Below are 72,089 nucleotides of genomic sequence, written 5' to 3'. Positions count from 1 at the left end.
GCACACGAGCATGGTGGCTGAGGTAGAGGGAGAGGATCACCGCCACGCAAACATGCCTGGCACGACACATAGGCCGACAACTCTAGTCGGCCCATCATCGATCCATGGCGCTTGAAGTAGGCACGTGAACACGGTGTGCTCTCGCGCAACGGCGGATGGGGCGCGTGGATTCGCTTCCACGAGCTGAGGGAAGCTATTTGGCCAACCACCGAGGTATCCGCAAGGCGGAGAATGAGCTCGCCGCCATGAAGGACGCGGTGGTGACCGATGAGGATGGTGCCACGGAATGACTCAAGACAGTTAAGGAGTACAAACTCACCAACATTCTCTACCGACCGGCAGATGAGTACTACCTAAATATCAATGCGTGAGCCGCCGCCCCCGACGTCAAGCTAGTTGTACCTTATCTATGTTTTAGTTTTAATGTAGATGCTCTCTCGTGTGTTCTGGACGAACTATATATTGGTAACACCACTTATCTTATATTTTTAAATTTTACATAAACATTTGCTAGACCTATTCTACGTTGGGGCATAACCGCGTGCAAAAGCATTTTAAGGTGAACCATGTAACAATTTTGCGGGGCAGATTTATAGAACATCTTCTAGAGTTTGTCTAAGTCAACTACAACATGGATCATCAAGTCGCTCCTAAACATATGGATTGGGGTATTCAAACATTTTTTCTATACGGCATTCAAACATTATTTCCATCCAACATATTGTCTAAAATGTCTACGGATACTTCTGGGCGTTTGAAGTCCCATAAATGGGTTTCAAAGTTGGGAGGTTTGCGAGTCTTTGGGCATCCGCCATGTAGGACTCCAACACCCCAGACTCAACCAAAACCATGATGGAGCCCAATAACCCACAAGTGTAGGGGATTGTTTGTATCCTTTTCTGATAAGTAAGAGTGCCAAACCCAATGAGAAGCTAAAGGTAGAATTAATATTCTCTCAAGTTTTATCGACCATCAATACAACTCTACACATGCTAACGCTTACTTTAACTAGAACAAGTATGAAACTATTTTGCTGGAAGGAAACTAGAAGTACTTAGTAGGTGTGATAGATAGGTTTGTAAGAAAATAAAGAGCAAGTAAATAAAAATTAGGGGTTGTTTAGTATAAAGCTTTTTGTGTAACGCAAGAGAAATATTATCCATAGGCAATTGAATATAACATGATAGATACTTATCATATGCAATGAGGGAGAGGCATACTCTAACACACTTTCCGTACTTCGATCATATGCACTGATGATTGGACCCCTATCAAGCATCTGCAACTAATAGAAATCATTAAAGTAAATCCAACCATAGTATTAAACATGAAGTCCTCTTTACTCCCATACGCACACAAGTCCCTTACTCGGGTGTAAGCTTATGTCACTCTATCCACCCACTATAAGCGAATCATGAACATATTACAAACCCTCCAACGTGTATCCTTCATGTGTGTGCCTCACGGAAGGCACCATAAGACACTACCATATCAACACACAACTCATATCAATAACATCATATCACAATTAACCCGTAGGACAAAATAAATCTACTCAAACATCATAGGATATCCACACATCATTGGATAATCATATATAGCATGAAGCACCATGTTCAAGTATAGATTACATCAGGGAAGAGAGATTTTACACCGTTGCATAGAGGAGGAGAGAGTTGGTGGTGACCGCGGCAAAGTTGTTGGTGTAGATTGCCATCACAATGGTTGCCCCAACGGCGCTCTGTTGCCACATAGACAGAGGGGGAGAGAGCCCCCTCCTTCTTCTTCTTCCTTGGCCTCCTACCTAGGTGGGAGGAGGGTTTCTCCTCTCGTCCATCGCCGCCACGTCACCTGGAGGGCAGTAGACCCTCCGAGATTGGATATATATCTCTCTCTCTATTTCTCTCGTGTTTTCGTGACCTATTTTTCTGGCCCTTCACCGTTTCTTAAATATTCGGAGATCCATAACTCCGATCATGCTGAAATTTTGAGGGGTTTTTATCGGGAAATTATCTTACTTGCGGTCGAAGGAGAGATTCAAACAACTTAAGGGATGGCCACAAGCTATGACGGTGCAACCCCACCCCCTGGCCGCACCCTGATAGCTTGTGGGGCCCTCGGGCACCTTCTTGTGTTGGTTCCAACTCCCAAAATTCACATACATTCCAAAACAATCTCCGTAATTTTTTTTGCGTTTGCAGTCCGTTTGATATGGATTTTCTGCAAAACAAAATACAAACAAAAAACAGGAACTAGCACTTGGCACTAGGTCAATAGGTTAGTGCTCAAAAATAATATAAATTGGTCAGTAAATACTCAAAAAGTATCCTAAAATGATAATATAATAGCATGGAGCAATAAAAAATTATAGATACGTTGGAGACGTGTCAAGCATTCCCAAGCTTAATTCCTTCTTGTCCTCGAGTAGGTAAATGATAAAAATAGAATTTTTGATGTGACATGTTATCCAATATGTAATGTTTTGCATATATGCTCATTGAGAAACGATGAATTAACTAACATTGACATAATAATACTTATAAGCACAAGCAACAAAATCACCAATCTTTTAAAGTATATGATCCTCAAAGAATATTTAACCCACTCATCTTATTATATTAGCAAGGCATGGCTCCATCTTCACCACATTAATACAAACGTCAAGCACCACGGTGGCCAAGTGAGGAAATTGGATCGTGCTTTTTCAATGGGCATCGACTTTTTATTCTTCACGCAATAGATGAGCGTGAACCATGGATATAACATAAAGGTGGAATAGAATGTGGTGGTAGGTTTCAAAGGGGTAAAAGTGGAGAAGGAAGTCTCACATCAACTCGGTGTATCAACGGGCTATGGACATGCCCATCAATAGATATCAATGCAAGGAGTAGGGATTGTCATGCAACGGATGCACTAGAGCTATAATTGTATGGAAGATCGCCTAAAGCTAAGTGGGTGTGCATGCAACTTGCTTGCTCTTGAATACCTTGGGCATTTGAGGACGCCCGTCATCGGAATATACAAGCCAAGTTCTATAATGAAAAATTCCCACTACCATATGGAAGTGACAAAACAAGATACTCTCTATATGAATAACATGGTGCCACTTTGAGGCACAAGTGTGGCAAAGGATAGTAGCAAAATCCCTGCTCTCATTTTCTCTCATTTATATGTTTTTTTCATGGTAGGCTTTTTTTCTTTTTTTTCTCCTCCCCATTTTTTTATGGTGGGCTCATTTGGCCTCCCTCATTTTTATTTCCTCACTTGGACAATGCTGTAATAACGATGATCATCACACTTTTATTTACTTACCATTCGATATGAAAAACTGATAGGGAGATATGACTCTATATGAATGCCTCTCGAAGTGTACCAGGATGTGCAATGATCTAGCGTAGCAAAATATATCAAAAAAAGGACAAGCCATGGAAATATCATACTAGCTATCTTACGATCATGCAAAGCATTATAATGATGAAGTGACGATGGCATTTGCATGGTAATATATCTCGGAATGGCTATGGAAATGCCATAATAGGTAGGCATGGTGGATGTTTTGAGGAAGCTATAATGAGGATTATGTGCAACACAACGTATCATATCGCATGGTTTGGATACACCAGCGAAAGTTGCACCAATCCCCAAGGTCAGAATGGGCAAGGCACGACACCGAAGAGGCTAGCAAATATGAGGAGGGAGATTGCGCATGCCCATGGCATCACATTAGTCATAAAGAAATCGTATACTTGTTGCAAAGTTTTATTAGTTTTATCACACATCAAAGTACTACTTGCATGCCCCGAGGCAGAGGATTGGGAGGAAATAACCATCGCGTGACTCTGACTCGAAACAAAAGTAGGATTTCAACGAGGAATAGAAATTCTCACACATCATCACCATGCCCTTTTAATTTTTAAATGAAAAAGGAGTTTACACCTCTTAATACCGACACTTCTATGAATCAACAATGATGCATTCACACCCTTACAGATTACCATATCAATATCATTAACCCACAATTTCTCTTTAATGTGCTACATGAAGGTTTTGACTATCACTTATTGAATACCTATTATTTTTGGACTAGTCTTATAACCCATGCAAATTACCATCACTGTTTATTAATTCTCAAACAAATATAACTGAAGGATGAGAGTTTAATTCTATCTACAAAAGACCTGTACATCCTCAAATAAATATAAGTGAAGCAAAATAGCATTCTACAAATAACGGTTTCCTATATGTAGAGAAACAAGCATCCAACTTCAAATAATATAAATGAAGCACATGAAGCATTCTATAAATCCATACTCAAAAGATATAAGTGAAATGCCAAGAGCATTATATAAATCAACCATGAAATTTCCCCTACCAGCATGGTGCATTGCTAATAGTAAAATAAAAAGCACACGAGGCTCCAAAAATTTACGCATATCATGTAAAAAAACAAAAACTGAAACATATCGATAGTTGTTGAAGAAGAAACATGGGATTCCTTCCGGGGCATCCCCAAGCTTAGGCTCTTGAGTTTCCTTGAATAACTAATAGGGGTGCCTTGTAAATCCCCAAGCTTGAGATCTTGCCTCTCCTTATTCTTCTCATATCTATACCTCCTCGATCTTCGAACACTTCATTCACACCAAACTTAGGAGAATTTTCATTAGACGTTAGTTCATAACATCAACTCTCATCATGTACTATTGTATAATTATAATATAAAATTACCCTCTATACTCTATCACAACTCTATGTCTCCCAAGTGAATGGGGCTCAACAAGGATTCAAAACATAAGCACGCAAAGCGACTATAAAAACAATCTGTGAAAAACGGGATAGTCTCGAAAGATACAGATGAAACATATACCTTTGTAACTTCTAAAATTCTCAAAAATTAGGAAATCATAAGTAATTTATATAATAGTACTTTGTAAACATTTCCGGATTTTTTAACATTCCAGTAAAATACGAAAAATCAAACACTACATCCAAAGTTTCTGTTTTTTACACAACACATATCAAACAAGCAATTTAAACACCCTAAAGGTACTTCTTGGCACATTATTTTTATAATACAATGTATTTGCACAAGGGGATAAATATTTTTGTTGAAAAGTTTCTCTAATCAAGATTCACAAAGTTTCCATGAGCATGAACAAAGTTCAAGGCTAGCTCCCACTTCAAGGTGCTCGACTTTCTCACTTTCACTTTCCTTTTGGAAAAAGATTTAGGTTCCCCACTTTATTTTTTAATTATTTTAAAATCACACACCAGAAATAAATGACTCTCTAAAACTTCTAGATTGTCTCCCTGGCAGCGTTTTCTTTAAATCCATTAAGCTAGGCATATGTGCTCAAGTAACTGATCCACCCGGATCCCAAGGTATATTAAAGCCAATTTTAATTAACCATGGTTTGCAATTTAGTAGTGAGCACAAAGTGATATATATCATGTAGCGACAAAGTCTAACTCTCTTCCTATAAATTGACATGTCATAAAATAACAATTCATGCCCATCAAGTAAATGACAATACATAGCATAAGTAGTTTCATGCAATTTTATCGTAATGGAAACATAGAGAGGTGAAGATTTGGTTCCTATCTCATAATAATTGCAAGTAGGAGCAGCAAGCACACACAACTTATATCCATAAAAATCATCATGTATAGTGGTAAAATCCAACCCATCAATATAATCCTTAGTAAGTGCAAACTTCTCCGATATGGTGTAGTTGGGAGAATTCAAAAATATAATAGGACTATCATGTGTGGGTGCAATAGCAACAATTTCATGCTTAACATAAGGAACTATAGAAAGTTCATCCCCACAATCATAATTCATATTGTCATCATGGCCACAAACATAGCAAGTGTCAAGTTCATTAAAAAGGGATATTTCAAATGAATCCAAGGGATCATAGCAATCATCATAGCATTCATCCATGAGTGTATGTGAAGGGAAATAAAACAATGTATGAGTTTAAGAGTTACTCTCATTAGAAGGTGGGCATGGGTAGCTAATCCGCTCTTCATCCTTTTGTTCTTCGCTCTCCCCCTCATCTTTTTATCTAATGGGCTCACAGTTTGAGAAATTTCTTCTTCCATAGAGTCCTGTGAAATATTATTATTCTCCAAGGGAGCATTCATTCTTTCAGTAAATTAATTAATACAAACATTGTATTCATAATTCTCATAGAAATATTGAAGTATGTCAAAATTTTCAGATTTGTAAGGAATGTCATCATACTTTTCAATCAAAGAAGCAATTTCATATGCACCCCTAAAACCAACAAATTTTTCTATTTATTACACATCATAGTAATCATATATACCATTAGCATAAGAAGCCAATACTTTATTAGCAGTAAATTCACATTGAAAGGGAAGGTGTAGACCCTTAGTCTTAGAGCAACAAGTATGATCACTTCTCACGCATAAGTCCGAAGCATACCAACGCAACATTTTAATTTGATCCCATAAGTGTTTCCCTTTTTGAGTCAAAAGATAATCCCTAAAATACTCATGTTGATCCAACATGTATCCCATTATCAAGTGCAAAGGGAAATTCATAGGATTATCAAAGTAGTATTTAATGTTTTCCACATAACCATCAATGAGGGTTTTAGGATGTTCCCCATCTCCATGAGTAGCCAGTACAACTATTTTTTTTGGTGTTTCATGTTCCATATCCATAACTAACGATATATAACAACTAATAGCAGAAAATGAAAATTACTTAGTGATAAAGCAAACAAGCAAACACGAGAATATCAACCACTACGCTATTGGTCCCCGGCATCGGTGCTAGAAAAAGGTCCTTATAACCCACAAGTGTAGGGGATCATTTGTAGCCTTTTTCAATAAGTAAGAGTGTTGAACCGACGAGGAGCTAAAGGTAAAATTAATATCCTCTCAAGTTCTATCGACGACCGAAAGAACTCTACGCACGCTAATGCTTACTTTAACTAGAACACGTATGAAACTGTTTTGGAGGAAGGAAACTAGAAGTACTTAGTAGGTGTGATAGATAGGTTTGCATGAAAATAAAGATCAAGTAAATAAAGTAGGGGTTGTTTAGTAGAAAGATTTTTGTGTAACGCAAGAGAAAGATTGTCCATAGGCAATTGAATATAACATGATAGATACTTATCATATGAAGTGAGGGAGAGGCACACACTAACACACTTTCCGTACTTGGATCATATGCACTTATGATTGGACCCCTAGCGAGAACCCACAACTACTAGAAATCATTAAGGTAAACCCAACCATAGAATTAAACATCAAGTCCTCCTTACTCCCATACACACACAACTCCCTTACTTGGGTGTAAGCTTCTACCACTCTAGCCACCCACTACAAGCGAATCATGAACATATGCAGACCCTCCAACGTGTATATTTCACATGTGCATATCACAGAAGACACCTTAGGACAACATCATATCAACAACCAACTCATATCAACAACATCATATCACAATTAACCTGTAGGACAAAACAAATCTACTCAAACGTCATTGGATAGCCACACATCATTGGATAATAATATATAGCATGAAGTACCATGTTCAAGTAGATATTACACCGGTGCATAGAGGAGGAGAGAGTTGGTGGTGACGGTGGCGAAGTTGTTGGTGTAGATCGTCGTCATGATGGTTGCCCCGACGGCGCTCCCGTGCCACCGGTAGAGAGGGAGAGAGAGGCCCCCTCCTTCTTCTTCTTCCTTGGCCTCCTCCGTAGGTGGGAGGAGGGTATCTCCTGTGGTCCATGGCCGCCATGGCACCCGGAGGGTAGAAGCTAATGATGAGATGATGTATAATTCTCGCACCTCGTTGGTTACCCCAAGTGGAAGGTTGAGATGTAGTCAGCAACAAGTTTTCCCTCACATGAAGATTGTAAGGTTTATCTAACCAGAAGGACTCCTAGGCTCAACAAGTAGGTTTCTCCTGTCCTAGTCAGCAAAAGACGTGGCCCTGCACAAACAACAAAAACTTTAGTCCCAACGAGTACAGAGAGGTTGTCAATCTCTCCGGCCTTGTAGTTTACAAAGGATCAAAACACAAGCAGGAAGGTCATAGTGATTGCAACAGAAACCTAAATGAAAACGGTTAATGATGGAGGTGTAAACAATGATGGTGATATGGACTGGAGTCACATGATGTTCACTAGTGATGTCTCTCTCCCAAAATACGATAAACAACTATGCTTGGGTAAACAAATCACAGTTGGGCAATTGACAGAATTATGAACGCACCGCAATGCTAATTATGCTACTTGATAGTTAGAGGTTCATTAGTAATGGGTAGTACGTCAAGACAAGTAGACCGTTTATTCATCAGCATCTACTTACTAATCATCAACCTTGAGATATCTATCCACAACATCTCTCCAGTATTAAGTTGCGAGCCCCACCCAAAGTGTAAACTCAAAGCAATGGACAACTGCATTAACGAACTATGCGTAAGGTAAACAATCCTTGTAACCTTGGTCAAAAGCACCATTGTTTTCTCCCTGGTGGCAACATCACATCCCCTAGTCTCATGTTTCTATCAGTCAAGCTAGACATCGAGGGGCATGAACCCACAATCATGCATAACACCCCCTCTTGGAGTTACAATCTACTACTCGGCCAAAGCAATAAATACCAACGGAGAACATGCATGAATCACTAAGGAACATAATATAAAAGGATAATAAAATATATAACTCATAACAATCTGAACATAATCTCATAATCCATCAGATCCCAACAAACTGAGCATAGCAATAGAAAGAGAATTACATAGATGCATTGATCATGTAGGGCAGCTCACAAGGACTAACCATTGAAGCACAAGATTGGAGAGAAGACATCACATAGCTACTGGTCATGGACCCATGGTCCAAGGAGGACTACTCACGGCACGTCTGGGAAGCGTCCATGGCGGTGGAGAAGCTCCCGGAGGTCAATCCTCCCTCCGGTAGGGTGCCGGGAAGAGGTCTCCTGACGCTCCCGATCTCGGAAGCGCTCGATGGTGGAACGATGGAGAAATTCGCGATTCTGGAAGTTGTGGAAGGGTTTCCTCTCGGGATTCTAAATTTAGGCCAAAGGAGGGCACCCGAGGAGGTGGGGCCCACCCAGGCGACCTCCTGGCACGGCCGAGGACCTGGCCGCGCCAGTAGATCGCCTGGGCAGCCCCTGGCCCCCCTGTGGCCCATCTTCGGTGATCTCGAAGCTTCTGTTTCGCTGATTTTTTATATATTTTTCCTGGAATATTTCGGGCTTCGGAAAATTGGTAAAATCCCGTGCAAAATAGACATCAGCAGACAGAAACTGGCACTGGGTGCACTGAGTTAATAGGTTAGTCCAAATATGTGTAAAATGATATAAAAGTGTAGCAAAACATATAACAATATCACCCAAAAGATCATGGAACAAGCAGAAATTATAGATAGTTTGGGACGTATCAACATCCCCAAGCTTAATTGATGCTCATCCTCGAGTAGATAAATGATAACACAATAATTTCTGTGGTGACATGCTAACACACATATAAGAACTTCAAAGTAAAGGAATTAAGATATGCAATTCAAGTCAAGACAATAACAAGCAAGAGTCTATATCTAGTATTGAGATGAGTAAAGTAAGAATATAAAGGTGCAAGAGCTCTCGTTGTCCGTGACTTGAATGCCTCCAAATGGTGTTTGCGTGCAAGAAGTGGGAGATGGGTTGAGATCATAAAATATTTTTTTAATTGAGAACTCAATCTACTAAACCTCACACTTGGTCTCCTTCGGAAATTTATTTTGACTCGTCCCCAGACCACTAGTCAAGCACAAGTCAAAATGATCCTCTCCCTTTCGACTTTGAGCACTCATGCAATGGATGAGAGTAAGCAAGATATGTTGGCACTTAGGATGGAAAATAGAATAATGATGGGGAAGGAAGACAAAAAGCTGTGAAAGGCTCACATCAATGAGGACAACCATAGGCGAGAGAAAGCCAAATGATAGATATGATGTGAGGAGTAGGGATTGCCATGTAACGGATGCACATATGAGCTAAGGTAAGCTCTGCAATGGAACTAGTGGGGGTGCATCCAACTTGTTTTCTCATGAAGACCTAGAGCTCATTTGAGGAGGCTCATCATTGGAATATGCAAACCAAGTTCTATAGTATAAGGGTCCCCACATAGTTATGCATGAATGATAATCTCTATGTAGTACCAATATAGCAATGGACTACGAGTGTGGATCTTTCAAAGAAATAGTAGTGGTGCCCCCTTCTCTCTCTTTTTCTCTCTTTTTTTTAATTTTTTTGTGGCCTCTTTGGCTCTTTCTTTTTATCTCTCATTTGTCCTCTTTGGGGTCTTTTGTTTGTCCTCTTTGGGATCTTTTCCTCACTTAAGGGCAACACTCTATGTTTTACATGAATAAAAAGAAAAATCATCACACTTTATAAGAAGTACTCAACATAAAGACAAGTGAAACTTATCATGATGTATGCAAATCTATACCTCTGCCAGTGTAGCAGGATATGCAATGATACTAGCGTGTCATGTAGCAATAATTGGGGTAAGCCCCAACTATCATGCGGCTCTACGATCAAGCAAAAGCATGTATGACATGAAGATCAAGTCATGAGATGGTGGATGTTGCATGGTAATGTATCTCGGAAAGGCTATGGAAATGCCTTAATAGGTAGGTATGGTGGCTATTTTGAGGAAAGATATAATGAGGCTTATGTATGACAGAGTGTATCATGTCATGGGTTTGGATGCACCGGCGGAGTTTGCACCAACTCTCAATGTGATAAAGGGAAATGCACGGTACCGAAGAGGTAAGAAAAATATGGATGGTGGAAGTGCCAACAATCGAATACTCACATTAGTCCGAAGAACTCATACACTTATTATCAGTAACTCTTTATCTAGTTAGGAAATTCACAAAGAGACAGGTACCCCGAGGAGGAGTGTTTGGGGGTTTGGTTATCCTTGCGGATCCTCGAATCATGGTAACGTGAGGGTACTCTATATATTCCAACCCCTCGAGAGGTTAGCGATCAATTTAGTAGCTAGAGTTCTCAGCTAATTTTCAGTTTTTGACGAACACACGGATTTCCCAAAATACAACACCTATCACTAATAGGCTCAAGCTCTTGGCACCAATAGTCCAACCATTACTCAAATTAATACCTCAAAACTATTGCAGGTTACTACTATACTTAAATAGAAATCTTAATTACCTACTCATGCAAGACACACAACTCAGTGCAACGAGCTAACTCTCTAATCAAGATAAGCATGATAACTCAAGAGAGTTCCAAAAGCAACCTAAATAAAGCTCTTAAAAAGATAAGCATGAAAGCTAAGAGCTAAGCATGACAGTAGTTATGGAAAGATGAAGAACACACAAAAAGGATAAGCATGGAAACCTATCTTGTGTTCTAGAGTGGAATGGAGCGTGTGTCTCTCCCAAACAAAGTAGGCTAGGTTCCGACTTGTTATGAACAGCAAGAAAAACTAAAACAAACTAAAAATCAAATAGTGGGATGCTCAAATCATAGCACATAACACATGAAGTGATAAACATATAGCATGGAGATGGACGAACTAATGATTGTTGATAGAGAAGGGGATGCATGGGGGCATCCCCAAGCTTAGACACTTGAGTCTCTTGAATATTTCTTGGGGTGCATGGGGGCATCCCCAAGCTTGAACTCTTGACACACATGTATCTTCTTTCATCATCTCTCATCGCATACTTGAAAACTCCCTTCATACGAAACTCATCATAAGCTGATTAGAGTGGTTAGTACCCTTAATAAAAGAATTCATTCCCTGCTAGAAATAAAGATTTTCAGGAAAAGCTACTACTTCTCATGATTTCCAAAAGGTTTTTGCAAATAAAAAGTGAGCTTAGGATTTGCAAAACAATGAAAACACAAAACATGGCAGAATCTGTGAAAAATAGAACAACACGTAGTAAATAATTTATTATAGGCACTTCTGCAACTCAAATAAAAAAACTCAGAACAGATGCGAGAAAGGAAATTATATAGAGCAAGCGGTTAAAGCAATTCAGATCAAAAAGATGATCTGGTGATTTTTGGCGAATTTTTCCGTCAAGCAGACAAAATCTGTTTCTGGACAACATGTCACAATTTTTGAACTTTCTAGCAATCGGAGGCTATAACTTGGCACAAAGCTTAAAAATAAAGATACAGTGACGTTGCTACAGTAGTAACAAGCATAAAGACCACTAAAATTGAAAGTAAAAACAAATTGGGTTGCCTCCCAACAAGCACTTTCTTTTATGCCTTTAAGCTATGCATAATGCAAGGAGGATCAAGATTCTCCGAGGTCATCGGAATTATAAAAACCTTCAAACGGATTCTCAACAAGTTCATCCTTATTTTTCCTAGGGAATGGGTACATACCTTTCGCTTTCCCACGTAAGCGTATGTGTCCTTTACATATATCAATGAAGCCTCTCATGGCTCGGAGGAAGTCCCTTCCAAGCACTATATTCCCTTTGTTGGGCTCCATGATGAAAAAAATCAACCGTTGCATTCCTTTTAGAGAATCTTATCTGGACATCGTTTACTTTCCCTGGATTTCAGAAATATCACCATTAGCATGTTCATGATAAGATGAAAAAAATTCCATGTCTAACCAGAGAGAATCATAAACAACTTTTGGCATTGTAGAAACCATGGATCCAATATCACAATAAGAAAGGAAGCCTTGGTTAGAGATGCTAATTCTAACAAAAGGTTCCTAGTCATCATCTAATTTCAAAATATGTTCCTTATCAACCATGGGTGTCTCTCTTTCTCTTAAGTCTAGAGCATCTATTTTCCTTTCAATGGTAGCAAGTCTATCTATAATAGTGTCATAACCATGATTATAAACAACATTATTAGATAGACTATGTATAATATAAAGAGCTCTTGCCTCATCACACTCTAAAGAAATCTCCTTTAGCTATAATATCAAGAGAGTGTTTGCACCATATAAAGAGACCATGATAAGCATTTCTAAGCACAATTTTGATAGGTATCCTGTCACAGCCCTAGATTTAGACTTGTTTGACATTGCATTCATGCATTCATTTAAATCCTTTTGAAATTGAAATGAGGAATGATGAAGCCTCAAAATGGAATTTCTGTTAAATAGGGAATATAATCAACTGTCTCAAAGAATTCCAAGAAAATATTCCTGTTGTTTTAAGAAAATATTGGCATGAGGGAAAACTCAAATAGGTATTTTTGAAATCACAAAAAAAATCTTGGGATTTTGAGGTAATATAACAACTATTCCATGGATTTATATCTATTACATATAAAATATAAGTCCACTAATTCTGAAGCTTTTTGTAGTGCCTTGAATAAATCCCTTGGACCCACCTGCAAATTATCAGAATTTTATAAAATGATTTGATTTTATTTTCAATTCAAAACAAATGTCAGAAAATAAATAAAAACGGAAAAGAAAGAATAAGAGAGGAACTCTTACCTGGAGCCTAAGTGGCAGGCCCAGCCCACCAAGGGCTTCCGTGTCTTCTTCCTCGTGTGCGAGGAGGACACGCAGCTGCGTGGTGTGGCGCCGACGCTGCCCGGCGACCTCCTGCTTGGCTCTGGCCGCCTAGAGCTGGCTAAGGACGCCACGCACTCCCCCTCGCATCTCTTAGCCTCTTCCCCTCGCTCACTCTCTCTTTCTTTCCCCTTTGTGTCTCTTCCTCGCGCACGCCCGAGAGCGCCGACGAGCACCACCGCGGCCACCGGCCCCCTCTTTCCCAGCCAATGTGCCCTCTAGCTCCGTCGAGCTCCTCCCCGTCTGCTAGAAGAAAGAATCAAGCCCAGAGGCCCCCTGTCGTCGCCATCGCCGCCGTCTTCCTCACCTCCGACCGCCAGATGCCATCGACGATTCGGGGTGCACAAGGCCTCCCCGACCCTGCCGGCAACCCCATCAGCTCCGCCGTGAGCCCCTCTTCCATGTCCCCTTTGCCCCGTCGCCGTCCCCCTCTCCTAGCGCCCTTTGCCACCAAGCCGAACTCCTACCGCCGCTTGGGCTCGTCGCCGGCGTACCTCCAGTGCCCCTTCGGCCACCCAGCTGCCACCAAAGGACTCAGCATGGCCCCGCGATCCCATTCCGACTTTGTGCGTGTCAAATGGATGTTGGTGTCGCGATTCCGGCGAGCTTCCGTCGCTCTGTTGGCCGCCGGCGTCGACCTCGACGGCCTGAGCCACTGCCATGTGGGCCTGGCCGGTCAGGGGTTAGTTTAGTCCTAATGACGCCACTAATTAACCCAAGTAACGCTGAGAGTGGGCCCCAATGCATATTAAATAGAAATTAGAATAAATATAACTCTGTTAAACAAATATGACACTAACGTGTGGCCCCCACACGTCAGGTTTGACCCAGACCAAGTTAGTTGACCTGCTGACGTAATGCTGACGCAATAAGTAATTTCTGATTTTAAATAATTCCAGAATAATAGCAAAACTTCAAAAATTCATAGAAAATAAAATATAAATCAGATGAAAATAGTTTATATATGAAAAATGATCAGACAAATTCAAGGAATCTGATTATGGCATTTTCATGCATGTTTGAGAAAGTGAACATCACCAAGTAGGCAAAATGATGAATAGGGTAAATTTAATAAATAGTTTGGAGTTGGAATTTGGTATATATTTGAATTCCACTTCAATGAATAAGACCAAACATTGAGCTAGGAAACTCAGTACATTAATATGCCATCTTCATGCATGATAAAAGAAGTTATGCCTGAGCATCACATCGAATCAATTAAAAGGGTATCTGCAAAATACCTTGCTTGAAGTGATATTTGAATTCTAATTCAAACCAGGTTCAACTTAAGAAATGGTAGCTACATTAGCCATGCAACATTTCATTTTCATATCATGATCATGCATCATAGTGTTGCATTTCCGTGAAGTAATTATTGTTCTTTCCTGTTTGCCGATGTTGTTCCCACTCAGTAGACGATGGTTCCGACAATGTGATCTTTGACATTGATGAAGACTCATTGCTATCTTCAAACGTGTCAGGCAAGCAAACCCCCTTGAGCATACTGATATAAACCCATTCTCTCGCTCCTGCTCTATTTTATTGCATTAGGACAAACACGATTCAACTGTTACATTCCTCTGCATGGCCTGATTTTGCCACAGTAAATAGTTGAAACCACTTAGCATGAGTAGCAACTGCTTCAGCCTTGTTGTGCTTACTCATCCATGCTTGTTTATTGTGCCTGCTATGCTTAGAGTTGTGTCGGGTCTGATCCATTTGGGTGATGAATCGTAATGGTTGTTTTCATGTTCTACTGTGTGAGAGTAAAGGTGTGAATCCGATTTCGTAAAGGTAGCGATGAGAGGCCATGTAGGAGTATATGGTGGGTTGTCTCATTGGGACCGTCCTTAAGAACTGAGTTATGTGTATGTTATCCAAGACAAGATACTACCACACATTGGGATACTTAGTTGACTCTCTTGGCTTATTAATCGCCTAGATCTCTCTCCAGGAGTTGCAACTAGTTTCTGGAGTTTGTAGGAAAAGTGTTGGCGGCCGCGTTTAGCTCCCCCGATGGGGTAGGCTACTCTGCGGTAGATACACAGTGGCATGGTGTACCAAGTGTCACTCGGATGGTGGGCTTGGGAACCCTGCGCACATCGTTTGGGGCCGTAGAGGAAACCTCGGCCGGACTTCATTGCAGGTTCAGTCTCAAATAGGCGATAAACCTGGACTAGGGTCTTGTGTGGTTAACGGTCGTGGTCGACACCCACACCAGTGCTTCTGCTTGAAGGTTGCCGAGATGCTTGATGTGCATATGGTGCTAAGTGGTGAGAGCATGTGTGAAGAGGTATACCCCTGCAGGGTGATTTAATCTGTTCGAATAGCCGCGTCCTCAGATATGGACTACTTGGAAACATTACGTGGTACATAGACAATTTAAATGGATACTTTAAAATATGCAAGATAAGTGTGAGTGCTATGGATGGCCTTCTTGTAGGGAGACGAGAGTGGATCCATGGTGGTGTATTGATTGGTGAATATATGGACTCTTGTGCGCTATCCCACCTCAAAGAAAGAACTTGTAGTCGTAGTACAGGTTAGCCAAGAGTCAAAGCTGGCTTGCTGCAACTAAACTCCACAACCCTTTCATTGATACATGATGCACATGTAGATGGTTCTGATGTAAGTCTTGGTGAGTACCTTTGTACTCCCGGTTGCATTATTTATGTTTTGCAGAGAAGATTTAGTCTCATTAAAAGGTTCTACGCGATGTGTTCGATGTTGACCGGAATAGCTTGGAAATCCCACATAGAGGTCTGGTTCCTTTGGTAGGGTCGTTGTAGCTTTTGAGGCTCTTCCAGCCACTTCTAGTAGATGCCTGTACCCAGACATGTTGTGCTTCCGCTTGATGTTTGTATGACTTGAGTAACGGGTCACGAGACCCCTGTTTGTAATATCATACTATGTTGATTATTATGAGTCTTTAATAAAAGCTTGAGTCATAGAGTTATGTTGTGATGCCATGTTGTATCTACACATATCGTGCATATTGTGTGTATGTTATGAAATGCATTATATGTGTGGGATTCGACACCTAGTTGTGTGCCTTTAGTAGTACTCTTTACGGGGAAATGCCTCTTTGTGCTTCCACCGAGCCATGGTAGCTTGCTACTGCTCCGGACACATTGATTGACCGGCATGTATCCTTCTTTGCTGTCGTGTCTGTCCCTTCGGGGAAATGTCACATGGTGTAATGGAGTCCTTGTAGCTTGCTACGACTCGTCTACACACGCTGATGACCGACACCTGCTTTGTTGGGTTATGTATGTCTGTCCCTGTACGAATGTACCACTTGGGTATATAACTAGTCATGTCGACCCGGGTACTTTGTCATTTTAACGCTAGCGATACATTCATATACGTGAGCCAAAAGACGCGAACGGTCCTGGCCAAGGTAAGGTGGCAGCCGTGGAGTTTACCGTGTGTGAGGCCGCAAAGTGATGTGATGTGTTAAAGGCTGGGTTCTTATGGCTTAGGATCGGGGTTCCAACAGCTTTGGTATCAGAGCTTGACTGCATGTAGGATAAGCAAGCCAAACTGGTCGATGTTGAGTCTAGCAACTCTTTAGTTATATAAGGGAATTGTTTGTGGAAGGGAACGTAAGGCTCTTTTTACTGCTTTCCTTGTGTCATTCTTATTCTGAGTCATCCTCTTCTTTATTCTACGGGGTTTAAGAATTAGGCTTTCTCATCTATTCATTAAGATGACGAATTACTATGCCGGAGACTTATAGAAAAGTTGTTGTCTTCCTGGATCAGTGTTTCCATAAGAATTCAATTGTTATGTTGTCAGTTTTCTTGCAGGTTGCCTCATATTTCATGCCCGTACAGCCGTTATGTTGTCCGAGTTTTCCAAAGTTTCTAGACAATCTGATGCAATTGCAAATTCCTTCCTCTTATTTCCAGTGTCTTTTGGCCGGACAAAGCACACTAATTATTGTGTTGAGGTACTCTATTACCTCGACGTTTTGTTGAAGTATTAGGAAAACATGTTACTTCGAAAACTACCAAATAGTCTAGATGTGTTTTTGGTTCCCAGTGTGATAATTCTGGCCATCATTTTCGAAGACATCCCGTGATGTTATTTAGCCAGTAGGTATTCTATTTCTGGGTTCTTGAATCCAAGGATCATTCTGCTCACTTCTGTTGATAGTGTTGCTAGTTCCTTTGGAATGATTAGTAACCTTGTTGTAGTTCCTGAGGTTCATGGTATATCATTCTTCCAACACCATGGACCATCTCTGGCAGAAGTTCTTCGTGAACTAAAGATCATAATAAGAGTGCTCATGATGAGTTCTCTACTCCATATTGTCATTCTGCCAATTCCGCCCTTCTGCATGGGTTATGTGGAAGAATTATGTTGAACTCGTTCGACATGCTAATCTATGCATCCACAACTCGAGAAATCTTGTGTTCCTGAGTTGGCCCTATCTAGTTGAATTCTGACCTTCATCCATGAGAGGATAGTCAAGAGTAGTTGTGCATTCGTGCCATCGATGTTTTTTATTCTTGTGGTCTGTCAAGTTCTTCTATTTCCGATTGACTGGGAGAAGCAAACTCCAGTACCTCATCCATTTCTTGGACTGGGTCAAAGTAGTTGTATTCCGCAGATCAAAATGCCAATCTTGCTTTTGTTCTGTTCTATCTTGGAGCATTACCCTCTCTTTGTCAAGAGTGTTGTGAAAACTGAACCATCTCTTATGAGCTCTTGATGTAATGGTACTTCTCGCTATCATTGTCCGTCCCTTGGTTTCCATGTTGGTTGTAACCGGAATATCGACAAGTGAACCATGATGTGTTAAATCAATATTTCTAGCAATGTTATTGCTTGGTAGCTAATGGACAATAATTTCACTCTTATGGTGATGGTGATTGAAACGTCATCCTAAGATTGACTGTGCTAGCTAGTCTATGTTTCATGGTGCACTTTTCGATCAATGGGTTAGGATTGTGTCAATCCTTCGCTTTTTGATCATATCATCTTCCCCTAAAATGCGAGATTGTTCCCGAGCTTAATAACATACCGGTGGTTCGTGATTTTCCGAATATCTTCTCGGAAGTAATACCATGGTTTTCCTGACTGTTATGATAGAGCTCGTGATCAAGTTGGTTTCCCTATAAGCCATCTTCTCCAAGAATCCGTGTTGGATGCCCCCGAGCTAGTTGGTTAAGCTGAACAACAACTTGGAGAGTTGGAAGATAAAAGCTTTGCCTAAACTTAGCTCATTTAAAAGGAATATTTTTCCTGTTGTGTGAGTCTTGAAGAAGATGATATTGTCATCGGTTGATTCGTGTGATCAATTGTTGTATATATTATCTTGTCCAAATTTGATTTGAGTATGGGCTATTGCCAAATCAAACTCAGAGCCAAAGATTTTCGTAACGGTGTCTTACTCGTGGATTTCCTTAAGCATACACCATTGTATTCTTTGATCTGACCAATGCTATTATCTTGCTCACATAGTTGTGGAAATCCATTTATATGGGTATCTTGATGAATTATTGTTGAGCCCATCGGCAACATTGTCATTTGTTCCATGATTTATGTTGGACATTAAGCTAGTGCTAGAAACTTTGTAGACATTGTCTTCGTGTCTCGAACACGAGGTATATGTTAGGTGTAAGAAGTCACATGATGTTCACTAGTGATGTCTCTCTCCCAAAAGACGATAAACAACTATGCTTGGGTAAACGAATCACAGTTGGGCAATTGACAGAATTATGAACGCACCATAATGCTAATTATGCTACTTGATAGTTAGAGGTTCAATAGTAATGGGCAGTACGCCAAGACAAGTAGACCGTTTATTCATCAGCATCTACTTACTAATCATCCACATTGAGATATCTATCCAGAACATCTCTCGGGTATTAAGTTGCGAGCCCCACCCAAAGTGTAAACTCAAAGCAACGGACAACTGCATTAAAGAACTTTGTGTAAGGTAAACAATCTTTGCAACCATGGTCACAAGCACCGTTGTTTTCTCCCTGGTGGCAACATCACATCCCCTAGTCTCATGTTTCCGTCACTCAAGCTAGACATCAAGGGGCATGAACCCACAATCATGCATAACGCTCCCTCTTGGAGTTACAATCTACTACTCGGCCAAAGCAATAAATAGCAACGGAGAACATGCATGAATCACTAAGGAACATAATATAAAATGATAATCAAATATATAACTCATAAAAATATGAACATAATATCATAATCCATCAGATCCCAACAAACCGAGCATAGCAATAGTAAGAGAATTACATAGATGCCTTGATCATGCAGGGCAGCTCACAAGGACTAACCATTGAAGCACAAGATTGGAGAGAAGACATCACATAGCTACCGGTCATGGACCCATGGTTCCAGGAGGACTACTCACGACACGTTCGGGAAGCGTCCATGGCAGTGGAGAAGCCCTTGGAGGTCAATCCTCCCTCTGGCAGGGTGCCGGGAAGAGGTCTCCTAACGCTCCCGATCTCGAAAACGCTGCGGTGGCGGAACGATGAAGAAATTCGCGATTCTGGAAGTTATGGAAGGGTTTCCTCTCGGGAGTCTAAATATAGGCCAAAGGAGGGCACCGGAGGAGGTGGGGCCCACCCACGTGGCCTAGGGCCTGGCCGCACGAGCAGGTCGCCTGGGCAGCCCGTGGCCCCTCCTCTGTCCCATATTCGGTGATCTGGAAGTTTCTGTTTCGCTGATTTTTTATATATTTTTCCTGGAATTTTTAGGGCTTCGGAAAATTGGGTAAAAGCCCCTGCAAAATAGACATCAGCAGACAAAAACTGGCACTCGATGCACTGAGTTAATAGGTTAGTCAAAATATGTGTAAAATGATATAAAAGTGTAGCAAAACATATAACAATGTCACCCAAAAGATTATAGAATAAGCAGAAATTGTAGATACGTTTGGGACGTATCAGCAACCCCTCCGGGATTTGATCTCTCTCTCTTTGTTTCTCTCATGTTTTCGCAACCTATTTTAGCGCCCTTCACCGTTTCTTAAATATCCGGAGATCTGTAACTCCGATCGAGCTATAATTTTGAGTGGATTTTTTCAGAAAATTATCTTCATTGTGGCCAACGGACTTAAGAGCTGGCCACAAGCTATTAGGGCACGACCCAACCCCCTGGCCACGCCCTGATAGCTTGTGGGGCCCTCGGGCACCGTCTTGCATTGATTCCGACTCCCAAAATTCACATATATTCCAAAACAAATCTCTGTAATTTCATCATGTTTGGAGTGTGTTTGATATGGATTTTCTGCAAAACAAAACACACACAAAAAACATGAACTAGAACTGGGAAGTGGGTAAATAGGTTAGTGCTCAAAAATAATATAAATTGGTACATAATTACTCAAAAAGTATCCTAGGATGACGATATAATAGCTTGGGACAGTCAAAAGTTATAGATACATTGGAGACGCATGAGAGTCAAACATTTCTCAGTCCGTTCCTCCTGCCTTCCTCGATACCCCTTCCCTCTAATACGGACACCATCATTGTACCACCATTGTCCTCCCGCCAAGGCCTTGCCAGACGTCCACCGCTCCATTGGTCATTGAGAGCACTCCACAACATATTTGAAGTTGTTTGAGGATGTGCAAAAGTATGTGATCCAGAGCCTTGTGGGAGGTGATGACAACTTGTGTGATTATGCACAACATGATAGTGAAGGACGAGGATAAGGTGGCTCACACAAAGTATGGATTTTGAGGAAAATGAGTGACCCTATCGAACTTTCACACAAAATCTGCTTGACATTTTAGGAAGGAACTCATGAGGAGTTTCAAAACAATTGGGCTGAGCACATGTGGGCGCTTCAATGAGACAACTAGAACATATGTTTGAATAAGCTGAATTCAAATTTAAGATATTTATTTTCAAAAATATCATGTTAGATTGTAATATTATATTGAACTATTGTTGCACTGGAACAATTACATGTTATTTGTGGATGTACATAGGAAAAAATAAGGTAGAACATTCAGTGCGCGAATGTCCGTCTTCCTTTGTCCACGGAGGAGTCCGCGCCGCGCATATTTGATGTGTATTTTTTTTTGTCCGTGTTGGAGTTGTACTAACGAGAGCAATTTGAGTTTAAAGACAACTTTCTAAAACAATTCACTCCTACTTATCACCCTGCTAACACCTAAGGGCAACTCCAATTGTGCGCATCAACACGGACACAACAAATTTCAGCGGACACAAGAGATAGGACGGCGCCCATCCAAATCTATGCACCAAATGTGGTCCATTTTTAAAAATAAGTAAAAATAAATCATGTCCGTGAATCAAATTTTAGGAAGCAATATTAATGCAACAGCAAGTTTCCAGCGCCCTCCTAAAATTGAGCAAAGCACATGAAGTTCCAAAAACCATGCAGCTATGCCCCCTCTTTGACGCTATCTCTCTCTTATCATGTTGGCCCCGTATGGCACGTACCTTCACTTCCACCACCACTATTGTGTGCAATAATCTTGAATTTAATAGGCGGCGTGTTGCTCACCATCACTAATTCAACATAAGGTATCGGAGCCTGCTCGAGGAGCATGGGGGAGATTGCCCATAAGGTGTTCGAGGAAATGCCCGATAAGGATGTTGTGTCCTTTCACTTGTTGGTGTATGAGGCTTGTACCTATCTTATGTTGCAATATTTAGAAAACTCCAACGGATCACCTCACCCCAAGCTGTTGTGGAAGGGGACGTCAAATTGCTAGTTGAATAGACTCTGATATGCAAGGATCCTGACCTGCACTACATAGGTTTAGTTACTTATGCAAGCTTGTGTAATTTCTTCTTGTCGAAATTTATTTAATGGTTTATTTATTGATCCACTTCTATCCATAATAGGGTAAGGAGAAATTAGAAAGAAAAAACATGCATACATGCTAACTTTAGCTCTCTACAAATCCTCCCCACCTGTAGTTTTTTAATTTACATGAGTGTACGTTTTACGTGCCATTTTATATTGCCTATTTTTGGTTTGAATTTTCTCCACCTTACTTTTTATTCAATTAGCACAAAAGAGATCTGCACAAAAATACACCACTAAGGCACAATCTCGTTTTAACAATTCATTTTGCATAGTTATTCCCACCTTCCTCTCCTCCATTTCAAGATTAGAATGGAGTGAGGGGAAGGTGGGGGAGATTGTTCAATTTCTGGTGCTGTTATATTTCTTTAAAGGAGCGTCAATCGGGAAATTAAGGTATCTATCACAATTCTTCACACGTTTCCTCAAAATGTTGAAATATAGAAATAGTTGACAACTTAACTATATATGGTTCTGTTCTTTGCTCTGAAGAGTTTAAATTAATTAATTGTGCATGGCAAGATTGTTGTTTCTTTGATTGTTGGCATCCCTTGATCGCGTTATTGATATCTTAACTTGTGATTTTGCTTTATAGGTTTATTTGACTTCCCTTGAAAAGGTAATTTTGATAGCTTTGGCCTTAATGTTTTGCTCTTAAAATTTAACTAGAAGAGTGGCCAGTTCATGACGTAGCCTCAGAAGATGGAATTACGATCATATTATTTTGTTGTTGTATGAGAACACTGCAGTTTTAATGGATTGTCTATATCCTTGCTCTATTTGAATTTCTATTTCTTTTTAATTGTCCTTGATGTAGTAAAACTATTTTTCTCTTGATGTTAGGTTCAAAATGTGGAATCTTGATTACATTTGGCCTCTTACAATGTAATTCCTTTCTGCATTCTGAATAAGTTCCTTGGATAGAGTTACAAATTGCAATCATGACAATCGTCAAAGTTTTTTTATTCTCGACATAAGATTCTAATTTAGTTTCTAGTAGTTTTGCTTTCTTAATCTAGTACAATTAACTTTGCACTCAAGTTGAAGGAAATGTTTTGGCATATCTTTTCTTTATATTACAGTCTCGAAGCTGGACTTCTCATGCTACCAAATTAAAACATCTTCAAGGCTGTTGTAAGATTGAGAAGTTCAGACATTACTTGTTTTTATTGCTGAATGAAGATACACATTCAATTCCTTCGATCAAGTGGAAAGGCACTAAATGTATTTGTAGGCCGCCTTTGTACTAAATGCACTAAACAGGATGATAGTACCACCTCAAAAAGCCAGACCACTGATGGCACGTGTATACATGGGTTAATCGCACCGTCCGAGAAAGATGAACTGTCGATTGTACCTGATGTTACTGGTGATGAAAAAAATACAGAAGTGTCCATTGTCCAATTGAAAGAGAAGCCAATTCTTGGTTTTGACCCTCCGAGGAAGCCAAGTGCAAGACATAGACTCAAAATCTGGATTAGCACTCGACCCACTGGCATAATTGGACGATACAGTAATAAGCTGGATTTAGGTTTCTGTCATGGGGGGAAGAGATTCTCAGCTGAACATTTGAATACTGGATGGCCAGATTGGCTTGTGAATGTGGCACCTGAGGCAGTGCAAGGATGGGCTCCACTCCGAGCTGATTCATTTGAGAGACTAAGTAAGGTACATTATCGATTTCATGATACATGTTACTTCATCAAGAAAAGAATGATATTGTTAGTTTTTTTATTCTTAATTTCCATGTTTTGCATTTTTTTTTGAGTTACAGATTGGACAAGGGACTTATAGCAGTGTTTATAAAGCTCGGGATCTTAGAACAACCAAACTTGTTGCACTCAAGAAGGTTCGATTTGTTAATACTGATCCAGAAAGTGTGCGCTTTATGGCTAGGGAAATATGCATTCTTCGAAAGCTCAAACATCCCAATGTTATAAAGTTGGAAGGGATAGTAACCTCTCCTGTTTCAGAAAATCTATATCTCGTGTTTGAATACATGGAACATGACCTTGTTGGCCTTGCTGCAACTCCAGACTTCAAGTTCACCGAGTCACAGGTGATTATGATAACATTTTCTACTAATATTTCTATGGGAATACATGACATGAACTTCAATTATTTCTTACGAATCCCATCCAGGTCAAGTGCTTGATGCAACAGATACTTAGTGGCCTTGATCATTGCCACAACAAAGGAATTCTTCATCGTGACATGAAGGGCTCCAATCTCCTGATTGATACCAATGGTGTTTTGAAGATTGCCGACTTTGGCCTAGCAACATTTTATGATCCTGAGAGTAGGCAACCACTTACAAGCCGTGTTGCAACACTGTGGTACAGACCACCAGAACTTCTGCTTGGTGCCACCAGGTATAGTGCTGCTGTGGATATGTGGAGTACAGGGTGCATTTTGGGGGAATTGCTAATTCGCAAGCCAATCATGCCAGGCAGAACTGAGGTAAAAGAAACAACTAAGCTTTTAGCATCAAGAAATGGGTATATTGTGATTTGGTTGACTCACGATTGCACTTATGTCCGACAATTCCATGCTAGGTAGAGCAAATTCACAAGATATTCAAACTCTGTGGATCACCTTCTGACGAGTACTGGAAGAAATTGGAAGTGCCCCCAACAGGCATGTTCAAGCCCCTGTGTCACTATAAGAGATGCATTGCCGAGAATTTCAAAGATTTAACTCCATCAGCTCTAGTTCTTCTAGACAAATTGCTTGCATTAGAACCAGAAGCTCGTGGAACAGCTGCCTCGAGTCTTCAGAGTGACGTAAGTTTAGTCAAACTCTATTGGTTAATGGTCAATGCATTTTAGTTTATAAACGAATAACGTATATAAATTCCAAAAGTATTATATCATGACACTAACTAAAAGATAATACCAAAGGTAGGGCAGACACAAGGATTCAAAAAGACAATACTATTGAGATGGTAAAAAACTTTTAGTTTAGCATGGTATAAAGTTATCTACTTTTCTAAAATTTAGTTGTGGTAAGTAGAGGAATTCGAACATCTTTTGATGTGCCTCAATGTTTTTTGCTAAAACAAATGTCATGCATATGCTATCTAAAGAACAACAAAATGAAACTTCATTAATTATTCTACTATATGTGGCTAATTACCTCATTGAAGCCTTGGTATTAGATCTGAGCTTGGTTAGTTTTCAGCTTATTGCATGCAAATTGTGCATACTGCATGCATAAGCTAAAGTATTTGTTTTTGCTAGAATAAACTGCGAGATTGGTTCAATAGTACTTTTGAGAACCTATTATCATGCAAAAGCTAATCTAACCTCGTCAAGATCATAAACTTATTATTTATAGATTAGTTTGTATATATTTATAACGTGAGCTGTCTAGTTTTGCAAACTGCATTTATTAAAAATTATTTGCATACTAGTATTTAAGAGATGTATCCAATTCTTCAGTTTTTCAGAACAGAGCCACTCGCTTGCAGCCCTCCGGACTTACCGAAGCTTCCACCGAGCAAGGAATATGATGCTAGACTCCGACAAGAGGAAGCCAGAAGGTATGATTCCATATCCTTTATTTTTGTTCATAGGGAGGATGCAGTTCACATGTTGTGTTTGTTGACCCAGAATTTCCTCTTGCTCATTCAATAGACAAAGAAAGGCAGAATCTGTTCGATCAGGAATTGAGAATCCTAGAGAAAACCTTGTTGCACATGGTTCTATTAATCCAAAGGTGAGTATAATGGCTCGATACCCATTTTTTTATATGCTTCCTTTATGTGTTAGTTTCTCATTGATAATCACTGTGATAAGAAACATAATGCGTTATATAAAATGATGCAGTCCTACGTCTTTTTTTGACAGTGTTACTATTTTGCACTCCTTTCAAGATCACATTACTACTCTATGTTAATTTTCCATTACACAGAGGCTTCAACATACCACTACAAGGTTCAATAGTGCAAATTTCAACCCAAAGAATGATCAACTCACGTTGGCTACTGAGGTACAACCTCTAGGATTTGATTCCGCATGGAACAAGGGAGGTACCAATCATATGGTCCATCACGAAGTACCTGAGCGTAAATACAAATATGGTCGGGTGGCAAATTCCAACATTTCAAGGACAAAAGGCTCAAACACGTTTAAACCAGAATCGACTGGCGCAGGGAACGACATGCCTGCTTCTCACAACAAAGAGATGGGAGCAAAAGGCCCAATGGTGGTAAGTATGGTGATGCTAAAGATAGTGTTTTTTACATATAAGTATTGTTTAGTCAACCAAAGCATAAGCCTAGACAAAGAAAATCATATAATATATCAGCTAAGCTTTGAGAACCTTTTTAGTGCGAGCCTAGTGATACCATCGGCGTATTCGCATTGTTTATGCTGCAAATCTATTTCCCAAGTAAACAAAACACTTCTATTGAAGCAATCAAAAAATTTATATTATCTATGTACAGAATAAGAAACACAAATGTTATTTGTGAGTGCTTGATTGAAGATTAATTATACATGTTATTATTTTCTATCGAGAGTTCACATGCTTATGTTTTCCTTTGTTAGGACATCATTTCATACATATTGGTTTCTTTTGTATGCATCTTCCGGTTTATCCTATTAACTTTTTGGGTGTCTCTTACCTAACATATTATATGTATTTTTTGTTTGATTAGAACTACAAGGGTAAGAGCAAACTAATACATTTCTCTGGTCCACTGGCTACTCAAGATGGGAATATAGAGGATATGCTAAAAGAACATGAGCGTAATGTTCAGGAAGCGGTGCGCAAAGCGCGCTGCATTAAGAGCTGAGATCTGTGAAACATATGAGCGGGATCAAACTGTCAAGGACTCTAGCATTTCAAGTTCAAAGTACAGGGATGACAGTATGCATTCTTCTTCAAAGCATCTCTAGAAGAACAACTCCTACCTAAATGGGCATAACTAATTGAAAAGAACCTAACATTTTTCTACAGTTGAAGATCAATACAAGCGTTGAACTCTATCGTTACCATTGTTTGTAAGTAAGGTAGATGTCCTGTGAGCTTAATGAGCATATGTTGGCATTTGTATTGAATTTATACTAAGGGGACATGGTGAAGGTTAGGGGATGGAGGTGTAGAAAATTCCCCTCTGTATTGATCTAAAACGTCTTTTATATGTTTACACAGGGAGTACAAGCCAAGGTCGCAGATTTTTGACAATTTATGGTCCCCACATTTTGTCGTCATGAAGATATTTGAAGTACAAAGCGATTTCCACAAAAGGATGCACGGTACAATTACCAAAGGTTGCTGAAGTAAATTGTCTAAACACAAACATAGTTGTAAACTAACATTGAAAAGAGAAAATGACCATTTCTCATGATAAAGCAATGTAGTGCAGTATCCCATCATGATAACACATGTTTTTTTGACAGAACCTCGTCAAGAGGGCAGGGTGCTCCAAAAAAATTATAAAGAAGAATAGAGTTGACCTGGTTTATAAGAAAAACTAGGCCAAAAACCCACGATTGCTTGATTGACTAAGGGACAATCAAGCGAAAACCTCGACCAAACCAGAACCGGCCAACTCAAACTCCACTGCCTATTGTCCGCTACCCAGTGAGAAGTGGACGAGCTCTTCAGAGACGCCTTGAATAACACGGTGCCCTCAAATGTCGTCATCGCCGACATTGACTCCTTCGATTAATAAATCTTTCGCCCGAAAATAGCTCAACACGCATCGTCGAAACTTGGCGAAGGGTCTGGCCACACCAACATCTACTGCTACAACCCAAAATACGATCAACCACAACCTAGTAGAGAAGAAGGAACCCCTTCGACGTTGACTCCAAAGAAAAAGGCGCCAGTGCGCCATCATCGACGGTAACCGTTCCGCATTGAAAACAAGGCTTTCACCTAGAGCCCTTTGCCCGCCTGCACCTCAGGGAGCCCCGGGGAAGAGGCTCCACCATTTCCAGAGTAGACCACCGGCAACTGCATACCATGACCACTGAATCCAAAAGCATGCCGGTCAAGCCAGTACAACACCAAGGAAATGACTAGCACCGAAGTGCAGCTACCACCATGACGTCCACTGACCATTGCTCGCCACCACCGCAGTTAGAGCCCCACATCGACCACGAATGCACAATGCATCCATGCCAAAGCTTGGTCTGACCGCAGCCAACCTAGCCTAGATCGGGCATTCCAGCCAACGTGCATCCGCGCCGCTCGACCACCTCCAGGACGTAGCTGCACCAAACAATCGCGGCCCAAACCACCATAGCATGCACCACACCACCATACAAGTGGCCGCCTCCGTGCCGTCTTACAGTTGAAGAATGCAATTGCGCCGTCGCCGACCCCGGGAGGCCACCTCCAGAGGCGACACACCGGGAGCCGCCCCAATCTAAGGCTCCCAAGCCAGCACGCGAGTAGATGCCGTCGCATAGCCGTCGCGCCTTTCCGACAGCCCACCATGACATGCCCCAGGCGGAGCCGTCGGCCGCGCCTACCCTGACCAACGGCGCGCCTGCCTGGCCATGGCAGATCGTCGTGCAGCGCGGCGTGCCCACCATGATGAGACCACAACCGCCTCAGTTATATAAGTTTCCGTAATATTAACAGGAAAATGCACAAACTGAACCTATGACATATGCCCAGATCAGACTACATCTCCCGTATGACATATGCCCCGTATCTTGGAAATAAAAGGTGGCTGTAGGTATGATCCTGCTAACGAAAGGTGGTTAGTTCATGAGTCGATTGTTGTTGGAGGAGTTGGTGAGGTTGGTGCATAGGAAGAAGTTGGTGACTCTCTACCTGGCTGTTGCGAGTTGCCGCTACCTCGGTGGGTGGTACTACTACATTGCTTGATCCATTGCAACGTCACATGAGATTTTTTGAATGTGCTTAAAGATAGATAACTGAAATTCAGGAAAGAATTCACACAAATTAACGTAACAGGGAGTGTTCGTCCTGAAGTCCAAAAACAACAGATCCCATCTTCCCATATTTATAACTCAAAATGAATCAAAAGAAAATTCAAAACATTCTTGTCCGTCCCAGGACAACAAAAAGAAATCAAGAATCTTGGATTCGAAATGTTGCAGATCCTTTTGGTTCTAAATCCTACTCCCTCCATTCCTAAATATAAGTCTTTTTAGAAATTTCATTAAAGAAACTACATACGAAGCAAAATGAATGAATCCATATTGTAAAATATGTCTATATACATCCGTATATAGTTTTTTAGTAAAACCTTTAAAAAGACTTATATTTAGAAACGAAGGGAGTACAAACCTAGCAACGTAGATTTTTGTAGTTGTACATGCTTATGTTTTGCTCTCAAGGGCAAAATGGCATGCCTTCCTTTTCTCTGTGGCTCGGGATGGCGAAGCGCCTGAGCCTGCCGACCTCCTCCTCGAGGTAGCCCGCGCACAGGAACGCCCTGGAGAAGCTGTCCTCCACCGGCATGTCCACGTCGTGCACCAACACGTCAGTCTCGCCATTCCCCGGCCGCCGCGCCCGCGCCGCCATCCCGGCCATGTATATCGCGCCGCCAATCCTCCCCGGCGCTTCCGGCACCCACCCGGTGGGCGCGTCTACGATGATCACGTCCCACTCCGTCTCATAGAACGCTGCCGGCAGCCCACGCATGGCGAGCTTGCATGGGGATCCCTCGAAGTTGTCCGGCGAGAGTGGACGACCCTTGGGTGGGGAGGCGGTGCAGTCCGGGGAGCCGCGGAGGCCGAGGAGCTCGTCGGCGTCTGCGAGCGTGGTCTGGTAGGCGACCTGGTGGGACTCGAGGCCGAGGCCAGGGTGGCGAGCGCCAACTTCGGCGATCAGGGCGGCGTCCTCCTCGAGGAAGGCGGTGCGTCCGCCGTGGTTGAGGGCCGCCCAGAGCGCGCTGTCGGGGCCGAGGCCGCCGAACACCAGGAGGTTGCACGGCGCGCGCTGCGCCAGCAAGCGCGCGGTCACCGCGACCTCAGGCGCCGTCTGCCGCAGTGTCGCGTTGGTGGTCGCGTAGTGGACCAGCGCCTCGCCGACGGGCCCAGGCAGCTTCGCGCACCCGCCCTGCTGCTGCTGCTGCGTGTTGCGCCGTACGGACTCGGGCGGGGAGGTGGTGGACGCGGCGGCGCCCGGTGATCTTGCGTGCGATGCGGAGAGGGTTCGGACGGTGAGGAGGAGGATGAAGCCCGCGGCGGAGGTGGCGGTGACGAGGACGATGCGGCGGAGGGTGACGTGCTGCCTGAGCTTGGCCTTCGCGGTGACGAGATGGTTCTTGAGCTTGGCCTTGCGCGCGAGCGTTGGGCTCGTCATCGTGTATGCGGTATGCTGTGTAACACTTTCGGCGATGCAATGAAATATCACAATGGTTTGGTTCGGTGTGGTGTGGTGTGGTGTGAGAAGGACCGAGATGTTGCTTCAAGGGGCAGCATTGTGTGCTTGGTTTGGAGATGGGTGACGAGGACAAGTGACCTAAAGTTTGGTGGGCGTTTGATAGATTTTCCCTCACCTTTGTGGGTGTTTAATGGATTTGATTGGGAGCTACTCCCTCTCTTCACTATTACAAGAATCTTAAGTATTTTAATATTGAGAACGCTTGACATCACCGATTGATAACGACGTGGCTGTCAAATGATATTGATCGGACGGCTTGGAAGCAACCTCTTCTATACTGTACGTTCACAACTAGTCGTTGTTGTAATTTTTCCCACCACAACAATTAGTCTGTTGCACACTCATGAAGGGGAAGCGGCGACCCCATGTTCAAGTTAGAGAATGGTGTTGGCTCGAGAGGGAGGTGCGGTGGACGAGAGGCAAGAAGATCGATGATAGGGCAGCGAAATAAGCTCGCCAACGTCGGCGAACGTTGGATGAAGCCGGGTGCGGCGAAAGTCGGAACCCGCGATGCTAGAGTGGGTGGGTACTTGGCCGACTACTTCGACGACGTGTGGCCAGAGGGTAGGAAGGAGCGGAGTGAGGCAACTGCGGGAGCATACCGCCACAGTTGATTGCCACTGGTACTCGTTGGAATCAGCCAACGTAGATGGTGGCAGGGTGAGAGAGAGAGATCGTTTTTCTTTTTGCAACAAGGCCTTGTCACAATTGTAACAAGGTTCTTGTTGCATGAGCCATAAATGATGTTTTGCAACAAGGCTCTTTGTCACACGATGTTTTCGCAACAAAGTTCTTGTTGCAATTATGACGTTTTCGTAAAAAGGATCTTGTTGCAATCACGATGTCTCAGATCAAACAGCTCACGCCTTGAACAATCTTTTAAAAAGATCATCTGGTCAACGCATATCACACCCTTTTTAATATGGACTATATATGGACTAGAATGAGTGAACAGATACACTAAAACATGCATATATACATCTGATTGAGAAAAGAGTGAGAACATGTTGTGATAGTGAACGGGGGAGTACTATTTAGCATAGGCTTGATAATTTTGTGTTAGTCAATTTTCCGTTAATCGGTCTATATTCATCCATCGACCCAAAGTATATCTTCTTCCTCTTGCTTCACTTTCCTCCTCCAGCATATTAACCAATTCCCCTCGCGTTGCCTAACTGCCACTCGTAGTCGGCGACTCTACTATGCACCTCGCCCAATCCGAGTGGTCCCCAGAACTAAGCTATCATTGAACCGACCTTTCTTCTAAACTGTGACGCCCTCGATTTGATCGTACGCTAATCATACATGCAAATGCGTACGACCAAGCTCAGGGACTCACGGGAAGATATCACAACACAACTCTAGACACAAATAGAACATACAAGCTTCATATTACAAGCCAGGGGCCTCGAGGGCTAGAATACAGAAGCTCGATAAACACATGAGTCAACGGAAGCAACAAATATCTGAGTACAGACATTAAACATGAGGTGCCTTAGAGAAGGCTAGCACAAAAGATACAACGATCGAACGAGGCGAGACCTCCTGCCAGGGAGCCTTCTAGCTACTCCTGGTCTTCAGCGGCGTCCACGTAGTAGTAGACACCGTCGGGGTAGCAGTCGTCGTCGGCGGAATACTCCATCTCCTGGGCTCCATCATCTGGTCGCAGCAACGGATCAAGGGGACAAAGGGGGAGCAAAGCAAGGGTGAGTACTCATCCAAAGTACTCGCAAGACTGACATCAGAACTATGCTAAGTATGCATCAGTATCAAAGGAAGGGCTTTATGTGTGGACTGACTGCAACAATGCGGGAAAGAGAGGGAAAGCCTAGTCCTATAGAAGACTAGCATCTTCAGGGTCTTGCAGCAATAGACGAGAGTAGAACAGGTAACACAAATAATAGTCATATTGTTGCAGCAATATTAATATGAGGTCACGCCCAGAGATTCTCCCTCGACTCCCTGCGAGGAAGCAATCCCGGAGCAAACATTCCAGTTAAGTAACAGTTGTACTTGTATACGATCAGGGCACAACTCCAAGTCGTCCTATAACCGTGGACACGGCTATTCGAATAGATAAGTTCTTCCCTGCACGGGTGCACAACATATTCCCCGTCACGCTCGATAAAATTCTGGCCGGACACACTTTTATGTGTCATGCCCGGCCTTAGAATATCGACACGTCGCAGCCCCACCTATACTCAATAAAGAGGTCAGCCCGCCGGTCTAAATCCTAAGCGCGCAGGGATCATGGGCCCATCACCCTTTGCACTCCTGCACGATGCGTGGGCGGCCGAGGTCAGTCCTAGCACCCCTTATTACAAGCGCGATGCCTATCCGGACCACTCAGGCGCGCGCCGCTCCATTGCTCACGTCTGAAGAGGTTCGGCTGATACCGCGACGCCGAGTACCATAACTTCTCCCACGTAGACGGTTAGTGCGTAATAAGGCCTTCCGACCAACCCAAATCAAATACCCAAATCCATTAACATTTCAATTAACTAATCAACACATCCACGCGGGAATCCACCCGCCTAACATTATTCATCAATGATCCCAGTAATACGGTCGAGTAACTGTGTGGTTGTAACATCTGGGGGAGGGGGGTCCGAGGTATCACCCTCGTTGGATCCCGAACGATGTAACCGTCAAGGTGGACTTAGGGAAATCACCCTCGAGGGTCTCGCACTTGAGGGGTTGCACGACAGAGTCATCGTCGGGAGTGGTGAAGGAGGAATCACCCTCGATTACCATGACCGACTAGCTGCACTACAGAGATATCATCATGAGTACTTTGCGAGGTGTCAAACTCGGTACCCGATAGTAGCTCTGCGGCGCCGTACAACTAAGGGGGGTGTAAGTGTTATGTCGGGTCTTGGCTCGTCGATCAGGGATCGAGACTTGATGATAAAGCGAGGCAACTGGCCTAAGGGGTCACAGGGGATGAATGAGCCATCTATACTAAGCAGTTTTAAAGTGCAGTACTGAAAGTAGCAGTTCATCAAAATTAGGTTATGCATCAGATATAGGAGCTAACTACAACAGTAGCAAAATTCTAATGCAAGCATGAGGGAGAAAGAAATGGGCGATATAGGAATGATCAAGGTGGGGTTGCTTGCCTTGTTGCTCTGCGGCAAAGGGCTAGTCGTTAGGAAGTAGTCGTACCCGGCAGCAGCGTCAGTCTCGGAGTCTACCAGTAAGAAGAGGGGGGAGAAACAATAAATGTAACACCGATGGAAACACTAAGCATGACATGTCAAAGCAGGGTTAGGCATGAGCTAACGAAGTGCTATCTGTCATAGACGGGTTGGGAAAATATCAGTTGCCATTTCCCGGTCCTTTGGCTACTACCGGTCAGATGAAAACAGTGAAAAAGTTCCACGTTTGCTATGCTAGGGATGCGTGACACACGAACGGATAGCGTATCCGGGTTTGTCTCATTTTTTTGATCAACTTTCACGTTCAAAATATTTTCATGTGACTTACGTTTATTTTATATAAATTTTTAAAGTTTTATTAATTTATTAGGAATTAAACAGATTTAATTACATCAGACAGTTAAATATGACATCGGCACTCAACAGTAACTTTGACTGGTCAACTATGACGAGCCGGTCCCACATGTCATTGGATCCATTTTAAATCAATTAATTTATTATTAATCAGGATTAATTAAGGGGGTGGGACCCACGTGTCATAGACTGCTTAGGTTGATTAACTAACATAATTAAATTAACAGGTTTAATTAATTGTTAAAGGGGTGGACCCACATGTCATTCACTTATTAACTTTAACAAAAATATTAACTAACCTAATTAGTTTAATTAAGTTAATTAATATATTAATTATTCATTCATTAATTAATTAATTATATTTATCATTTAATTTTTTGTTAAACAGGGCGTGGGCCCGTGCGTCATACACTAGAGAAAAAGGTTAGTGGGGGGACCTAATCCCCACTAACCAGATCGGCTTAGGACAAGGGCTCGTTGTGCCCGAAGCCACGGGGAGAGTCGAGGCGAGACTGAGGCCAGTTTAGGGGCGCTCGGGGCCGTGATCCAGTGGTTGCACACGGGCTAGCGGCGGCGCGCGGGGCGAGACGCGCAGCGAGGCGCCGATGGGGCGATGGCGAGGTGGTGCAGTCCGGCGAGGCGGGAACCGGTAGGTGTTGCGGTGGAGACGAACCGATGACGGCGGGGTCGGCCGAAGGAGAGGAAGGAGCCGGAGGGGGTCGGTCGGTGGGGAGCTGGTGGTGCTGGGCGAGGCGGAGGAGGGGCCGGCCGGATCCGGCCGAAGAGCCAGCTGGTGGGCTCGTGTGGCGCGATGGGAGTGGGCTCGAACTAGCGAGTGATACATCCAAAACGTATCTATAATTTTTTTATGGTTTCATCCAACTCCCAAAAACCAAAGTTTGCCAAATGTGTCCATCATACCTACCTACATGTGGTATTTAACCGCCACTCCAAGTAAATTTCTCATGTGCTACCTTAAAAACTTTCAAAATTATTCCTGTTTTGTGCCTCTGTTTTAGCTCATGAGGAAGTAGTAGATAATTCATGATCTTCTCATACTGTACAAGCTTTATCTTGGGTTTGCATGTCTAATCTGCGAAGCCCTAATACGAGGAGGGACTGGCATGAGTGCACCCAACTTATAAAAGATAATAGCAACAAACAAAACCTCATTCACGCTTTGTTCATGAGAAATCAGAATAGTGATAAACAAAGGAGATTAAGGGGATGTGATCGTCCCCACTTTGGGAGCCGTTCCTCAAAACTTGTCCAGCATGAGAAGTATTGGGCTATCTGCTAGCATTCGTTGACGAATTATGCACCTCCCAAAAGCTTGTTTTACAATCTTATTGATTCCAAAAATCTCTAAAAGCTCTAGCACATGACTAATCTCTGCTTCCCTCTGCGAAGGGCCTTTCTTTTACTTTTATGTTGAGTCTTCATCTTCTAACTTTATGCACCAATTAAGAGAGCATAGTTGTCATTCTGGGTATAATCTGCATAGTCCCAAAATGTATTATTACTTGATTCATGATGTGTTATTACTTGCTCTCAATTTATTTGTTCTCGTAAGGACAAGCGAAATACTACTTTGATATGTTTTCTTTATGCTCGAAACAAACATATAACTTTCAAGTGCATTATTATTCATGATCTTTTGTTTGTATTACCTTTCGTGTAGCAACATGGTTGCTAAGTTTCATTTTTAGAATTATATCTGTAATGCCTATGTTTAGAGTGCTACGATCTCAGCTTACAGATGCTTTTACAAATATGTTGATCAAGATTATGTTGGTAGCATGCACCTCAAAAATTATTTTGTTTTTATCGTTTCACCTACTCGAGTACGAGTAGGAACTAAGCTTGGGGATGTTGATACGTCCAAAACGTATCTATAATTTTTGATGGTTTCATGCTACTTTTATGCTTTTGATAATTGTTTTTTATTAAGTTTATGATTTGTTTGGACTAACCTATTAGTAGTTGCAAAAGTGCATAATTTTCTTGTTTTTACACTTTTATGTGTAGGGACTATCAAAAATAGAAGAGGGAACCTTGTTGGAGTCGAATTGGGACTTTCCTGAAATTTGTGTGAAAACTCCTTTTAAAGATTGCCACGTTACGGGCCTAAAACGGCATCAAACGGAAATCTCACGGAAGACAAAAGTGTGGGTATTTTATGCTGATAACTCTAGACAAAAAATTCGGCCCATTTGGAGTACGGACGGTCTAGGAAAGCCCGTTTTACTCGAGCACAAATATCTGATTACGGGATTACGAGAATCGGTGACGTGATTGAGTCCAACTCCTACCATATTTGATTGATTCGGCCAAGCCACGACTTTGGGGCCTCATTAGGGATGAGAGGGGTCCCTAGGAAGGCTAGAGGTGCCTAAGGGCCCTTGGATCAAAGGGGCATCCATCGGAGGGCCAAGGATGATCGTCCCAGCTCATATAAGGAGAGGAAAACCCTGATTTCTGGGCAGCCACCAAAACCCAAAAAATTTGCCTCCCCCATGGCCACATCTCCATGGGGGAGGGCTCATATATAGCACCAAGAAGACATGGAGGAAGGGGGCTAAGGGGCGGCGCTCCCCCATGATGGTCGGCCGGCGCAGGAGGAGCCCCCTGCGCCGCCGGCGCCGTCCTGCACCTCACGTGTTGCCCCTTCTCCATCCTCTCCACCATGATGTCGCCCTCACCAACACCTCCATCATAATATCTTCCATAGCTACAGCAGTCCACTCTCCCACAAACCACTGTAATCCCCTATGTAAACATGGTGTTTGATGTTATAAATTGTTTGCAAATGATCATTTGCATCTATGTCATGTTTGTGTAGTTTCCTTTTGTCATATGATTGATTGTTGAATCTCCATGGATGGTTTGAGCTATATATTGAATTTGTTACAATCCTATGGTGCCCTTCATATGTTTATACATGCATGGAGGACATCATAGGGTTTGTAGTATGTGGAGAAAGCTAGAGGGTGGGCTGCTTGAGTGACAGAAACATGAGCCCCAATCTAGTGATCAAAACATATGGGATAAAGAGGACCTTTTGATCTTAATACCATGGTTGGGTATTTTTACCTTAATGTAGCTTCTAGTATTTATGGATGTTTGCTAGAGTTCCAATCATAAGTACTTGCAATCATTGGATAGTGAGAGCTTCTTAGCTTTGCCTCTCCCACATAAAAGAGGAATATCAACCTTGTATTTGACTATTTGATCATGGACAATTCCACCACAATTACCACCACTTTTCCGCATTCATGGTACTGTTAGTTTATGGTTACTTAGTATATTTTATTGCTGCAGCACTAACATTTACTTTTTTGTATTTATTATCTTGCTAAGCTTTCTCTCATACCCGTATTGTCACTCTAGTTTTATCTCCTAGATATTGCAAAACGTTTAGTCTGCGTAGAGTTGTGTCAATGGTTGATAGAACTTGAGAGAATATATATCCCACCTTTAGCTCCTCGTTGGGTTCGACACTCTTACTTATCGAAAAGGCTACACACGATCCCCTATACTTGTGGGATATCAAGACTTTTTCTAGCGCCGTTGTCGGGGAGCAATAGCATGGGGTGAATGTTCTTGTGTGCACTTGTTTGCTTTGTCTCTAAGTAGTTTTACTTTCAGTTTTAAGTTGTTCTCTATCTTTATATGGATAGGGAATGCGAATTACAAAAAAAATAGTTGTACTTGTTATCTAAAAATGTTTTCAAAAAGGAAAGTGATTGGAAAGATGAGTAATGGTTAAGTGGGGGTCGACCTTGAACACTTGTATTCATGCCTATGAAACCAAAACAATTCTTTCCATGGAAGCTTTTTAGTTAAAAACTTGTATATATTGTGTATATATTGTACATATCCCTCTGTACCATAAAAATAAAATGTATAGATAACTTCTAGTTTGTTTATGATGCAAGTTTGCCACTTTGCTGCCTAGAAACAGATTTTCGTGCTCCATCGTAGAAAATTTTAAAAATCACCAGAACATGATCTTGAACTTAAATTTCTTGACTGCAAAGTAATGTTTATTATGTTACTTTCATTAGTTTTTACTTTCCTTATTTGAGTTGCTTAGATAGGTCTAATAATTCGTTCTTTACTGATTGTTCTGTTTAAACAGATTTCATGTGCTTCACTGTAAACAATCGTGATAAATCTCAGAATAGTATTTGGATCTGAAATGTTTTGTGTACAAACTGAGATTATGATATGTCTTTCATTAGTTTTGAGTTTTTCAATTTGAGCTACATAACTATTCGTTGAGTGCCATCTTTACTAACTATTCAGTTTTGATAGATTTCTTAGTTTATTCAATAATGTACTTGGTGTTATTAGTTTCATTAGTTTTTCGACGGACCATGGAAATCATGAACACCTTAGTATATACAGTGACTAATGTTGAGTAAATATTATGAAACTTGTCAATGCTTGAACATGAGTGGATTTTATTTAATGAGTACTAACCCTAGTAATGAGCTTTTGTCAAGTTTTATGTGAATGTAGTATTTAAGATCCAATGGAGATAGTGATACGAGATGAATGAGAAGAGAAAATCTCAATCTTGGGGACTCCCAAGTGCACCCCAATGAAGTATTCAATAATATTCAATCATCAAAGCTTGGGGGTGCCCAAGGCATCCCTCTTTTCTCCATGCCTAGCTAAAAGGTGTTAAAGAAAAGCGCTTGTGGGAGGCAACCCACTTTGTTTTCCTTATGTTTTCATGTTGTTTTCTTTCAGTTTATTTTGTTTCCTTTGAGTCTGGGAAGTTGTTACCTCTCTATCAACCTCTCCTTATCCTTTTTATTTCGTTTTGTGTCAAGTTTTAGCCTCCGATTGCAAGAAACTTCAAAAGTTGTGACATGCTGTCCAAAAACAGATTATGTCTGCTTGATGAAAAACTTCGCCAAAAATCACCAGATCATCTTTTTGATCTGAATTTTTTTGAAAGTATACTATATATAATTGAATTTCTGACGTCTGTTTTTGAGTTTTTTTATTTGAGTTGGAGAAGTGCCCCGAAAAAATTATTTATTACCTGGTGGTCTATCTTTTCCCCGATTCTACCCTGTTTTGCGTTTTCATTGTTTTGCAAATCTTAAGCTTGATTTTCTTTGCAAAAACCTTTTGGAAATCTTGAGAAACAATAGCGCTTCCTAAATTTTTTTATTTCCATTAGATAATAAATTATTTCATTATGGGCACTAACCACTCTAATCAGCTTATGATGAGTTTCGTATGAAAGGAGTTTTCAAGTATGCGATGGAAGATGATGAAAGAAGATCCAGGATTGTCAAGTGCTCAAGCTTGGGGATTCCCCCATGCACCCCCAATAAATATTCAAGGAGACTCAAGCGTCTAAGCTTGGGGATGCCCCCGTGCATCCCCTTCTCCATCAACAATCATCAGTTCGTCCTTCTCCATACTATATTTTTATCATTTCATATGTTATGTGCTATGCTTGGAGCGTCTCGCTGTTTACTTCTCAGTTTGTTTAGTTTTCTTTATTGTAATAAATGGTTGGATCCCAGCATATTAGTTTGGAGAGAGACAAGCTCCGTTTTAATTGCTTAGAATACTCTAGTTTTCACTCTTATTGTTCTGTGAGTGTTCACTTTTTGCTAGTACTACGTTTAGCTCTTTTTTCCACTCATATTTTGTTTAGAGCTTGTTAGTTTTCTTCAGTTATATATGATGATCTCTCTGGTCTTTAATTAATATTATCTCTGAGAGTTGTTTCAAGAAAGTTGATTGGTGTTGGAGAAGAGTAAAATATTGCATGCTTATAGTGGTGCAATTGGAAGCTCGTTTAGACTGTGGCTTAGACTTTAACATGTCATGTTAGATATTATCTTAATTATATGCTTAGTAGTTATTTATGTAGCATGACTTGTCTCAAATAGCTGAGAGTTCTTAATGTGCCATTGAAAGAATCATGTGTTGTTTTTATCATATCAAAGCATAATATTGTGGTATTCTCCTTTACTACATCATTTGGGTTGACTTGGCGCATGCTCACACCATGTTATGACTACAAACCAGACACTTATAGCCTCTATGATCATTTAGTGTTTGACTTGTAATACCATTTATGCTTTGATTAATAATGTTTTTGTCGCTATGCATGATTATGGCCATTATTGCTCTCCTAATTTGTCGCTCTCAGCCTTTTGCTAGCCTCCACCTGTACTAAGTATGAGCTCTACTCGTGCATCCAACTCCCAAAAAACAAATTTTGCCAAATGTGTCCACCATACCTACCTACATGTGGTATTTAACGGCCACTCCAAGTAAATTTCTCATGTGCTACCTTTTAACTTTCAAAACTATTCCTGTTTCGTGCCTCTGTTTTAGCTCATGAGGAACTAGTAGATATTATCATACTGGACAAGCTTTATCTTGGGTTTGCATGTCTAATCCGCGAACCCCTAATATGACGAGGGACTGGCATGAGTGCGCCCAGCTCGTAAAAGATAATAGAAACAAATAAAACCTCCTTCATGCTTTATTCATGAGAAATCAGAATAGTGATAAAGAAAGGATATTAAGCGGATGTGATCGTCCCCACTTTGGGAGCCGTTCCTCAAAAATTGTCCAGCATGAGAATTATTGGGCTATCTGCTAGCATTCGTTCACGAATTATGCACCTCCCAAAAGCTTGTTTTACAATCTTATTGATTTCAAAAATCTCTATAAGCTCTAGCACATGGGTAATCCCAGCTTCCCTCTGCGAAGGGCCTTTGTTTTACTTTTATGTTGAGTCTTCATCTTCTAACTTTACGCACCAATTAAGAGAGCATAGTTGTCATTCTCGGTATAATGTGCATAGTCCCAAAATTTATTATTGATTGATTCATGATGTGTTATTACTTGCTCTCAAACTATTTGTTCTAGTCATCCACTTGAACTTTGAAGGTGTCCTAGCATTTATGTTTTGCCCCACTCTTAAGGATAAGAGAAATACCACTTTGCTATGTTTTCTTTATGCTCGAAACAAATGTATAACTTTCAAGTGCATTATTATTCATGATCTTTTGTTTGTGTTACCTTTCATGTTGCAACATGGTTGCTAAGTTTCATTGTTAGACTTATATCTATCATGCCTATGTTTAGAGTGCTACGATCCCAGCTTACTGATGCTTTTACAAATATGATGATCAAGATTATGTTGGTATCATGTCACCTCAAAAATTATTATTTTTTTATCGTTTCACCTACTCGAGGACGAGTAGGAACTAAGCTTGGGGATGTTGATACGTCCAAAATGTATATATATTTTTTGATGGTTTCATGCTAGTTTTGTACTTTTGATAATTGTTTTTTATTAAGTTTATGATTTATTTGGACTAACCTATTAATAGTTTAAACAGTGCACAATGTTCTTGTTTTTAAACTTTTATGTGTAGGAACTATCAAAAATAGAAGAGGAAACCTTGTTGGAGCCGAATTGGGACTTTCCTGAAATCTGTCTGAAAACTCTTTTTAAAGATTGCCACATTACTGGCCGAAGATGGCCTCAAACGGAAATCTCACACAAGACAAAAGTGTGCGGAATTTTGTGCTGATAACTCTAGAGATAAAATTAGGCCCATTTGAAATACGGACGCTCTAGGAAAGCCCGTTTTACTGAAGCACAAATATCTGATTACACGATTACGGGAATCGGTGACGTGATTGAATCCAACTCCTACCATATTTGATTGATTCGGCCAAGTCATGACTTTGGGGCCTCATTAGGGCTGAGGGGGGGGTCCCTAGGAAGGTTCTAGAGGTGCCCAAGAGCCCTTGGATCAAAGGGACATCCATCGGAGGGTGAAGGATGATCGTCCCAGCTCATATAAGGAGAGGAAAACCCTGATTTCTCGGCAGCCACCAAAAGCCACGAATTTTGCCTCCCCCATGGCCTCATCTCCATGGGAGAGGGCTCATCTACAGCACCAAGAAGCCATGGAGGAAGGGGGCTAAGGGGCGGCGCTCCCCCGTGATGGCCGGCCGGTGCAGGAGGAGCCCCCTGCGCCGGCGCCGCCGTGCACCTCACGTGTTGCCCCTTCTCCATCCTCTCCGCCATGATGCCGCCTTCACCAACACCACCACCATCATCTCCTCCATAGCTACAACAGTCCACTCTCCCACAAACCTCTATAATCCCATATGTAAGCATGGTGTTTGATGTTATAAATTATTTGCAAATGATCTGTTGCTTCTATGTCATTTTTGTGTAGTTTCCTTTTGTCATATGATTGATTGTTGAATATCCATGGATGGTTTGAGCTATATATTGAATTTTTTACAATCCTATGGTGCCCATCATATGTTTATGCGTGCATGGATCACATCATAGGGTTTGTAATATATGGAAAGAGCTAGAGGGTGGGCTGCTTGAGTGACAGAAACATGAGCCCCAATCTAGTGATCAAAGCATATGGGATAAAGAGGACCTTTTGATCTTAGTGACAAGAAACAAGTCACCTCACTAGTTGGGCATTCCTCCGCTGGGTGATTTTCTTCACAATGAGGGGCATCCTTCCTTGTGTTCTTCCTGGGTATGTCCTATTTCTCCACAGATCTTGCATGCACCAGGCTTCTTCTTCGGGTTATCATAGCGCTTCCGAATGAGACGGGATCTTAACAGAGTCTTCTTGAATTTGTCCCAGGTTTCTGCTCCACTAAATGATTATATTCCATGATGCATTTTCCACCAGATAGCAGCACCTTGGGTAAAGTACTGAAGAACGTGTGCCACTTCATACTTCCTTGAAATCAAATTGGTCCCAAAGTGGTCCACCATGTTCTGAATCCATACTTCAACTTCCAGCTGGGTCATTGGTCCAGAGATTACAAGTCCAGCTTCATACGTCATCTATTGGGTCCAACATTTTTGGGATGAGATGGGTAAGAGAGAGAGGAAAAAAGGGAGATGCACACAATACAAACAATATTTTTGAGAATAGATTTTATTTGTGGTTGTTGGAAAACACACACAAATGACGGCTCACAAATCATCATATCTAACGTGGGTATATAACAGGGGTTTGAACTTCTAATTGCCATATAAATATTGGAACACTTGAGGGTCTTCGAATTCTTCAGGTCTTGAGAGTCTTCAATTGGCGCAGCTTCAATTCTTCAAATGCATGGTGAAATCCTCTTTACTTTGAAGTGGGACTCAGTTGATCCTTCATGTGGTCAAAGGGGAAAGGGTATTGTCTAACTATTTGAGGTGAGAGAGAACATTTGATGAAATTAGAAGAGATGATAAATAAAGGATGTTCTTGGAAATAAAATTTTAGAGAGATCCTTTCCTAAGGGATTTCCAGTTTCTAGGGTCACGTCCTATAGTCAACATATGCTTTGATACCATATCCGTAGCGACCCGACTCAAAACAATTCAAGCCTAGGTGTATTTGTGCCATCCCTGGATCAGTATGCTGGCACACAAAGTACATCAGTGTATATATCAAAGTTCAATCACATGTAATAACGTAAAGTTGATGTATATACCTCAAAATCTTAGCAGAAACAGTCAAAGGGAGTGGAGTCCTAATAAACACCAACGGCAAGTTGAGTGTAGGCCGTAACCCTGAATCGTAATCTTACTCATCGAAGAAAGTATCTGCAACATAAGACGTTGCAGCTGTGTAGGTCAGCATATTGAATATGCGTGCAAGTCACAAAAGAGAGGGGTGAAAATATCATCTATACTACATGCATATATGGTAGGTGGGGATGTAGTTTAAGTTTTGCGTAAAGAAAAAATTTCCTACAACAAGAGAGAGGTAAAAACAAAATTTACTACATTGTTGGTTGTTAATGAGAAAGGTTCCACCAACCATTTCTCATTCCCAAGTTATCAATATTACCCACATCAATAAGTTAATGGTGTTGAGAATTCCTGATAGTTTCAGTTCCTTTGGCTCAAGTTGTCCTTGACCATGGACACGGCTAATCGATTAGGTTTGAGTACTCTGCAGAGTTTTGCACACGTTCCCCACAAGATTTGATTGCCTCCGTTGGTGTCCTCGCACTTCAAGGTGTTCGAGAACCGGATGATCAAAACATGGTCTTCCAACGGGTTCCTCTGAGCCACTGTCGGTGCCCATCCAATCCTACCGTTCTTCTATATCTCGTAGCACCGCCCATCCAGAGTCACCACGATGTCCAACCAAGCCAGAGCCCATAATGACTTTGTGGCTCTGGAGGTAAGCCTCGGGTCTTGAATTATCCATCCATCTCTTCGTGCCTGTGTGAAGCTTTCCGCAAGATGTCATGGCACTTCCCCATGCATCTCGGGTCATCCAGTGGTTTCCCCAGGGAGCCCATCAAAACCGTCCTTCACCCAGAGGTATGTTGCATCATGAGGTCTTGAAAGTCTTGAAGTCTTTAGGTCTTGATTATTAAGTTCTCACAACACTCATGGTAAACACTCAACCAGACCCCGTCTACTAGGAGCATAGCAAAATAACGTCCCGGCGAGGTACCAAGAGTTTATGAGTGCCTAGCACATGATACTACATCAAGAACCAAAATTTCCAAGTACCTACTTGCATGCAATGGGTGAAGAAGGTTGATCTAATGCAATAAAACCATAGTTAAATTATGATCAAAGTGAACTTGCCTGGTAAGGTTGATGAAGATGATTATCGCTCACAGAAAATAACTAGATAGAATTATACGTCACTCTCCGATGAAATCTATATAATTAAACATGGTATTCGTATAAGCAATCAGACTAGCAATCATTCTAACAATCAATATCACGACAACAAATAAAATTTATCCAATAAATCAAATCAAACGAGAATCCAAAAGAAAACTTTGGAGCCTTCTACTATAACAATCACTAAGTAGTTTTTGTTCTAATGAAACTTAACAGCAAATAAAACACTAAAATAGTAAAAATAACAGAAAAGAAAATATAAAATAACTAAGGTAACAGAAGTAAAAATTACAAAACAATATTATTTTGAAAGTATTTTCAAATAGGAAATCAAACTAGCAATGAAATCAATTCGCAAGTTAGTATAGAACTAGAATTGATTCCATGGAAGCAAATAAAACTAAAATTTTGTTGTTGTTGAAAACCTACTGTTAACTAACAGAAAACAAAAATATAACTTTTCACAAGTATAAAATAAAACAAATTAAAAACAATTATAGCAAAAGAAGTAGCAAAAAACCTAAAAAGAACTAAGCAGAATCTGTTTTGCTTAAAACCCTAATGTAAGACATCCTAAAAATTCTGAAATTAAACTCACTGATAAATAACATCACTAGGGATCAGTAGCAAAAAGAATCAACTCAAAAGCTATTTTTAAACTCCAGATAACCACAAAACAAGGTTTAAATCAAATCTTTTTAAACTCCAGTTTAAAATATACAAACTTGGTGAAATTTTATATTTACAGAAACTACATAAAATTTGTGATCCAATACAAAAACGAATCACCTAATTTGGAGTTATAGACTAATAGATATGAATTTTCTAAGTTTGCTCTTTTCTAAAATAAACGGTTACGGGATTTTTGAAGCTCACCGGAGATAGTCGCCGAAGTTGGAGAAGATGATAGGGAGATGGCTCCGGTGGTCGGCCGAGGCAGCGAGGGGTCCAGGCAAAGGAGGAGGGCTCTGGCCGAAGGTTGGTGGTGCAGGCGGGGTGTGGGGGCGACGCAGGGAGGCTGCAGGAGCTCGACGAGTTCCTGTTGGAGGTGAACTCCGGCGAGGGCGGGGCGGGGCGCTGATACGTCTCCATTGTATCTACTTTTCCGAACTCTTTTGCCCTTGTTTTGGACTCTATTTTGCATGATTTGAATGGAACTAACCCGGACTGACGCTGTTTTCACTAGAATTGCCATGGTGTTGTTTTTGTGCAGAAATGAAAGTTCTCGGAACGTCCTGAAAATTTACGGAGATTTTTTCTGGAATAAAAGAAAAATACCTGCGCAAAGTTCCACGTGAGGGTGCGTGCCAGTGGGCCACAAGCCCCTGGGCCGGGGCCACACCCAATGGCACCGCCATGAGGGCTTGTGGGGCCCACGTGGCACCACCGCCCCCAATCTCAGGTCTATATCTTCCGTTTCGCCTAGAAAAAAATCAGAGAGAAGGTTTCATCGCGTTTTGCAATACGGAGGCGCCGCCGCATCCTGTTCTTCATTTGGAGGGCACATCTGGAGTCCGTTTCGGGCTCCGGAGAGGGGAAATCGTCGCCTTCGTCATCATCAACCTTTCTCCATCGACAATTCCATGATGCTCTTCATCGTTCGTGAGTAATCTCATCGTAGGCTTGCTAGACGGTGATGAGTTGGATGAGATCTATCATGTAATCGAGTTAGTTCTTGACGGGGATTGATCCCTAGTATCCACTATGTTCTAGATTGATGTTGCTACTACTTGGCTATGCTTAATGCTTGTCACTAGGGCCCGAGTGCCATGATTTCAGATCTGAACCTATTATGTTGTCGCCAATATATGTGTGTTTTACATCCTATCTTGCAAGTTGTACTCACCTACTATGTGTTATGACCCGGCAACCCCGGAGTGACAATAGCCGGAACCACTCCCGGAGAAGACCATAGTATGAGGAGTTCATGTATTCACCACGTGTTAATGCGTTGGTCCGGTTCTTTATTAAAAGGAGAACCTTAATATCCCGTAGTTTCCATTAGGACCCCGCTGCCACGGGAGGGATGGACAATAGATGTCATGCAAGTTCTTTTCCCTAAGCACGTATGACTACATACGGAATACATGCCTACATTAGATTGATGAACGGGAGCTAGCTACATATCTCTCCGTGTTATAGCTGTTACATGATGAATCACATCCGTCATACTCATCCATCACCGATCCACTGCCTACGAGTCTTTTACTACTGGTCCTCGCTACGTTACTTTGCCTAGGCTTGTCCCTTGCTACAAGAGGGATTGGGCCACTTTGTTGTTGTTGTCACTTTGCTGGTGTCACTACTGATGTTACTTGTTACTCTGCTGCTGCTGCTACTACTATTCCTTGCTACTCCGCTGTTACTTGTGCAAGACTTTGTTGGCGCTAACATCCCATCAACAGGGCCTTTTCTAGCGCCATTGCTGGGGATTGTCAAAGATTTTTCTAGTGTCGTTGCTATCACACTACGTTGCTACTGATACTTTGCTTGCAGACACTAATCTTTCAGGTGTGGTTGAATTGACAACTCAGCTGCTAATACTTGAGAATATCCTTTAGCTTCCCCTTGTGAGCGAATCAATAAATTTGGGTTGAATACTCTACCCTCGAAAACTGCTGTGATCCCATACGCTTGTGGGACATCAAGGCTTTTTCTGGCGCCGTTGCCGGGGAAGCACAGCTATATTCTCTGAGTCACTTGGGATTGACGTCTGCTGATCACTATGAGGAATCTGAAAGATCCAAGAACTAAAATCCTGCCTTCCACTACGAGGAGAGGTAAGGAACTGCCATCTAGCTCTGCACTTGATTCACCTTCAGTTTTGAGTAAGTTTGTGACTTCGCCTCCTGCTAGAAATCTTGATATGTCGCCTGTGCTTGATGATGCTACTTCTGCTACCCATGATGCTTATGATGATGCTATGCTAGATACTATGCCTGATGATGCTATGCTTGATACTATGCATGATGATGCTATGCTTGATACTATGTCTGATATGCTATGCTTGATACTATGCCTGATACTGCTTTGCCACTTGGTGCATTCCTTGATGCACATATTGCTAGAGTTGCTGCTAGATGTGATGATACTTCTGAAACTGCTGATACTATTGAAGTACAACCTGCTACTATGCCTGAATTGCCTGTTATGCCTGATACGCGCTATGTTATGGAGGGAGAGATAGCTGAGGACTTTCTTGCGTGTAAGGATAACTATGATGTTGAGAAACTTTTGCGCAAGTGGAAAGAAAAATCTCTGAACGCTAGGATGAAATACGACCCGAAGTTTGCCACTTCGCCTATCTTTGTGACCGATAAGGATTATGAATTCTCTGTCCACCCTGAGTTAATTACTCTAGTCGAATCTGATCCTTTTCACGGTTATGAGTCTGAAACGGTTGTACCCCATCTTACCAAACTACACGATATAGCCACCCTATTCACTAGTGAGGAAAAGATCCGCCACTACTACATGCTCAAGTTGTTGCCTTTCTCGCTAAAGGATGATGCTAAGACCTGGTTCACTTCTCTTGCTCCTGGTTGTGTGCGTAGCCCCCAAGATATGGTCTACTACTTCTCTAAAAAATATTTCCCTGCCCATAAGAAGCAAGCTGCCTTGCAGGAAATATACAACTTTGCTCAAGCTGAAGCAGAGAGTCTCCCACAAGCTTGGGGGAGGCTCATCCGGCTACTGAACGCTTTGCCTGATCACCCTCTTGAGAAGAATGAAATACTTGATATCTTCTATAATGGACTTACCGATGCTTCCAAAGACCACTTAGATAGTTGTGCCGATAGTGTTTTTAGGGAACGAACCGAAGAACAAGCTGAGATTCTATTGAACAACATCTTGTGCAATGAGAATGCTTGGACTATTCCCGAACCACCTCCTAAGCCAACCCCGAAGAAAAGAGGTATTCTATTCCTCAGTCCTGAAGATATGCAAGAAGCCAAGAAATCTATGCGAGAGAAAGGCATTAAATCTGAAGATGTCAAAAATCTACCACCTATCGAAGAGATCCATGGTCTCGATAACCCGATATAGATAGTAGAAGTAAATTCTCTGCGTAGGTTTGATGAGAGTGATATTCCTTTTGATAAACCTGCTAGCTTATGCATGGATGAATTTGATAACTTTGTTGCCAAACAACAGAGCTTAAATGATTATGTTAGTAGACAATTGGAAAAGAATGCTTGTATGCTTAGTCATTTGAGTGCTTGTGTAGACAGAAATGTCAATGATCTTAAACTTCTGAGTAAACATGCCTCTATGGTTACTACTCGGGTAGAACAAGTACTTAAAGCTCAAAATGACTTGCTCAATGAGTTGAATGACAATTCCGTCAGAGTCGTTACTAGAGGCGGTAGAATGACCCAGGAACCTTTGTATACTGAGGGTCATCCGAAGAGAATTGAACAAGATTCTCAAGGAGTTAGCACTGATGCACCTAGTCATCCTAGAAAGAAGAAGAAAGATGATATGAACTTGCACGGATGCCTCTGTCTCTGATGCTGAAACACAATCTGGTGATGAATGTGAGCCTAATGATAATATCAATAGTGATGTTCATGAAGATGCTCAACCTAGCAATGAAAAGGATGTGGAGATTGAACCTAGTGTTGATCTTGATAACCCACAGCCTAAGAATAGAAGATACGATAAGAATGACTTCGCTGCTAGGAAGCACGGTAAATAAAGGGAGACATGGGTTCAGAAACCTATGCCCTTTCCTCCCAAACCATCCAAGAAAAAGGATGATGAGGATTTTGAGCGATTCGTTGAAATGATCAGACCCGTCTTTCTGCAGATGCGTTTGACTGATATGCTCAAGATGTCTCCGTATGCTAAGTACATGAAAGATATTGTGACTAATAAGAGGAGGATACCTGATCTTGAGATCTCTGCCATGCTTGCCAATTACACTTTCAAGGGTGGAACTCCGAAGAAACTAGGTGATCCCGGTGTGCCCACTATACCTTGCTCCATTAATGGAAACTTCGTTAGAACTGCGTTATGCAACCTTGGAGCCGGTGTTAGTGTTATGCGTCTCTCTCTTTATTGTAGACTTGAACTGGATAAGTTGAGACCCACTGAAATCTCTCTGCAAATGGCCGACAAATCAACTGCTTTCCCTATCAGCATTTGCGAGGATGTGCCTGCTGTGGTTGCTAACACCACTATCTTAATAGACTTTGTTATCTTGGATATTCCCGAGGACGATGCCATGGTTGTCATCCTCGCAAGACCCTTTTTAAACACTGCAGGGGCTGTTATAGATTGCAACAAAGGCAATGTCACTTTCCATGTCAACGGTAATGAGCATACAGTGCACTTTCCGAAAAAAAAATATCGAGTACATTGCATCAATGCTATCGAAAAAACTTCATCGATTCTCATTGGGAGCTTTGAATGCCCTATTCCTCGTGTCAAGATGAAGTATGATTTGCTTGTTGGGGAGATACACATCCCCATTGAGGTGACCTAGTGACTATTCGAAAATTCTCCGTCTTCTTTTGCGATTTGAGAAAGTTTTGTCGAGGGGATTTGATCAACCCCATTGACGGATTTCTTTCGATGGCCATGAGATGGATGAATCAAGGCGTCACAAACCTCTGTTTCAAGCTTTCACTTTAGGTTGCTTAGAAGAAAAATGATAGGTTTAGTTTAGTTTTCCCTGTTTTCTGTCTTAGCGTCTGGTAGAAAAGTACCCCGAACATCAAAGTTCTCCGAACGCTGTGAAAATCAAGTATGATTTTTTCTGGAATATTTGAAAAATACTGGGACAAAGAGTCTGTCTGGGGGCCACACAAGTGGGCCAAAGCCCTAGGGGCGCGGGCACCCCCCCTGGCCGCGCCACCCAGGCTTGTGGGGCCCACAGGCACCCCCTCCACTCATTCTTGCTCCCATCCTGTTCTCCTACCTCCAGAAAAAATTGTTTCGCAGCTCATACCCGTGTTCTTGCTCCTCTTGCTGGGATTTTCGATCTCTTTGCTCAAATCACCGTTCTCCGAACTGTTTTGGGGAAATTACTCCTTGGTAAGTGACTCCTCCATTGGTCCAATTAGTTTTTGCTCTAGTGCCTTATACTCCGTGTATTTTTGTTGCCTTGGTGACCATGTTCTTGAGCTCAGCATGCTGATTCTAGCTGGTCCCAAGTAGTTTTGATGCGTAATACTGCCTCTAGGCATTTGTGGGAGTAGTTGCTACGAGTTTTGTGGAGCCTTATTCACTTTTCCTTAGAATCACTAAAAATTTCAGAAATTTTCAGAGATAGAAAGGGAAAAGACAAGGAGGTTCTTAAGAGGCTCGTCAAGCCGTGACCCCAAGGGTGATGGGAGTGAGAAGAAGCCCAAGTATCCGGTCCCTCGAGTCGCAGAAGTTCGAGCGTAAGAGTGGCCAAGCGACGTGTTCTTACGCGCCGCTGGAATTTAAGAGGACTTTTATCACTTGGTGGAGAACGCAGGCCTTACCGCCTTCGTTGAAGATAAGTGTTCGCAATTGAAAGGATCGATATGGTTGACTAGAGGGGGGTGAATAGGCAACTACCAATTTTTAGCTTTTCTAAATAAATAAGGAGTAGCAATCATAAAGGTTCACTAACATGACACTAGGTGGACAACCTATATGATGCTACTTAGCAACGAGTAAAGAAGCACGTAGGAGATACTCTACAACACCAACAAATACAAAGTAAAGGTAAGAGATAACCACAAGTGGAACCGATGAAGACGAGGATGTGTTACTGAAGTTCCTTCCCTTTGACAGGAAGTACGTCTCCGTTGGAGCGGTGTGGAGGCACAATGCTCCCCAATAAGCCACTAGGGCCACCGTATTCTCCTCACAACCTCGCACAATGCAAGGTGTCGTGATTCCACTGTAGGTTCCCTTGAAGGCGGCGATCGAACCTTTACAAACAAGGTTGGGGAAATCTCCACACAAAGCTTGGAGGCTCCCAACAAGACCACGGAGCTTCACCACAATGGAATGTGGCTCCGAGGTGACCTCAACCGTCTAGGGTGCTCAAACACCCAAGAGTAACAAGATCCGCAAGGAATTAGTAGGGGGAATCAAATATCCTTTGGTGGAAGTGTAGATCAAGGCCTTCTCAAGCAATCCCTAGAAAATCAACAAGGTTGATTGGCTAGGGAGAGAGATCGGGCTAAAATGATCTTGTGGAGCAACAATGGAGCTTAGAGAGGTTAAAGGTGAGCTCTAGGAAGAAGAAGATGCCTTTATATAGTAGGGAGGCAGATCCACCCGTTACCCACCTACCACATAAATGCACGAGCGGTACTACCGCTTCTGGAGCGGTACTACCACTACCCAGAGTGGTACTACCGCTCCTGGTTGCGGTACTACCGCTCAGCTTCTCCCCAACCACGATAGTACCGGGATACTACCATGCCACCACCTCCGTGGAAAAGTATGCAAGAAAAAACCCCGTCGGTGCGGTAGTAAATTAATACTACCGCACTGAGGGCGGTAGTACCGCCCTTGGAGTGGTAGTAAAAAAGTACTACCGTACTTCGGGCGGTAGTACTGCTCCTGGAGCGGTAGTAAAAGTTTACTACTGCACCTGGGACGGTAGTACCGCTCCTGGAGCGGTAGTAAAAATTTACTACCGCTCTGAGAGCGGTACTACCGCTGGTACAGCGATACTACCGCATACCCTTTTTCGCATAGGCATATAAAACACATTGGTGCTCCATTGAAGCCAAAATATGGGTGGGTGCATGAGGTGTGTGCGTGAGGATTCCACCCAAACCTTTCCGACGCGGACCCCCTCTTGGTAAGAAGACTTTCCTATGACTCAAACTAGGAAGAGAAATGTAGAAGAAAATCCGTCTTCGAGAACCTCCGAGGAGCCTCGAGTCATCTTGTGCCTAGAAGAGAATATTCTGAAATGCTCAGGACACAAGATTAGTCCGCACAACAATTGTCATCAATCACTAAAACCACTTAGGAGAAATATGCCCTAACAATCTCCCCCTTTTTGGTGGACTGATGACAATGTTGGATTTGCACAGAATAATAGAGATAGGCATATGCAAACTCCAAAGATATCACAAGGGGACTAGTTTCCTCTAGGTATGTGCATACCAACAACTAACCACAGAGAGAACACTCCCCCTAGATTATATAGACTAAGCCATCCTTACTAGATACGTACGAGAGATGAAGAATATTGAAGCATCGCAAAGTATGTGAGCAAAGGAATACTGGCACAAGATACTATGTCTCACAGGTTAATAATAATATGGATAAAACTGATAATACTGAGACAAAAGATAAGGAAGATAAAACATATATCTCACATCATGATAGGGTCTGACGACTCATAGTCTCAACCATAAAGCAAAAGCAGCGAACGAAAGAAACAAAGTTTTATCAAACCAAATAACCAGAAAAACTAGAGAACGAGCAAATCCTACACTCTCTCCCCCTTTGGCATCGGAACACCAAAAAGGCAGAGAGGAGCCCTACGACCCAGGTGGTAGAAACATCAGTCGGTGTCCTCCTCATCACGATACTCCTCATTTGAGTCATCGTTGGTGTCCTCCTCAAATACAGCCCATTGAAGTCGGTACTTCTCCATCCATTCAGCCTCATGGGTGATCTCGCGCTCAGAACCGCTCGAGAAAGGCAGGTCAAGCTTCCTCATGATCAATTTGTCGCGCTGGTGACTCTCCTTCTGAGCAACATGTGTCATGTACTGGCCCTTGGCCTGCATGCAGAATAGGGTCTTCATCCTGTTCGTGAGCCGTGTGGCCCATGATGGTTCCGCAGAGGTTTGGGAACCCTCACCCTGTCGGCGAGCCTCTGGAGGGGCCTCATCCTCAGCGCCTGGCAGATCGTCATCAGAATCCCTTGGGGCCGCAGGACGAGAGGAGGTGTTGGCCCATTTGTCCTTCTGACGCAGCTTGATGGGCTCATGGCGGACCCAATCAGGAGCAAGAAACTCAGCCCTAGGGAAGGTCATGGTCCAAGTGGCCTTGATGAAGTAGAACAAGTAGGGACCGTAGATTGGGACCTTACGGTTAATGACTGCAGAGTAGAGCTCAGTCCACATGACATGAGAAACATCAAGGGGCTGACACTGACGATTCTTCGCTTTCTAACACATGAGAAGCATGTCTACCAGGTAAGAGTGCACCTGGTCCTTGTTGCCAACCCTGGGAAACAGCGTGTTGCAAAAAGTCCGGTGCATCACATCCAAGAAGGGGTTCATGACATAGGATACCTCGCCAGCAGGGGTGTGCTTCACAGAGAGGAAAGGGTGCAGCTTCTCCTTTGGAGCAGGTTGAGGCTTGGCATGGGGGCGCAAGCCAACAGGAGTAGTGAGGCCCTCATCCCTGACCTGAAGAAAATCCATGAAGTCTTTCCAGGCAGCAGTCAGCTGCACTCCATTTGTCAACCAACTCATAGTACGAGCCTCATCATGGTGAAAGTGCACCGTAGCAAAGAAGTGAGCCATAATGGAAATATCAAAATCTTGGTGAAATGAGATGAGGTCCGCAATCTGAAATTGTTCCACCATAGCAATAGCCTCCCCAAAGTAAGACATGTCCTTCCTCAAGTGATCAAGATCAATTCACTGCACCAGGACATATAGGTTCTTCTTCGATCTGAGAACGTCTTCATAGATTAAGAATTGATCGCGATCCTCAATGGGGAGTATTTGACCAATCCCCATTCTTCTTATGGCTTGGGGAGGAATTTCATCACCTACATCACAAAGACCACTTTGCTCCACTTGGGAGCCATTATTTTCATCAAACTCCATGTTACACGTCTCCTCAATGAGTCTGGTGGACTTGTTGAGGACACGGTAAGCATGAGAGTTTGTAGCATAACCAACAAAGATGCCCTCATGTGCTCTAGAATCAAATTTAGCTAAACGTGCACCTTTCTTGAGAATGAAACACTTCACCCGAATACCCGGAAGTACTTGAGATTGGGTTTGTTTCCGGTGAGAATCTCATATCGGGTCTTGTTCAAGCCTTTGCGGATATAGAGCCGATTGGACGCATGACATGCTGTGTTGATGGCTTCGGCCCAAAAGTTATATGGAGATTTGAATTCCGCCATCATTGTTCTTGCAGCGTCCATCAGTTTCTGGTTCTTTCTTTCTGCCACAACATTTTGTTGAGGGGTATATGGTGCCGAATATTGATGTTTTATTCCCTCATCACCTAGAAACTCATCCAAGGTGTAGTTCTTGAACTCGGTGCCGTTGTCACTTCTGATCATCAAAATCTTTGCTTCATGTTGATGTTGAGCTTCATTAGCAAAGTTGATAACAGTTTGTTGAGTCTCACTCTTCCTCTTGAAGAAATATACCCAGGTGTATCTTGAGTAATCATCAACAATCACCAAGCAGTACTTTCTGCCCCCAAGACTATCAAATGATGGGGGACCGAAGAGATCCATATGAAGGAGCTCCAACGGTCTCTTAGTGTAAATGAGAGTCGTTGGACGATGAGCAGTTTCACGGATTTTTCTTTCAATGCAGGCACTGCAAGCACGATCTCTGGCAAAACTCACATTTGTTAGTCCACGAATATGGTCCCCTTTAAGGAGACTTTGCAAATATCTCATATTGACATGAGCTAGTCGGCGATGCCAAAGCCAGCCCACATCAACTTTAGCCATTAGACACGTCGCAGTCTTAGTGGGTCGCTTTGAAAGTTCACCACATAGAGACCATTTTCGACATGTACAACATAGGCTACTTTAAGAGTCTTGCTCCACAAAAGGACCACGATATCAAGATTAAAGAATGTGGAAAAGCCCATAATTGCAAGTTGACGAACCGAAAGTAAATAATAAGCAAGGGACTCAACAAGCATGACCTTCTCAATAGATAACTCTTGAGAGATGACCACCTTACTAAATCTCAATACCTTTGACGATGATGCATCGGCGAATTGGACATGGGTGGGCATAGATGGGGAAGGATGCACATCCACCACTAAGTCCTTGCTTCCGGTCATATGATTTGTTGCTCCACTATCGAGCAACCATGACACTCCACCGGAAGCAAACTCCTACAATAGATCAAGGCTTGGTTTTAGGTACCCATTTTTGAATGGGTCCTTCAATGTTAGAGACAAGGGTCTTAGGAACCCAAATAGCACATTCAATGTACTCATAGTAAGAACCAACAAATCTGGCATAAACATGCCCATCACCAGCACGACATAAAACATAGGAAGGATTTAGTTTGCCGACTGTGTTGGTAGGAATGGTTTTGCCCTTCTTGATGCTCCCATTTTCCACCTTGTTCCTGTTTACCTCCTGAGTCCCTTCGCCCTCTTTGACAAAGATGTCCATGAGGGTGGGGGATCGGTTGTTCCTGTTCTTCCTTTTTCTTTTAGACTTAGATGTAAGTCCAAGCCCCTCCTTTCCTACCACAGCCTTTTGATTGCTCAAAAGGTCATTCAAGCTCTTCTTGCCTTGGATGCATGACACAGGGCCCTTCTCAAGTTTATCCTTCAACTTGGCATTTTCCTCCACAAGATGGGCATTCTCACAACAAGGGTTAGTTGTACAAGCATTATCAATTAAAACAAAAGGAGGACAAGTAGAGATTTCCTTGGTAAGCTTTGCTTGGAGTTGATCATGAGACTCTTTCAGGGAGAAATGACTACCTTGCAAGACCTTGTGAGCCTTGTCAAGTGTGTCAAACTCCATTTTGAGTCTGTCATGGTCAACCCCAAGAGCATCCTTTTCAGACTTAAGCATACGAGTAAGAACAGTAGCATGATCTAGTTTCTTTTGCAATTTAGCGCAGTCATCGTTGTATGACTCCTCAGGAGCCAAACGAAGAGTGCGCTCCTTTTCTAGTGCAATAGAAAGTTCAGTAATCTCATCGGCATAGTCACGACTATGACCTTGCTTCTCGGAGATTGTCTCCTCATGAGACTCGATGAGGTCATTAGCCTCACCTAGTTGTTCCAAAAGGGCAACAAAGTGCCTCTTGGTTTCTCCTTTGATAGTACACAGAAATTTGTCAAGATCATGCTCATTAAGTTCCACAACATCACTATCATCAACACAATTCAACAATGAGGGAGCACTAGTGATGTTGGTCTTAATGCTGGGTGTTACCTGATTGATACCTTTGGCCATGAGGCACTTGGCGATGTGATTATCCTTGGGGGTGTTGAAGAGAGACACATTCTTGGGAGAAGGGGTGGCGATAGCGATAGTCGCAGTTGCCACCATATCATCATCATCATCATCATCATCGGGGGGTACTCTTCAAGTGCCACCATACCCTTTGGATGGGGTTTCTTGACAAAGTTGTTCTTGCTTGGGAATGACTTTGTTTTGTCTTTGCGAATGAGCTTTCCTCCGTTGTCTTCCCTCTTCTCATAGGGACATTCCGCCACGAAGTGGCTCACATTACCGCAGTTATAGCATGTCCTCACTCGTTTTTGGGTTTGAACCCACTTGAGTTGTTCTTGGTGAAGTTGGGTCTTGAGTTCCTCTTGTTTCCCCAGAATTGCCTTGACGCAAGAGCCATGTGCTCGTGATAAGCATACTTAGTGTCTTCAGGGCAGCTCTCCTCTTCCTCATCCTCCTCTTCTTCTTCAGAAGCAGCCTTTGCCTTCAAAGAAAGGTTAGGTGAAGCTATCTTTGACCGAACTCGAGCAAGTGCATTGTCAGCGGTCTCATTCATGATTGACATTGCAATGAATTCATCCAACACCTCACTGGAAGGAAAGGAGTGGAAATCTGGCCGTTGGCGAATGACTGGTGACATGGCTTTGTTGAAAGGCATGATGGCCTTGAGAAACTTGCGCTTGACCCATGTGTCATCCACATCCTTGCTCCCATGATCCTTGAGAGCAACAGCAATAGCAGTCACCCTCCGATAGAGATCACGAGGGTCCTCATCTTCCTTCATTACAAACTCATCGGCCTTATCAAGTACCACTTCATAGTTTGACCGTTGAGTGCTAGAGCTTCCCTTGTATAGCACCATAATGTGCTCCTAACAGTCCTTGGCCAGAGAGAAGGGGCGCAAGTGAGGAGGATCTTCAGGCGGTACTGCGGACTGTAGAATAAACAATGCGGAGTGATTATATTGATTGTCCACTTCTTCTCTTGGAGTGAGGTTGCTTGGGTCATGAGGATAGTAGCCTTGCTCGATGATTCTCCATAAATTTGTTGAGCTGTGATTCAAATGAGACTTAATAGAAAACACCCAGTTAGCAAAATCACCCTTAACAAGCTTAGGAGGAGGACCAACAGGGTTAAGACGCGGTGTGGGAACAGGTCCTCCATAGACCATGGGAGGTGGAACTGGGGCATAGGTTCCAGTCCCATCCTTTTCGAGAGATGAGGAACGTCGCATACCTTTAGCCGCTTCCTTAGAGGAATTGGCCTCCGAATCGGTGTTGGTGGGTTTAACCACCAACGCCGGTTCGGGTGAACTTTTAATTCCCTCAATTAACTCTTTAAGCATGGTCTTGACTTCGTTCATCAAGGACGTCTTGAGGGCGTCCATAGCCGTATTCAAGTCGTCCCTTGTGACCGAAGTCAAGTCCATGGCCTCGAGTTGCCCACGGGGAACTCCCTCTTCGCCTTCCATACTCTTCGGGTGGTGAAACCCTTAATAAAGAGACGTGGCTCTGATACCAATTGAAAGGATCGATATGGTTGACTAGAGGGGGGTGAATAGGAAACTACCAATTTTTAGCTTTTCTAAATAAATAAGGAGTAGCAATCATAAAGGTTCACTAACATGACACTAACTGGACAACTTATATGATGCTACTTAGCAACGAGTAAAGAAGCACGTAGGAGATACTCTACAACACCAACAAATACAAAGTAAAGGTAAGAGATAACCACAAGTGGAACCGATGAAGACGAGGATGTGTTACCGAAGTTCCTTCCTTTGACAGGAAGTACGTCTCCGTTGGAGCAGTGTGGAGGCACAATGCTCCCCAATAAGCCACTAGGGCCACCGTATTCTCCTCACGCCCTCGCACAATGCAAGGTGCCGTGATTCCACTGTAGGTACCCTTGAAGGTGGCGACCGAACCTTTACAAACAAGGTTGGGGCAATCTCCACACAAAGCTTGGAGGCTCCCAACAAGACCACAGAGCTTCACCACAATGGAATGTGGCTCCGAGGTGACCTCAACCGTCCAGGGTGCTCAAACACCCAAGAGTAACAAGATCCGCAAGGGATTAGTAGGGGGAATCAAATATCCTTTGGTGGAAGTGTGGATCAAGGCCTTCTCAAGCAATCCCTAGAAAATCAACAAGGTTGATTGGCTAGGGAGAGAGATCGGGCTAAAATGAGCTTGTGGAGCAACAATGGAGCTTAGAGAGGTTAAAGGTGAGCTCTAGGAAGAAGAAGATGCCTTTATATAGTAGGGGGGCAGATCCACCCATTACCCACCTACCACATAAATGCACGAGCAGTACTACCGCTCCTGGAGCGGTACTACCACTACCCAGAGCGGTACTACCGCTCCTGGGAGCGGTACTACCGCTCAGCTTCTCACCGACCACGGTAGTACCGGGATACTACCGTGCCACCACCTCCGTGGAAAAGTATGCGAGAAAAAAGCACGTCGGTGCGGTAGTAAATTAATACTACCGCACTAAGGGCGGTAGTACCGCCCTTGGAGCGGTAGTAAAAAACTACTACCGTACTTCGGGCGGTAGTACCACTCCTGGAGCGGTAGTAAAAGTTTACTACCGCACCTGGGATGGTAGTACCTCTCCTGGAGCGGTAGTAAAAACTTACTACCGCTCTAAGAGCGGTACTACCGCTGGTACAGCGGTGCTACCGCTTACCCTTTTTCGCATAGGCATAGAAAACACATTGGTGCTCCATTGAAGCCAAAATATGGGTGGGTGCATGAGGTGTGTGCGTGAGGATTCCACCCAAACCTTTCCGACGCGGACCCCCTCTTGGTAAGAAGACTTTCCTATGACTCAAACTAGGAAGAGAAATGTAGAAGAAAATCCGTCTTCAAGAACCTCCGAGGGGCGTCGAGTCATCTTGTGCCTAGAAGAGAATATTTTGAAATGCTCAGGACACAAGATTAGTCCGCCCAACAATTGTCATCAATCGCTAAAACCACTTAGGAGAAATATGCCCTAACAGCAATACCTCCTCCTCACTAATATCTTCGTACAAAGCTTTCACTTCTATCCAAGGAAGAATCCTCCTATGGTTGAGTTTAAACTTTATGATATCCCCCAGCGCATGTCACTCCAGGACTTTTGCAATGTTTGCAAATTATCTTACGTTGGGGATATTCATGAACCTCGTCCACGGGACTTGGAAGCTTTCATCGATACAATTGTTGTAGGAGAGGAGAGAGGAGTGTCTTGAGCTAGAGCTGCTAGCATACATTTTCCCGTGCTTCGGTACTTCTCCCTATTTATGGAAAAATGTTTGATTGGTCATGGGAAAGATGGGTCACTTAGTTCCCCGGATCTTGCGGTCTTGCGCGAAGCCCTTTATAACGATAGAACTTATAGCTTGGGCGCTATAGTAGCTCAACGGTTGAACCTGAACCGTTCTAAGGGTGTTGTCTATGGAGGTATCTACGCTACCCGTCTCGCCAGACACTTTGAGATATGCATTAGACTGGAGGAGGAAGAAGAGATGCTTCTTCCCGAGAGATATCTAGATTACGATAGCATGGTTCGCCATGACTTTCTTGATAGAGATATAGGTGGTGGGATGATTTATAACCTGGTATTTAGTCAGGGTCCTCGTGAGACTATTACTTTGCCTGCTCCTTTTTTGTTCAATCTTCATGTAGGCAGGTACATTATTATGCCCTCGGACATCTACGCATATTGGGGCTTAGCCCAACAACAGGTGCCCGTGCCCGAGCCGCCAGTCGAGTACCAGACGCCGGTTTATAAGTGGGAGCCAAAGGAGCTCAGACAGCAGTGGCATCCTCAGTCCACTCCGGAGTACACAGGAGTTGGTTATTTCCCTCCTTGGGAGTAGACCAAGCTAGGCCAAAAGCCTAAGATTGGGGGAGTACGTGTTTTCACCGACTTTACATTCTTGCTTATGCTTTCACTTTGTTAGCCGGTGTTCACACTTTGCCACTTTATCATCCATGCTAGTTTATTTTCTTTTTCTCGTTTTCTTTTCGTGTGTCTGTCTAGTTTGAGAAAACCCAAAAAGATTTACTTTTTCTTCTTTTGCTTGTTGGGAGCTTTCCCATGTAGATAGTTTTCTTTTTCTTTGGGTCAAGGTAGAAGATATTGGTTACAATGTTTAGTGGCTCTTGCATGCATACCTGTTTAGCTTTCAAAGAGCCATATTACTTTGTCTTCTCCTTTGTGTTTGCCTGCAGATTCCAGCTTTAGTCCAATGCACGTGCACGCTTATTATTGTTCACATCATTCGGTCGTGCAAGTGAAAGGCAATAATGACGATATATGATGAAGTGACTGAGCCTCGAAAAGCTGGTATGAGCTCGATCTATTTTGTTTTTGTAAATATGACTAGCCCATCATGCCTGATTCAGCTTTGTTGTGAGATAAACATGTTTACAATGACAACTTAGAGATCATAGTTGCTTATGCCATGCTTACTTAGCTAGGAGCTTATAATGATTTGTCTTGGTTACCAACATGAATGTTGAGATGACTATGATGTAGTATGATAGGATGGTATCCTCCTTCGAATATTTCAAGTGGCTTGACTTGGCACATGTTCACGCATGTAGTTGAAACAAAATCAACATAGCCTCTATGATGTTCATGTTCATGCTGATTTATGTCCTACTCATGCTTGCACTCAATGTTAGTTACTCTCAATGCATTTTGATGACTGTTGTCGCTCTCTAGTTGGTTGCTTCCCAGTCTTTTGCTAGCCTTCACTTGTACTAAGTGGGAATACTGCTTGTGCATCCACCTCCCATAAACCCAAAGTTGTGCCATATGAGTCCACCATACCTACCTATGTAAGGTATCTACCTGCCATTCCAAGTAAATTTGCATGTGCCACTCTCTATATCTCCAAGAAATAATCTGTTTTGCATGCCCGGACCACTCATGTGGTGACAGAGGGCTATTGGTATCTTCCATGCTAGGCGTGTTATCCTCGATATGTGTTTATTCACTATCATTCACGAGAAAGGGGTCGGTAATTGGAATTCCCAGTTCCATGCTCAAATCGAAAAGATAATTACAAACAAAACTCCCCCAGGATTGTTGTTGGTATGGACGGTACCCGAGGATTCGGATAGCCGTGGAGTGTGATTGATTGGTGGTGGGGGAGTCAAAACTTTACTTTTCTGTTTGGGAACCGCCTATAGCATGTGTAGCATGGAAGATGTTGAGAACTCTTAGTCATTGCGTTGACAATGAAAGCATGCCACACAAAATTATTATCTCTGTTTTCAAAGCTTGAGCTCTGGCACCTCTGCAAATCAATGCATCCCTCTGGCAAGGGCCTGTCTATTTATGTTCCTGTTGAGTCATCCTCCTCTTACAAAAGCACCAGTTAAAGAGCACCTCTGTCATTTTTATGCTTTGCTTTTAACTCTGTTGAGTATGACTATGACTGGATCTTCATTGCCTTGAATTACAATGTTTAGTCAGCCCTTGGTCTTTTAAGGTGCTCTGCATTTAAGTTTTGCGGTCTCAGAAAGGGCTAGCGAGATACCATCTATTTGTATTGCTTCATGTTGTTTTGATAGAAGTGTTGACGTTTGAGGCTTATTATTATGTGCTTGCTAGTTGATTATGCCGTTGAGATGAGTTTACTGTGAGACCTAGATGTCATTTTCTTATGTGGTTTGCTTGTGATGTTGCTGAAATTCTGGTCATGAGTTAGACATAGTCGCAACAACAAGATCAAACAGAGTTCGTCAAAGTTTTTCTTTTGTCTTTCTCAGTTTGTCAACTGAGTTGCTTGAGGATAAGCAAGGCTTTAAGCTTGGGGGAGTTGATACGTCTCAATCGTATCTACTTTTCCGAACTCTTTTGCCCTTATTTTGGACTCTAATTTGCATGATTTGAATGGAACTAACCTGGACTTACGCTGTTTTCAGCAGAATTGCCATGGTGTTGTTTTTGTGTAGAAATGAAAGTTCTCGGAACATCCTGAAAATTTACGGAGTTTTTTCTGGAATAAAAGAAAAATACCTGCGCAAAGTTCCACGTGAGGGTGCATGCCAGTGGGCCACAAGCCCCTGGGCCGCGGCCACACCCTATGGCACCGCCATGAGGGCTTGTGGGTCCCACGTGGCACCACCGCCCCCAATCTCAGGTCTATATCTTCCGTTTCGCCTAGAAAAAAATCAGAGAGAAGGTTTCATCGCGTTTTGCAATACGGAGGCGCCGCCGCATCCTGTTCTTCATCTGGAGGGCACATCTGGAGTCCGTTTCGGGCTCCGGAGAGGGGAAATCGTCGCCTTCGTCATCATCACCCTTTCTCCATCGACAATTCCATGATGCTCTTCATCGTTCGTGAGTAATCTCATCATAGGCTTGCTAGACGGTGATGAGTTGGATGAGATCTATCATGTAATCGAGTTAGTTCTTGACGGGGATTGATCCCTAGTATCCACTATGTTCTAGATTGATGTTGCTACTACTTGGCTATGCTTAATGCTTGTCACTAGGGCCCGAGTGCCATGATTTCAGATCTGAACTTATTATGTTGTCGCCAATATATGTGTGTTTTAGATCCTATCTTGCAAGTTGTAGTCACCTACTATGTGTTATGACCCGGCAACCCCGGAGTGACAATAGCCGAAACCACTCCCGGAGATGACCATAGTATGAGGAGTTCATGTATTCACCGCGTGTTAATGCGTTGGTCCGGTTCTTTATTAAAAGGAGAACCTTAATATCCCGTAGTTTCCATTAGGGCCCCGCTGCCACGGGAGGGATGGACAATAGATGTCATGCAAGTTCTTTTCCCTAAGCATGTATGACTACATACGGAATACATGCCTACATTAGATTGATGAACGGGAGCTAGCCACATATCTCTCCGTGTTATAGCTGTTACAAGATGAATCACATCCATCACACTCATCCATCACCGATCCACTGCCTACGAGTCTTTTACTACTAGTCCTTGCTATTTTACTTTGCATAGGCTTGTCCCTTGCTACAAGAGGGATTGGGCCACGTTGCTGCTGCTGTCACTTTGCTGTTGTCACTACTGCTGTTACTTATTACTCTGCTGCTGCTACTACTGTTCATTGCTACTCCGTTGTTACTTGTGCAAGACTTTATTGGCGCTAACATCCCGTCAACAAGGCCTTTTGTAGCGCCATTGCTGGGGATTGTCAAAGCTTTTTCTGGTGTCGTTGCTTTCATACTACCTTGCTACTGATACTTTGCTTGCAGACACTAATCTTTCAGGTGTGGTTGAATTGACAACTCAACTGCTAATACTTGAGAATATCCTTTTTCTTCCCCTTGTGAGCGAATCAATAAATTTGGGTTGAATACTCTACCCTCGGAAACTGTTGTGATCCCATACGCTTGTGGGACATCAGGCGTTGCGTTTAGGGGAGGGATGGGGCTACGGGAAAAATGGGGAGAGGGGAGGCTCCACTATTTATAGGCGGCCTCGGGAGGGTCGGGGAAGGAAAGGGCAAAGAGATCGGCTCGGGATTTGTTGCTCCGATGAGGAAGCTTCCTGTACGTGCACGGAAGGAAGGAGGAGCTCGTGAGGAAGAAGACGAGGATACGGGCTAGATTTGCTAACGGGCCCAAGTCACTTTCCTCATAAAAACGATTTATTTCCTATTATACAAAAACCGGAAAGGAAACTAAATAAAAGAAAATCTGTAATACTTTTATATAGACATATTATATATCAAAATTTGTAGAAAAAGATTTCCTACGAGATTAACATATTTTCAAGGCCAAACAAAAATCTAAAAAATCCTAATAATTCAAACAGTGCTACTGTTTTAAATAAAAGGCAAAGAAAACATAATATAATATAAACGGGCCTACTTTCCATGTATTTTATTTTTGGAGAAAAATAAATTTGAAAACCACTTCCAAAATTGTTTTTTGAAACATAATATAAAACATTTTCCAAACAGTCTTGTGAGTTTCATAAGTTGAAATAAAATTTCAAATGGCCCCTGGTTTGGAGTGTCATATTGCTCCTCTCAAGATTTTGAATTTTGGGTAAGGAGATTTTGAATTTATTTAAACTTTCAAATAGGACTAAATATGAAATAGATTGCGAAAGGAATTATTTTCATGGAACACCTTCTTTCCCAAGTCCTTTATTTTGAAGAAGTCATGTTATCTTCTCTTAGTGATTTGTATTTGATGAAATTGGAATTCAAAAGAAAATGGGAAAGTCATTTTATTCCCTCTCATTCAAAAGTTTTAAAAAAGTTTCAAATTTCACACAACTTTCAGTCACTCAAACAAACAATCAATCATTCTAGTAATTATTATAACATACCAAAATTTGGGATGTTACAAACCTACCACACTTCAAATGAATCTCGTCCTCGAGATTCGAAGAGGCTAGAAAGAAAAGGTTAGGGTTTGGGGGTCTTCTAACAAATACAATCTCCTGCAAGGTGGGGTGCTACCACACTTAGAATGGGAGTTACTGGTCCCTCGAAAATTTACAATCCTCTGGGGTCTTGCATCATACTCCTCACATTCTTCATACTAACACCTTTGGTGATGCTCTTGCGTTATATTCATAACGTTCCCCTCAGAATCTGATGTCCTTTGTGGATATAAGCTTGTTTCGTCACTTGGTCTTCTTGTCTGACAAGTCTCGTGACCATTCTAAATAACATACCGGTGATTCTCATGGTGGTCTACCATTTGTGGTTATCCTACAGTGAGAAGGGTCTTGGCTTCATCCTCACCGTAAAAAAATTCCTACGCGTGACAACAATTGCCATGTACATGGGCTTTCATCATACCATTTTAATGCTTAAACAAAAGCTTCAAAGAGTGTCGTCTCTCGCTATGGGTAAGTCTCTCAGATTTACCATTCCGAATAGCAAGAGAATGATAAGAGTAAGTCGTCATGGTGATCAATCCATTCCTCACCCAAATCATTACTCTGTATAAGGTTTAGCGAATCTCGTATTCTAACACTTGGGCATCCTCACAAGCATTGCAGAATTTCTCTTATCCACGAACGAAGTTCGGATAATCCATGGACTCTACAAGCTGAACAGAACATCTATCGTTTCTTCACAACTCTCGGGTTTACGCATGCTCCTAAGAAAACGTTTGCTGGTCCATCATATCTTATCCCTTCATGCTCTTAGGATAACCTTCATGAGAATCTTGGGATACATCCTTGGTACCGGTTGTATTCCTTGAACTCATCTTTCCTTGCCATTGGTTTGTGTAACAATAAAAGTGCTTGTTCCTCATTTTTAATTTCTCCTCAAATTTCCAATTCCAAGGTACATTATTCAACGGTTGTCACCCCCATATTTTGATTTGATCCAGCATTTCCTTCGATGGTATTCAGTGGGTTTGACTCCTTAGTATGCATGGTACATGTTGGGGAACGTTGCATGGGAAACAAAAAATTTCCTACGCACGCGAAGACCTATCATGGAGATGTCCATCTACGAGAGGAGATTAGATCTACGTACCCTTGTAGACCGCTCAGCGGGAAGTGTTAAGAAACGCGGTTGATGTAGTGTAACAGCTTGGTGATTCAAATCACCGTCGTCCCACGAACGGTTCCGATCTAGCGCCGGACGGACGGCACCTCCGCATTCAGCACATGTATAGCTCGACGATGATCTCGGCCTTCTTGATCCAGCAAGAGAGACGGAGAAGTAGATGAGTTCTCCGGCAGCGTGACGGTGCTCCGGTGGTTGTGATGATCTACTCCTGCAGGGCTCCACCCGAGCTCCGCAGAAATCCGATCTAGAGGTAAAACTATGTGGAATAGCCTTGAGTTGCACGTGGCAAAGTTGTGTCTGAGAAAGCCCTAAATCACCAATATATATAGGAGGAGGGGAGGGGCTAGCCTTGGGGCACAAGGGCCCCAAGGGTGCGCCGGCCGCCAGGGAGGAGGAGGACTCCTCCTCCAATTCGGTTTGGGAAGGAGGAGTCCTCCTCTTCCTTCCCACCTCCCTCTTTCCTTTTTTTCTTCTTTTCCTTTGGTATTTTTACATGTGGCGCCATAGCCCTCTTGGGCTGACTCCACCAGCCCAATAAGGACTTGGTGCGCCACCCTAGGGCCTTGGGCTCACCCTCGGGTGGGTGGGCCCTCCCAGTAAACACCCGGAACCCATTCGTCACTCCCGGTACACTGCCGGAATTGCCCGAAACTTTCCGGTGACCAAATGAAACCATCGTATATATCAATCTTCATTTCTGGACCATTCCGGAAACCCTTGTGACGTCCGTGATCTCATCCGGGACTCCTAACAACATTCGGTAACCACACATATAACTCAACTATACTAAAACATCATCGAACCTTATGTGTGCAGATCCTGCGGGTTCGAGAACTATGTAGACATGACCCGAGACACTCCTCGGTAAATATCCAATAACGGGACCTGGATGCCCATATTGGATCCTACATATTCACTGAAGATCTTATCGGTTGAACCTTAGTGTCAAGGATTCATATAATCCCGTATGTCATTCCCTTTGTCCTTCGGTATGTTACTTGCCCGAGATTCGATCATCGGTATCCGCATACCTATTTCAATCTCGTTACCGGCAAGTCTCTTTACTCGTTCCGTAATACAAGATCCCGTGACCTACACTTAGTCATAATGGTTGCAAGGCTTGTGTGTGATGCTGTATTACCGAGTGGGCCCCGAGATACCTCTCCGTCACACGGAGTGGCAAATCCGAGTCTTGATCCATACTAACTCAACGGACACCTTTGGATATACGTGTAGAGCACCTTTATAGTTACCCAGTTACGTTGCAACGTTTGATACACACAAGGTATTCCTTCGGTGCCAGTGAGTTATATGATCTCATTGTCATAGGAATAAATACTTGACACGCAGAAAACTATAACAATAAAATGACACTATCAATATGCTACGTTCATAATTTGGGTCTAGTCCATCACATGATTCTCCTAATGATGTGATCCAGTTATCAAGTGACAACACTTGCACATAGTGAGAAAACATTGGCTATCCTCGATCAACTGGCTAGCCAACTAGAGGCTTGTTAGGGACATTGTTTTGTCCATGTATCCACACATGTATTTATCTTTTCATTTAATACAATTATAGCATGGATAATAAACGATTATCTTATAACACGAAATATAATAATAAATATTTATCATTGCCTCTAGGGCATATTTCCAACAGTCTCCCACTTGCACTAGAGTTAATAATCTAGTCCTCACATCGCCATGCAATTTACGTTGTAATTAATCTAACACCCATACAGTTCTAGTGTTGATCATGTTTTTCCCGTGGAAGAGGTTTAGTCAGCGGATCTGCTACATTCATATCTGTGTGCACTTTGCAAATATTTATGTCCTCTCCTTCGACGTAGTCGCAGATGAGGTTGAAGCGTCGTTTGATATGTCTGGTCTTCTTTTGAAACCTTGGTTCCTTTACTAAGGCAACGACACCAGTGTTGTCACAGAACAGAGTTATTGGATTCAGTGTGCTCAGCACAACTCCCAGATCCATCATGAACTGCTTCATCCAGACACCCTCCTTTGTTGCCTCCGAGGCAGCCATGTACTCCGCTTCACATGTAGAATCTGCTACGACGCTTTGCTTGGAACTGCACTAGCTTACCGCACCCCCATTAAGAATAAATATGTATCCGGTTTGCGACTTAGAGTCATCCGGATCGGTGTCAAAGCTTGCATCGACGTAACCCTTTACGACGAGCTCTTAGTCACCTCCATAAATGAGAAACATTTCCTTAGTCCTTTTCAGGTACTTTAGAATATTCTTGACCGCCATCCAGTGATCCACTCCTGGATTACTCTAAAACCTGCCTGCCATACTTATGGCCAAGCTGACGTCTGGTCTAATGCATAGAATTGCATACATGATAGAACCTATGGCTGAAGCATAGGGGACGGAACTCATTTGTTCTCTATCTTCCGCAGTTTCTCGGCACTGAGTCTTACTCAATTTTATACCTTGTAACACTGGCAAGAACCCTTTCTTGGACTGTTCCATTTTGAACTTCTTCAAAACTTTATCAAGGTATGTGCTTTGTGAAAGTCCTATCAGGCGTCTTGATCTATCCCTATAGATCTTAATGCCTAGAATGTAAGAAGCTTCTCCTAGGTCCTTCATAGAGAAACTTTTATTCAAGTAATCCTTTACTCTCTCCAAAAACTCCACGTTGTTTCCAATCAGCAATATGTCATCCACATATAATATTAGAAACGTCACAGAGCTCCCACTCACTTTCTTGTAAATACAAGGTTCTCCAACCACTTGTATAAACCCAAATGCTTTGACCACCTCATCAAAGCGCTTATTCCAACTCCGAGATGCTTGCACCACTGCATAAATGGATCGCTGGAGCTTGCACACTTTGTTAGAATTCTTTGGATCAAAAAACCTTCGGGTTGCATCATATACAACTCTTCCTTAAGAAAACCGTTAAGGAACGCCGTTTTGACATCCATCTGCCAGATTTCATAATCGAAAAATGCAGCTATTGCTAACATGATTCGGACGGACTTAAGCATCGCTACCGGTGAGAACGTCTCATCATAGTCAACTCCTTGAACTTGTGAAAAACCCTTTGCCACAAGTGGAGCTTTATAAACAGTCACATTACAGTCTGCGTTCGTCTTCTTCTTAAAGATCCATATGTTCTGAATAGCCTTTTGACCTTCAGGTAATACTTCCAAAGTCCACACTTTGTTTTCATACATAGATCCTATCTCGGACTTCATGGCCTCTAGCCATTTGTTGGAATCTGGGCCCACCATTGCTTCTTCATAATTCGCAGGTTCATTGTTGTCTAACAACATGATTGATAAGACGGGATTACTGTACCACTCAGGAGTAGTATGTGATCTTGTCGACCTGCGAGGTCCGATAAGAACTTGATCTGAAGTTTCACGATCATCATCATTAACTTCCTCCTCAACCGGCATCGCTTCGACATGGGTTTCCCCTTGCCATGCGCCACCATCTAGAGGGACTAGAGGTTCGAAAACCTCATCAAGTTCTATCTTCCTGCCACTCAATTCTTTCGAGAGAAACCCCTTCTCAAGAAAAGCTTCATTTTTAGCAACAAACACTTTTCCCTCGGATTTGAGATAGAAGGTGTACCCAACTGTCTCCTTTGGGTAACCTATGAATATGCACTTTTCCGCTTTGGGTTCCAGCTTTCCAGGCTGAAGCTTTTTGACATAAGCATCACATCCCCAAACTTTAAGAAACGACAACTTCGGTCTTTTGCCATACAACAATTCGTATGGTGTTGTCTCAATGGATTTTGATGGTGCCCTATTTAAAGTGAATGCAGTTGTCTCTAATGCATAACCCCAAAACGATAACGGCAAATCGGTAAGAGACATCATAGATTGCACCATTTGTAACAAAGTACGATTACGATGTTCGGACACACCATTACGATGTGGTGTTCCACGCGGTGTCAACTATGAAACAATTCCACATTGTCTTAAGTGAGCACCAAACTCAAAACTCAGATATTCACCCCCACGATCAGACTGTAGGAACTTGATCTTCTTGTTACGATGATTTTCAACTTCACTCTAAAATTGCTTTAACTTCTCAAACGTTTCTGACTTGTGCTTCATCAAGTAGATATATCCATACCTACTCAAATCGTCAGTGAAGGTGAGAAATTAACGATATCCGCCGCGTGCCTCCACGCTTATCGGACCGCACACATTGGTATGTATGATTTCCGACAAGTCACTTGCACTCTCCATTGTTCCGGAGAACGGAGTCTTAGTCATCTTGCCCATGAGGCATGGTTCGCATGTGTCAAGTGATTCAAAGTCAAGTGACTCCAAAAGTCCATTGGAATGGAGTTTCTTCATGCGCTTTACACCAATATGACCTAAGCGGCAGTGCCATAAAAACATGGCGCTATCATTGTTAACTCTACATCTTTTGGTCTCAATATTATGTATATGTGTATCATTGCTATCAAGATTCAATATAAACAATCCTCTCACATTGGGTGCATGACCATCAAAGATATTACTCGTAGAAATAGAACAACCATTATTCTCTGACTTAAACGAGTAACTGTCTCGCAATAAACAAGATCCAGATATAATGTTCATGCTTAACGCAGGCACTAAATAACAATTATTTAAGTTCATAACTAATCCTCATGGTAACTGAAGTGAAACTGTGCCGACGACGATTGCATCAGCCTTGGAACCATTTAATCATGCGCATCGTCACTTCATCCTTCGCCAGCCTTCGTTTATTCCGTAATTCCTGTTTCGAGTTGCAAATATGAGCAATAGAACCGGTATCGAATACCCAGGCACTACTACGAGAGTTCTTTAAGTACACATCAATAACATGTACATCGAATATACCTGATTTTTCCTTGGCCGCCTTCTTATCAGCCAAATACTTGGGGTAGTTGCGCTTCCAGTGACCCAGTCCCTTGCAATAATAACACTCTGTTTCAAGCTTAGGCCCAGCCTTGGGTTTCTTCGTCGGATTGGCAACAGGTTTTCCGCTCTTCTTGGAGTTACCCTTCTTGCCTTTGCCATTTCTCTTGAAACTATTGGTCTTATTGACCATCAACACTTGATGCTCTTTCCAGAGTTGTGACTCTGCAACTTTCAGCATCGCGAATAACTCGTCGGGTGACTTGTTCATCCCTTGCATGTTATAGTTCAACACAAAGCTCTTATAGCTTGGTGGTAGTGATTGAATAGTTCAGTCAGTGATAGCTTCTTGCGGGAGTTCAATCCCCAGCTCAGCTAGACGGTTTGAGTACCCAAACATTTTGAGCACATGTTCACTGACAGACGAGTTCTCCTCCATCTTGCAAGCATAGAATTTATCGGAGGTCTCATACCTCTCGATCCGGGCGTTCTTCTGAAAGATAAACTTCAACTCCTGGAACATCTCATATGCTCCATGACGCTCAAAGTGACGTTGAAGTCCGGCTCTAAGCCATACAAGACTGCACATTGAACTACTGAGTAGTC

At 42.5% G+C, this 72,089-nt stretch overlaps 2 protein-coding genes across 9 annotated transcripts; one reads left to right on the top strand and one right to left on the bottom strand.

The window, feature by feature from the left end:
• Positions 1-20,799: 20,799 nt before the first annotated feature.
• On the top strand, positions 20,800-27,792 carry LOC123447840 (probable serine/threonine-protein kinase At1g54610). 8 transcript variants are annotated; one of them, XR_006631553.1, is made up of 12 exons: positions 20,800-22,786; positions 22,986-23,009; positions 23,473-24,058; positions 24,165-24,449; positions 24,533-24,850; positions 24,946-25,173; positions 25,831-25,931; positions 26,026-26,107; positions 26,303-26,599; positions 27,106-27,262; positions 27,353-27,405; positions 27,548-27,792. XR_006631553.1 is itself a non-coding variant. In XM_045124535.1 (10 exons), the coding sequence occupies exons 3-10, from the start codon at positions 23,567-23,569 to the stop codon at positions 27,115-27,117; spliced, it is 1,815 nt and encodes a 604-aa protein (XP_044980470.1). In that variant the 5' UTR covers positions 20,800-22,786; positions 22,986-23,009; positions 23,473-23,566; the 3' UTR covers positions 27,118-27,792. The 8 variants fall into 8 exon arrangements, 3 of the variants coding, with proteins under 3 accessions (XP_044980470.1, XP_044980468.1, XP_044980469.1); XR_006631551.1 differs by having other exon boundaries at positions 27,051-27,262; XR_006631552.1 differs by having other exon boundaries at positions 27,106-27,405.
• Positions 27,714-30,778, bottom strand: LOC123447842 (glucuronoxylan 4-O-methyltransferase 3-like). The gene is made up of 2 exons (XM_045124537.1): positions 29,663-30,778; positions 27,714-29,286 (listed from the first exon to the last, which is right to left on the bottom strand). Exon 1 carries the CDS (start codon positions 30,680-30,682, stop codon positions 29,708-29,710), a length of 975 nt encoding a protein of 324 aa, XP_044980472.1. The 5' UTR covers positions 30,683-30,778; the 3' UTR covers positions 27,714-29,286; positions 29,663-29,707.
• Between the last annotated feature and the right edge of the window lie 41,311 nt (positions 30,779-72,089).

This window comes from Hordeum vulgare, chromosome 4H (assembly GCF_904849725.1).
Source record: "Hordeum vulgare subsp. vulgare chromosome 4H, MorexV3_pseudomolecules_assembly, whole genome shotgun sequence".
Classification (NCBI taxonomy): Eukaryota; Viridiplantae; Streptophyta; class Magnoliopsida; order Poales; family Poaceae; genus Hordeum; species Hordeum vulgare.
The sequence above is the reverse complement of the archived record's forward strand: the minus strand, read 5'-3'. Positions and strand labels throughout refer to the sequence as shown.

What these genes read in the sequence shown, in the direction of transcription:
- LOC123447842 (XM_045124537.1), bottom strand. Translation starts at nt 30,682, where the DNA reads ATGACGAGCCCAACGCTCGCGCGCAAGGCCAAGCTCAAGAACCATCTC.
- LOC123447840 (XM_045124534.1), top strand. Translation starts at nt 23,567, where the DNA reads ATGAAGATACACATTCAATTCCTTCGATCAAGTGGAAAGGCACTAAAT. An exon ending in TCAAGTTCACCGAGTCACAG is followed by an intron (nt 24,450 to 24,532) that starts GTGATTATGATA and finishes AATCCCATCCAG; the next exon opens with GTCAAGTGCTTGATGCAACA. An exon ending in GAGCAAAAGGCCCAATGGTG is followed by an intron (nt 26,600 to 27,050) that starts GTAAGTATGGTG and finishes TTGTTTGATTAG; the next exon opens with AACTACAAGGGTAAGAGCAA.